The sequence below is a fragment of the Lycium barbarum genome, chromosome 3 (assembly GCF_019175385.1).
Source record: "Lycium barbarum isolate Lr01 chromosome 3, ASM1917538v2, whole genome shotgun sequence".
In the NCBI taxonomy this organism is placed as follows: domain Eukaryota; kingdom Viridiplantae; phylum Streptophyta; class Magnoliopsida; order Solanales; family Solanaceae; genus Lycium; species Lycium barbarum.
The window spans coordinates 52,981,710-53,053,798 of NC_083339.1; positions in this window are offsets into that span (position 1 = coordinate 52,981,710).

Consider the following 72,089-nt stretch of genomic DNA (forward strand, 5'->3'; position numbering starts at 1 on the left):
TAAAGACACATCGACCTATATGGTCGCCTTACACAACTGTTGACTCCTCGACGCCCTATCCACAGGACACTGTCTGCAAAGACTCTAACATATACAAAATACCATAACATAAGTACTTTGACTCGGCAACACTCCGAACTGAGATGGAGCTCACCAATCCAGCTGATAGCTTGGGAACATCCTATAGCCAATGTCTTCCACTCACCTGTATACACCTGCGTGGCATGAAACGCAGCGCCCCCAGGGAAAGGGACGTCAGTACGAACAATGTACCGAGTATGTAAGGCAGAACTGAAACAATATATCTCGACTCGGATGATAAAAGAGTAACAGACTCAATCTGTACCTGTAACCAACTCTGATAAACATATACGTGCATATGAAATTTTGGTGCAGCATGAGTAGGTGTGTATATATATATATATATATATATATATATATATATATATATATATATATATATATATATATAATGCATTCCTTCACCCTACTCGCAACCCCTTCGGGCATCATAATCATCGTATACCAGCTGATCAGGTGGTTTGCGTATATAAAACCTTAGCCCTTTTCCCTTCCCCATGAAATGATATCATGCATGTATGTAAATATGCAAATTCATGAGAATCTTTAAAAACCATCAAAAGACTCTCTTCGGAGCAACTTTAGTTTCAAAACGGGAACTTCTTCCCTTTTTCTTAAAAATGGGAACTTCTTCCCCTTTTTCTCAAAAATGGGAACTTCTTCCCCTTTTTCTCAAAAATGGGAACTTCTTCCCCTTTTCATTTGTCTCCTTCGAGACTCAAAAATTAAATGTAAAATGCATAGGTAAGAGAAAGACCTTATGAATGTCCCCTTTGGGAATTAGACAACTTTATGAAATCGCACAACTTAAGAATGCCCCTTCGGGCTTAAGAGGTCAAAGAACTCAGGATATCCTACATGTAGGAATGGATTCATTATGGATATCATTACGCTTCACACTTGTCATAGATCATGCCAAAAAGAAGGAAATGATAGCCTTAACATACCTGATTGATCTCTTACGAATTAACGCTTATTCTCCCGAACTTGAAAATCTACATTCAAGAGAAAGTATACTACTGTTAGACTTATCGTCATATACCTATCTCAAGTCCTTAAACCAAACTCCTTTAGAATCTGTCAAAATTCGAGCAGCATCTCCCCTGTTAATATGCCTAGCCCGGAATATCATTTCAGCAATCAACAACAACAACAACAATACCAACATCAATAATATCATTTCCATCACCAATATGTACCATAAAACAGCCCACACACTGTTTTCCAACTTCGATAACTAACCAACTTACTACACAATTATTTAACGACTTTATCTCCGTAATTAAGTCTTAAATAATAGTAAAAGAGAAAGATTCATACCTTCTTTCTTGTTAAGACCACAATATCCACAGTATCCACGCTAAAATCCACCGCAAAACAAACTAGAATCACAACCATGCATTAACCGGACCTAAACTACTACTCCGCTACTTGAAAATTGCTCACTTTTTGTTTTCCTCTCTCTCTCTCTCTCTCTTCAATTTCTGGAAATTTCTAGCAAAATCTGGTGAAAAAAAGGGGTTCTTGCCCTTTTTATTCGGGTCAAATTCGGGTCTGCCCTGTAGCAATACTGTAGCACGCGTTTCTGCTCTGTCAGCTGAACTTGTAACGGCCATAATTCTCTACTCCAAAGTCCAATCGACGAGCGATTTGTTGCGTTGGAAACTAGACTAGACGAAATTCATTTTAAGCTTTTGTTTCACCTTAAAACACTTCATATGCTAAGAGATATTCGTCCACCAAGTTGGACAAAAATTTTCACACAAAACATTACCTATCCTTTTTCCAATGTCGTACTACTCCATTTCTTCCACTCATTTCCTTATAAAACCTTCTAGTATACCTTATATACATCCTTCCTCATTAAATATACTTAATAATGCTTGCTCCTTATATTCCAAAGTGGTTTTGCTTAACCATAACTCAACATACTTATGTTTCAAATTTGATAAGTGCTTCTTTGAAGATACGGGGTGTAACACCATCAACCTAGGAGATGAAGAGAATATCAAAGAAACTAGAATCAGTACACACCAAGAGGCACCCCAAAAGGAAGAGCTGATAAGTCTACTGAAGGAATATGTGGATATATTTGTATGGTCATACGCTGACATGCTAGGATTGAGCACTAGTGTAGTGTCTCACAGATTACCCATCAGTGCGGGGTTTAACAGCGTGAAACCAAAATCAGGCCGTTCAAGCCGAATCACAGTATTCGCATCAAGGTTGAGGTAGAAAAATAGATCAAATTAAGGGTGGCAGAAGTGACCTCATTCATACCCACATGGCTGGTCAATATAGTGCCAGCACCTAAGAAGGATGGGAAGATACGAATATCTGTGGATTATCGGGATCTCAACTGAGCCAGTCCCAAAGACAATTTTCCACTCCCGCACATTCGGATACTCATAGATAATTGTGTTTTGCGTGAGTTACAATCATTTATGGATTACTTTCTATAATACCAACAAATCCTAATGGACAAAAAGGATATGGAAAAGATAGATTTCATTACTCCATGGGGGGTGTATCACTACTGGGTAATGTCGTTCAGTCTAAAAAATGTCGGTGCCATTTACCTGAGGGTGCCATTTACCTGAGGGCTATGACCACCATATTTCATGACATGATCCATAGGGAAATTGAAGTATACGTGGATGACGTCATCATTAAGTCTAGAAAAAGCTCAAAGCATACCACTCATTTAAGGAAGTTCTTTAACAGACTCCAAAAGTTCAATCTAAAACTGAACCCGGCCAAGTGGGCGTTCGGAGTGCCCACCGAAAATTAATTGGGATTCATAGTCAGCCGAAGAAGCATAGAACTAGATCCAGCTAAGATTAAAGCAATTCAAGAGCTACCCCCTCCAAAGACTAAGAAAGAGGTTAGAAGCTTTTTAGGGAGGCAGAATTACATTGGAAGGTTCATAGCCCAGTCCACCATCATCGTGGAGCCCATACTTAAGCTCTTAAAGAAAGACGCGCCCACAAAATGTGTAGAGAAGTGTCAAAAAGCCTTTGATACCATCAAGAAGTATTTGTCTAATTCACTAGTTTTGGTACCTCCCATGCCTGGGAGCCTACTTTTGTTGTACCTATCAGTCTCAGAAAATGCCTTTGGATGCATGTTAGGACAACACGATAAGACAGGCAATAAAGAGAGTGCCATCTACTACTTGAGCAAGAAATTCACTGCTTGCGAGGCGAGACATACACTAGTGGAAAAGACATGCTGCACCTTAACATGGGTGGCCCAGAGGCTGAGGAATTACTTGTCATCATATGCCACTCACCGCATGTCCAAAATGGATCCGTTGAGATATATCTTTCGCCAGCCCATGCCTATCAGGAAATTGACTAAGTGAAAAGTCGTTGTTAAGTGAATTCGACATTGTGTACATAGCACAAAAAGTTTTCAAAGGGCAAGCATTAACACATCTATTAGCTGACACCCCTGTGGATGGGGATCTAGAACCACTTCGAACTCATTTCCCAGATGAATGACTGTTGGCCGTAGAAGAGATTATTCTTCGATGGGGCCATTAATTACAAAAGTTCTGGAATCGGAGTGGTCTTAATATAAAAAACCAGGTAACATTACCCGATGGCCACAAAAGTGAAATTCCGATGTATCAATAACATGGAAGAGTACGACGCCTGCATCCTAGGACTCAGAATGGCCTTGGACATGAATATCGATAAGATATTGTGTCACGACCCAATTCAGGGTCGCATGGACACCTATCTTTCCCACCTCGGTAGGCGAACCCTCTATCAAATAGCACATCAATTAAATAACGACGAATCATTTAAATCGATTGATATTTAGATATAGCACCGGAACGATTCAAATTATTCAATAACCTCAACTATTTATAAGATTACAACAGTTACATGATTACAGACACGATCCAATTTCCAATGACCTGGTCTACACTAGTACAAGAGCGACTAAATGAATTTCGATTTCCACTATATTCTAAGACTCAACCTCCATCCCGGACTGAAGTGGGAGGAGGTCTTCAAGATCGACAACACGCATTTCTGCACACATCACAATCAACCACCTGAAATAATCTACACCCCGAAAAGGGTGTAGCAAGTGCAATATTAGTACAATCAACGCATACTGAGTAAGTATCACAGGCCGACAATGGTTAATAACACATATATGTAAAGGAATTCATAGATAAACATGATAACAACCCAATCAAGTCATGCCTCTACCTAGCACATATTGTACATCAATACAGGTTAATCATTAGCTTCACCCCAATAATCACCAGCCAATCTCACAACAATCTCACAACTCACATATCATTAAATCGTTCGTTTTAGTGTAGTAGTCAACTCATCATTAAGACACCCGTTATCTTACATCACATAGAGATCAAACATATAACTAATCTTACAGACGGTCTATGGATACTTAAACAAGTTCAATCAATAAATTCATATCCAAATACACGTCATTGCCTAAGTAAAGGATCTAATCCCAAACGTGACAAGTCTGAATATATCAAGTTCGAATCCAACACCAAAATACAACACCAACATCTAAAAATCAAATCATAAGACCATGCAATGCAATAGTGTAAGAATGCAATTCAATGCCATGCAAATGCGGTGTACGCCTGTACTCTGGACAGAAATATCGAAGTCTCGGTAGCACAACCCAGTGTGACTCGCGAAGTCTAAGTGCCACCCGTCGCGGATCTTTTCCTAATAGATAGACGGGACCCCGAATCTTTGCCAACAGGGGGTTCTCACCGGCACCATCCGGGGGGACCCGCGGAGTCTATACACTAACAACGATTCAGGAACTAATATCGGATATCGGCCGTGCAACAATGATTTCAGAATTGATCATCGGCCTCTAATATCACTCAAGTAAAAGAGTTTCATCGAGTATCCATTTCACACAATCAACAATTTCGGAATTGATCATCGGACATCAGCCTCTCATATCACTCACGTAAAAGAGATTTTTCAAGTATCAATTTCACTCAACAACGATTCCGGGATGAACCTCGGATATCGGCCATGCAGTAGTGTATCATAAAAATGAAAGCACATGCAATGCATGGATCAACATCGATAATCATGCTCAATATCACAAGTACCAATAACGGGTAAGCCACAATATATCCGAATCACAACTACCAACAGTGGGTATGCCAACAATATATCCGAATCACAAATACCAATAGTGGGTATGCCAACATTATATCTGAATCACAAATACCAACAGTGGGTATGCCAACATTATATCAGAATCATAAATACCAACAGTGGGTATGCCAATAATATATTCGAATCACAAATACCAACAGTGGGTATGCCAATAATATATCTGAATCACAAATACCAACAGTGAGTATGCCACCAATATCGTAATCAAAACGATAACGGAATCCAATATTTATCAACAACTCATTGCATCGTGCCAGCACAATAGAATAATGAATCACAACACAATGGGGTGGCAAGTCCCAACACACAACAGGTTAATCAAGTCGATATACATTATTACCACTTCCCTAAATCTGCCTATTAGCTTAGAGCAAGAAATCTCACCTTACACTCACAATTATTCGTCACAACTCAATCTAGAACTCAGTCACAATCGTGAGTGCATTTTACCCTTCCATTTCTCAACTAAATTCACTATTGATAGCATAACACAATTAATCACATATTACAGGAATTCTCATCGTGAGACATAGATTAATTATGTACCATCCACTACTCCCAAGTCACAGAAATCCACTGATTTTCAACAAGGCCACATCATATATCCTAAATAATCTACAGGGCACAAGCCCGAACACACAATCACACATCAATACCATCCTAGGATTCCATCCCAAATCTCTAATTCCTATACATGCATTCTCTGTTCCTTCTAATACACGAATATGGGAAACTTACCGAAGTCTACAAAAAGGAAAGCCATAACCTACATGGCAGCCGAACAGGTGCCACGAACCCACACATTGCCTTGTCTTTCGAAGCGTCTCCAAATAATAAAAATCTATCACATATGAATTCTATGTAAGAAACCATGAATAATGATACCCATATTGGCTACTTTCTATTCGAGTCAAATTCCAACCCTTAATTTAGAAAAAACGGGTCTCAAGGGCAAAACGGGAATTTCAAGATCAAAATACAAAATTCAATACCAAAAGGTTAAAACCTATTATTTAATCATAGGAATACTCAATTAATTCTCAAAATCGTCATTAATATGAAAACCCCCAAATTTGAGTCTAAGAACCCTAACTTTGATTCATGAAATTCAACTCTAGCATGATAGATTATTGGTTAATAACTCTAGACATATCATTATCTAGTATAAATAGCAACATTAACATCATTATTCACAAGATAGGAAGCCAATTCATTTTTAGAACTCTTTCATGAAAACCCCCATAAACCCTCCTTTCATTCTAAGGATTCCATGGTTAGAATAAGGATTGGGATATGAAGCAAAATGATTATGGAGCCAAGAACCTTACCTTAGTGGAAAAATAGGTAGAAAACCCTTCAGCTCGCCTCTCTATAGTCCTTAGAATGAAATAAGAATAGTGACTAAGTGTCTAGGGTTTTTTTTTTTTTACAAATGTAAGGCACATTGGTATAGTTCTGCCGCTCTAGCGGCAACGATACTGCTACAGCGGTACCGCCTCAGCGGTATGCAGACCGCTAAGGGGATCCTGCGCCAGATTTTACTACGCCGCTGCAGAGGTCACCTAACCGCCCCAACGGTCCTGGTGCCACTGCGGCGGACACTAGTAACCAGAAAACAATTCAACTTTCACAAATTTAACTCCAAAATTCGATTATCATCCGAGACCCCAAACACACAAACCAGTTATGTAGATATACATATAAACGCGCCACAAATTCACCCGCGACCTCGGATTTCCCAAATAAGGTCTCATTGACCAAGTCAACTCCTAAAACCCATAAACACACTCACCAACTAAAGTCTCAAAATGCATCCAAATGCATTGGGAAACGAACCAATCCCACCAACAAGCCATAGATGATACTACGAACCTCTCAAAATCAATCAAATTTTGGAAAAGGTCCGTTTACCCAAAAGTCAAATCTCGGTCAAAGGTTCTCACTTAAAGCCTACTTTTCTCACAAATCACAATGAACATTATTAAGGCTCGGGACAGGGTCAAAAGGGATAAAAATGATGCTAACGACCAAACAGGTCATTACATCAGATACCAATTAAACAATCACTCGTCCTCGAGCGAAGAACAAAAGTAGGACAAGCTTACGGTAACCAAAGAAATCTTATCACAACCAACACGAAGCTCTTACAACAAGAAGCAACCCAAACCGTAACTCGCTTGTACTTAGCCAAAGGACCCAATTACCATACCTCTAAAACAAAAAATAGATCTCACATACATGAATCAAATAGCAGAAACCTTTAGACATAACTAATCATAAAACATTCTGAACTGGTAAGATATTCTGAGATTGCTAATCCTTTTGTTTCACCCTTTTTCCAAGTCATTCCTTGAATCACAATTTCTTATAAGTACACAATATAAACCGAAACCATGACTTACTCTTCCTAAAAGAGAATCCTAAATCTCCCAGAAAACTCTAAGCTATTTCATCGAGACTTATTGTTCTCGTAGCCAACTTGGTTACTCTTAAGTCTTCTTAACTCTTCAAATCACTTATCTAGGAACTTACCATCTAGTACCGCATAGAGCACGATCTTCCAACATCCAATTGTCATGATTCCATTAGAGGCCGTGACGGGTACCCGATACTTTTATACCGGGCACCTCTTATCTCGCATTCTATTCTTAATACTAAGTGGGCCATATGGATGATACAGTCATATTTTACTCAACATAGTCATCAATAGCATACTCGTAAATGAATGTCAATAAGCTTTAACAAAATATTATACAACAACAAGGACAAACAAGATTGTGAAACATCTGACTGCACACGTCTGTCTACGAGCCTCTAAATAAGATACATATATCCACAAGGAGGGGCCAGATTCCACTGTGCCCAAATATGTACACAAGAGTAATACCGATAAACTGAAGCTCCGGAGCAACTGGAGCGCTCACAATGTGCCGCTGGTGGAGCTCCTAGGGATCAGACGCGTCTACCTGTTTACCTGCGGGCATGAACGCAGCGTCCACGAGAAGGGATGTTAGTACGAGCAATGTACTGAGTATGTAAGGCATGAGTAATAACATATAAAAGGATACAAAGCATGAATAGTAACAGGACGGAAATATAGAGCATATCATGAGATAAAAGAGTAACCCGTACATCTAAGTGCCTTTTAGGGGGGTACCATGCATGCTTAGTGCTGCGGAATGTGCAGCCTGATCCACATATATACATATATACATATATCCATAGTAATGCTTTCTTTGAAAAACATTTCTTATACGTGTATACATAAAGTAGAACATATCAATTGCCGAGGAACGTCGGCTCCGATCCATTTAGCCACATATATCCCGCGTCCGGGATGGTATCATGTCATATAATACCAACTGATCAGGTGGCCATGCGTCTATAGCACCTCACCCTTTTTCCCATATTCCCCATATACATATACATATATCATGTTCATATATCATATAAACAGCATGCAGGAGAGCCCAAAGAAAAACTATGTCTCTATCGGAGTGACGTAAGGTCGGTCACCTCCGATTACATTATGGAATAATCATGATCATTATGTCTCACCTTGAAGGAACAATTATTATAAGGTGAGACTATCAATAAACAATAACCTCAAGATAAAACATAGAATAAAGTCATAAATCTCATAAGGCGTCAATTCATATACTACTTTGAAGTCTTTTGAAAACATAGTTATTATCAAAGAATAAAATTGAGGATCAAGAAATGGCTCAATATTCTCATATTTATATTGAATTCACAACTTGAGACTTTAAGACGTGAAACCATTGACATATTCTCATCTTTGGCATCATCATTATCATGTGAAAACATGCTCATCGTTGTTATCCTAAGAGTTCTCATAATCATAAACCTTTGGTTTGGAAAATACGGGCATTTAGAAAACATGTATGGACTATTAGAAAAGGGAGCCATGCCTTTGAGTCAAGGACTTCCAACTTTGACACTAAGGATATTATGGAAACATTTATGGCATCACAATATAGGAGTCATGCCTTTGAAAGAAAGGGACAAGCCTTAACATACCTGCTCGACCTCCTATTGGCTACGTTTATGTTATGTCCCGTATTTTCGTATAACGGGAAACTGAGAAATAAAGAAGACTTGTGTGTGTTGAGGAAATATTTTGATTTTGGTGAATATGGCTATGTTGGTTATGGAATCATTAATGTCAAGACCTCGGGGAAGGCCGAGGGTAAATTTGGAATTTTAGAAATTGGTTTCGGGAATTACAAAACGGGACGTTTAGTGAATTGGGCCAAGAACAATGCAACACAAAAATTAAGGCCCAAAACATGGAAGTGGCCGGCCAAGAGGCAAGCCCAAGCCCACTTTTAAAGAGTCATGTGCTATGCACATGACTCCTATTTGGATATATATCAAGTATACTAGAGAATTTTCAAGATAAACACAAAGCAATTCAAGAACACCATTGAAGGTGCTCTCGGCCGAAAAAAAAAAAGAAAAAAAAAATTTCGTGGCTTGTTTCTAATCCAATCACCTAGTCTCTTTTGGAATGATTGATGAGTTCGAGGTGCTCTTCGTTGTGGTACAATTAGTTTGACGAAAGGGCGACGTTTGCGGCGAATCGGAATCTTAAGAACAAGGTAAGATTTTTATGTTTTAATGTTATGAAATGGATATGTATGTGTTGGTGATTGAATTAGTGTGAAGATTATGGGATGAGGTTGTGTTTGTGCATGGTGTGTGTGTGTGTAAAAAGGGTGTGTTTGGCCGTGAGTTCCATGTGGTGCAAGCCATAAGAATTTTATCTTGTTTAGTTTGAATAATGTGTTGTTGTGATCTTTATGTCGTAAAGGATCGATTAAAGAATTGAGTTGGTGCTAGAAAATAATTTCGGACGTTATCGGAAAGCGTATACATTTGGTATATTCGTGTATATCATAGTATATTTATGACACTAAAGACCTTAAATAAGATTTATGGTTGAGGATAACGAATTTGGAATGAAACGACGCAAGTTAGAACGTTCGTCGTAACTATTGGTGTGTTGAATGAAAATTGGAAAGTAGTGAACTTTGGGGATGTTTGTGTGTGGTTTGGAACTTGTATGTAGTGTGTTTGCATAATTGGGAATGAGTGAATGAATGGGCTAATGTGGAAATGGATTTGGAATTTTGAAGTTGAATCAAGAATTTGCCAACTTATGTATTAAAGTGAAATTTTGAAGTTAATACAGTATGATTGTGGTTTGTATGGTTTGATGATGTTTGGGCTGTTGTTGTTACTGTATTTTGAGCCGAGCTAAGTCTCGGGGATGTTAGAATTATAGGGGAAGTGCTGCCGAAATTTCGGTAGCCAAATATAGCCCAAAGACTAAAATGTTAATTCTCATGAATAGTAACTGGTAAAAGTGACCATTTGCAGTTTCTGGACGAAACGGGGATTGCGATTTGAGGAGCGTAAGGCGCCAACCAGGTATGTAAAGCCTACCTATCATTCTTTTGGCATGTCCTAGACATACTAGGTTAAGATTGGCCCCTCGGGAATAATCCTACTCTTGGAAATCGAAGTTCAAGTTCGAGCACTATTCATTCAGCGCGATTGAACCCTTCTTGTCGCATTTGGTTAAAAGAATGTTCGTACCTCCATAACTTGTGTTGCTGTGTCCGAAACTCTCCGAAACTTCCGTAGATGGCTCTATGGAGCCGAAAGTCTGTGATTTGTGTCCGCCGCCTCAATTTGACCCGAGGTGGGCCCGCGAGCCCCGAGGCTCCCCTTATTCGGTTTGTTTGGTCCGTTTGTGTCCGTTATAATCTGCGACCGTCTGTTTATGACCCAAGGATGTGTTTGAAACTTCCTATGCCATTAACGTACGTTCTGTACTTTGAATGATGTGAGATTTTTGGAAAGCGACTTCTGAACAGTTTTTCTTGCGAATTTGACAGTTTGGAACTTCGTAACTTTTATACGCATACTTTGATCAATCTGATTCCTACTCCGAGCCTTCTGGCGTCAGTTTATACCTACATGTAAACTATATGTTGAGTCCGACAAATTATTTTTGATATGCATATGGTTTCTGCACTACTCTGTTCGTGCTGTCTGCTATGACTTCGTTCGTCGGTACCCGGGCCGACTTTGGGATTGTGCGCGCTATAGTATATTCGGGAGTTATGATGTGTTACGGTTTCCGAGGCCTCGCCATAGGGCCGGTTACCGTTTATGGAGTTATGATGTGATATGGCATTTGATATGTTCTGATGATATGATGTGTGTGTGATATGATGTGTCTGGAGACTGTACGGAGATTTGAAAACTTCTGGAGTTATGATGTGTTGTGGCACCAGCGTCGGGGGGTGACCACGTTCCTAAACCCTATCCATGATTTGATTTGCATATGTACGTTTGCCTTCCGCACAGGTTTGCTTTGTTGCGTTGACGTTGTGTTTGTTCTTTCTGACTCCAACTGTGTTTGTGATTTCTGTACCTTCTGCTTTACATACTCAGTACTTCTCCCGTACTGACCCCCGTTTCTTCGGGGGCTGTGTTTCATGCCCGCAGGTACAGAAGCTCGTTTGGGTGGTCCTCCAGTCTAGGCTACTCATTCTGCTGTGTTGGAGAGCTCCCCTTTGATTCGAAGCCTAGCCATTGGTACATATCTTTTGTTGTGTCTGTATCCTGTATATTTGGATGAGTGGGTACGGCGGGGCCCTGTCCCGTCCTATGTTCTTATGTTCTGTTTTGTCTAGAGGCCTGTAGTCAGATTTGTGGGTCGTGGGTCCGGTGTGTTTGCATGTGAGTCTGTTTTGCGATCTTAAGCGGCCCGTACGCTACTATGGCCAAGTCGGCCTCTGAGTTTGTATGTGTGTGTATGCATTTGGGGGCGATGTACATTCCGCTACCCCTCTGATGTGTGTGTGTGAAATTTGGCGATGTATATTCCGCCTCCTTTCTGATTTGTGATTTGTCTGATCGGTACGGGCGACTGCTTAGGATAAGTGTTCGGTAGATATCTGATTACGATGTTGAGTTCGAATAACGTACGTTGAGTTTGGACGAGGCTGATTACGATGGTTTGGGTGTGAGTTCGTTTGGGGTGTCCCAGAAGGGCACCAGTCGCGGCCCACGGGGCTGGGTCGTGACAAAAGTGGTATCAGAGCGGTTTGTCCTCGGAATGTCTACAGGCCGTGTCTAGTAGAGTCTTGTTTATCGATGTGTTGTGCACCACATCTATAAACAGGGAGCTACAGGACATCTAGGATGTTGTGTTGCTCTTTTCTTGGGATCTTAGATTGTGCGATAAAGCTATACCGTTAGGATGGTTCCTCCCAACGAATTGCTGTGTTCACAGCAAGGCTCCGAAAAGAGTGTTAGCGTCAGTATTTTGGGAAATTATTTCTGACCCTCTCCGTGCAGGTGATTGTAGGTTGATGAAAAATGAAGAGGACGGCGTCCGACGATGAGGATGGGGGTGCCAAGAAGGCCCCCAGGCTGTCACCGGGGCCGAGTAGGCAGGGCCCCAGTTACTCGATCGAGACGGATCCTTCGGAGGATTCCCCGGGGGATAGCTACGATACGGATCCGTCGGAGGACCCCTCTACGACTCCTCCAGAGTCCCCGATTCCTGGGGCGGAGGATCCCGTGGAGGATGGATACGACACAGATATCTCGGAGGATCTGGCGATGACCCCTCCGGAGCTTCTTACCTCCGCGGAGGAGGATAATGATGAGGCAGGCCCATCGGAGCATTCTTCTGGGATGACTCAGGAGGAGATTTTCAAATATGCGCCAGCTCTTATCGTTAGGGAGAACCCTGATAGCCCAGCCACCTCGGAGAGTGCTATGGATTTCTCCGGTTCTTGGCCTGGGTCGTCAGTGAGCCGGGATTTGTCTGATCGTCCGTATCCCTCCGATTCAGATGCGGGTGATAATGGAGACCGGATAGGCAGGGAGCAGACAGACGTGGATGATAGTGGACATACCTCTCACGGCAGCTCCCCAGGTCAGACCCGATATTGATTATTTATAAGTGTATGAGTTTTTAGAATTTTCTATATGTGTATGATATTCGCAAAACGTTGTCCTATGGAGACGACGGAAATTTAAAGGGATGAGAGACCGGGTGACCCAAGGCAAGGGCGACTAAATATCCCCACCGTTCGAGTGATTGTGGAAATCCTGGATGAAGGTAAACAGGAAAACGCCTCCGATGCCGTTTGAGTTGGGCACGTGTGGTAAGCGTCGACGATGTTATAATTCCTATTTGAAGTCATCAGCCCTGTGTGGCTGCGTTACGACGTGATATGATGTGTTTGTGTGTACATATGTGTTGGCCCTGTGAGGCGTGGTTGGTATTTCTGGTGTACAGGTTTCGGATAGTAAGAAATACAGAGGAAACTCTGCCCAAATTTTTCCAGAAATATAGAAGTAAATATGTAGACTAAGTACAAAAGGCCCCGCGATACTTATCGGGCTTTAGTTTTCTTCTGTCGGTGGCCAGAGAACACCTTACGGTGGCATTTCTATCGGATCACATCGACTATTTGGAGGCTTAAATTCGTGGGTTAGTTGTGATCATATGTATATGTGTATGAAAGTGAATGTTGGAAATTCAGAAAGGCGACAAGGTAATGGTACGGCTTAGCCGAGAGTGGGACCCGCTACGAAAAATTTCCGAAAGATTTGCTAAGACCCCGTTTGGCCTAAAATTGCGTGACAAAGGTCGTGCAGGGCAATTGATGGGATTATATCAGCCCTAACGCATCAGAATGCGTGAAAGTTTCGGGGTTAAGCGTGCTCAAGCCAGAGCAATTCTGGGATGGGTGACCCCCTGGGAAGTAACGCAAAGTTTTTCATAAGTGTAAGTATGATTAATGTAGATGGGAATTTGAGGTAACCAAAAGGTAATAGAATGTGTGTGGAGTAATTGGTGCCCTTGCGGGGGTCGCGCGAGACGAGGCGGACTAAATGGGCAAAAAGGAAAGGGGACGACACCTCTTTGGAAATTGAACGAATTTGAATAACAGCCAGAGATGTTCGCCAGTAAGGTATGAATAAACGTGTGTATGTGTATATGTATGTGTATGTGTGTGTGTATAATTCTCATTTGCTGCCTATGAGGGCTAAGAGCCGAACCCCGGAAACTAAATGTTGTGATAAACAAAAGTTAAGCAGTGTGAGTGATTGGAATTTTTGAAGGAGTCGATACGTAAGACGCAAGGTAAATTGTGTGACGACTGATGAGTGAGTTTGCAAATAAAAAGGAAATTCTCATGAATTATTGGAGCCTTAATGTGAATGATGTGATCCTAAATTGACAATCTATCTGTAGTGCTTCTGCACTTCCAATTCCGATGAAGCTCTACCTAGTACGCCTCTGTAATTCTGAGTTCGACTATGTTCCCGTCCGATGAACCTTTTGTGCGTTTGATTCCGAATCCGTTTCTGTCTGGCACACCTCTGTATGTCTGACTTTGGATATAAATCCGTCTGATATACTTCTGTGCGTTTGATTTTGACCGCGCGTGTGTTTGATACCTTTTGGTTTGTCTGATCACGGTTCGGTATGAAACAATTCTGTATATTTGCTTCTGATTTCGGATTTGTTCGATATAATTCCGTACGTCTGGCTTTGATCGTGAATCTGTTTGGTATGAAGTGTCTGATATGAAGTAAAGTGAGATTACGACGATGTGGTAAGGAAACTCAGGAGTGTGAAAAGAAGATGATATTGACGATGACGTCTGGAAAGCGTTCGTCTGTTACAAGAATATGGCGTATGGTTCGGTGATTACGTAGAATATGAGAAATTGTATTATGAAGGCATTTGGATCGGTGATGTGAAAAATCTACCCTAGTATTGGTAAAGAGGACATATCGGAGAAATCAATAAAGGACAACTATCAAGAGAACCCTCCCGGAGTAGTACGACACCCATGAGTTCGATTCAACATTCGAGGACGAATGTTCTTAAGGGGGGGAGAATGTTATGTCCCGTATTTTCGTATAACGGGAAACTGAGAAATAAAGAAGACTTGTGTGTGTTGAGGAAATATTTTGATTTTGGTGAATATGGCTATGTTGGTTATGGAATCATTAATGTCAAAACCTCGGGGAAGGCCGAGGGTAAATTTGGAATTTTAGAAATTGTTTTCGGGAATTACAAAACGGGACGTTTAGTGAATTGGGCCAAGAAAAATGCAACACAAAAATTGAGGCCCAAAACATGGAAGTGGCCGGCCAAGAGGCAAGCCCAAGCCCACTTTTAAAGAGTCATGTGCTGTGCACATGACTCCTATTTGGATATATATCAAGTATACTTGAGAATTTTCAAGATAAACACAAAGCAATTCAAGAACACCATTGAAGGTGCTCTCGGCCGAAAAAAAAAAAGAAAAAAAAAAATTTCGTGGCTTGTTTCTAATCCAATCACCTAGTCTCTTTTGGAATGATTGATGAGTTCGAGGTGCTCTTCGTTGTGGTACAATTAGTTTGACGAAAGGGCGACGTTTGCGGCGAATCGGAATCTTAAGAACAAGGTAAGATTTTTATGTTTTAATGTTATGAAATGGATATGTATGTGTTGGTGATTGAATTAGTGTGAAGATTATGGGATGAGGTTGTGTTTGTGGATGGTGTGTGTGTGTGTAAAAAGGGTGTGTTTGGCCGTGAGTTCCATGTGGTGCAAGCCATAAGAATTTTATCTTGTTTAGTTTGAATAATGTGTTGTTGTGATCTTTATGTCGTAAAGGATCGATTAAAGAATTGAGTTGGTGCTAGAAAATAATTTCGGACGTTATCGGAAAGCGTATACATTTGGTATATTCGTGTATATCATAGTATATTTATGACACTAAAGACCTTAAATAAGATTTATGGTTGAGGATAACGAATTTGGAATGAAACGACGCAAGTTAGAACGTTCGTCGTAACTATTGGTGTGTTGAATGAAAATTGGAAAGTAGTGAACTTTGGGGATGTTTGTGTGTGGTTTGGAACTTGTATGTAGTGTGTTTGCATAATTGGGAATGAGTGAATGAATGGGCTAATGTGGAAATGGATTTGGAATTTTGAAGTTGAATCAAGAATTTGCCAACTTATGTATTAAAGTGAAATTTTGAAGTTAATATAGTATGATTGTGGTTTGTATGGTTTGATGATGTTTGGGCTGTTGTTGTTACTGTATTTTGAGCCGAGCTAAGTCTCGGGGATGTTAGAATTATAGGGGAAGTGCTGCCGAAATTTCGGTAGCCAAATATAGCCCAAAGACTAAAATGTTAATTCTCATGAATAGTAACTGGTAAAAGTGACCATTTGCAGTTTCTGGACGAAACGGGGATTGCGATTTGAGGAGCGTAAGGCGCCAACCAGGTATGTAAAGCCTACCTATCATTCTTTTGGCATGTCCTAGACATACTAGGTTAAGATTGGCCCCTCGGGAATAATCCTACTCTTGGAAATTGAAGTTCAAGTTCGAGCACTATTCATTCAGCGCGATTGAACCCTTCTTGTCGCATTTGGTTAAAAGAATGTTCGTACCTCCATAACTTGTGTTGCTGTGTCCGAAACTCTCCGAAACTTCCGTAGATGGCTCTATGGAGCCGAAAGTCTGTGATTTGTGTCCGCCGCCTCAATTTGACCCGAGGTGGGCCCGCGAGCCCCGAGGCTCCCCTTATTCGGTTTGTTTGGTCCGTTTGTGTCCGTTATAATCTGTGACCGTCTATTTATGACCCAAGGATGTGTTTGAAACTCCCTATGCCATTAACGTACGTTCTGTACTTTGAATGATGTGAGATTTTCGGAAAGCGACTTCTGAACAGTTTTTCTTGCGAATTTGACAGTTTTGAACTTCGTAACTTTTATACGCATACTTTGATCAATCTGATTCCTACTCCGAGCCTTCTGGCGTCAGTTTATACCTACATGTAAACTATATGTTGAGTCCGACAAATTATTTTTGATATGCATATGGTTTCTGCACTACTCTGTTCGTGCTGTCTGCTATGACTTCGTTCGTCGGTACCCGGGCCGACTTTGTGATCGTGCGCGCTATAGTATATTCGAGAGTTATGATGTGTTACGGTTTCCGAGGCCTCGCCATAGGGCCGGTTACCGTTTATGGAGTTATGATGTGATATGGCATTTGATATGTTCTGATGATATGATGTGTGTGTGATATGATGTGTCTGGAGACTGTACGGAGATTTGAAAACTTTTGGAGTTATGATGTGTTGTGGCACCAGCGTCGGGGGGTGACCACGTTCCTAAACCCTATCCATGATTTGATTTGCATATGTACGTTTGCCTTCCGCACAGGTTTGCTTTGTTGCGTTGACGTTGTGTTTGTTCTTTCTGACTCCAACTGTGTTTGTGATTTCTGTACCTTCTGCTTTACATACTCAGTACTTCTCCCGTACTGACCCCCGTTTCTTCGGGGGCTGTGTTTCATGCCCGCAGGTACAGAAGCTCGTTTGGGTGGTCCTCCAGTCTAGGCTACTCATTCTGCTGTGTTGGAGAGCTCCCCTTTGATTCGAAGCCTAGCCATTGGTACATATCTTTTGTTGTGTCTGTATCCTGTATATTTGGATGAGTGGGTACGGCGGGGCCCTGTCCCGTCCTATGTTCTTATGTTCTGTTTTGTCTAGAGGCCTGTAGTCAGATTTGTGGGTCGTGGGTCCGGTGTGTTTGCATGTGAGTCTGTTTTGCGATCTTAAGCGGCCCGTACGCTACTATGGCCAAGTCGGCCTCTGAGGTTGTATGTGTGTGTATGCATTTGGGGGCGATGTACATTCCGCTACCCCTCTGATGTGTGTGTGTGAAATTTGGCGATGTATATTCCGCCTCCTTTCTGATTTGTGATTTGTCTGATCGGTACGGGCGACTGCTTAGGATAAGTGTTCGGTAGATATCTGATTACGATGTTGAGTTCGAATAACGTACGTTGAGTTTGGACGAGGCTGATTACGATGGTTTGGGTGTGAGTTCGTTTGGGGTGTCCCAGAAGGGCACCAGTCGCGGCCCACGGGGCTGGGTCGTGACAGTTTATCCGCCCGAGCTCGTAAATCTACATTCGAGAGAATTCACACTAATGTTAGTTTCCTTATCACACACTTATCCTAAGTTTCAATTTAAACTATTTTATATTCTATAGAAAATCGGGCAGCATCTCCCCTATTTATGTGCCTAGCCCGAATTCTTAGTTCAACAACCAATAACAACAACAATAATACCAACATCAATAATATCATTTCCCATATCAAAGTGTTCCATAAAACAGCCCACACGTTGTTTTCCAACTTCCATAACTAATTAACTCACTATACAATCGTTAAACCACTCTTTCTTCGTAAATCAACCGGTATTAACATAAATAGGAAGAGATCCGTACCTTGTTCTTACTAAAACAGCAATATCTTCGGTGTTCTCCTAGAATCCAAACCAAAATCCGCCGCAAAACGACACTACAATCACAGCTGGGCGCTATCCGAACCTAAACTACACTCCGCCACTTAAAATTCCCTCAATTTTATGCTATCCTCACCCCTCAACTGTTTTCTAGAATTTTCTTGGGCAAATTTGATGAAAAACCTGGGTTTTACCCTTTATATAAGGTTCAAATTTGGGCCCGGTCACAGTAGCAGTACTGTAGCAGGTCGGTAACTATAGCAGTTACTGTAGCACGCGTTTCTGCTTTGTCAGCCGAACTTGTAACGTCCATAATTCTCTACTCTGATGTCCTATCGACGAGCTGTTTATTGTGTTGGAAACTAGACTCGACGAACTTCATTTTAGGATTTTGAAACAACTAAAACTACTAATATACTTGGAGTTATACCCCTCCAAAGTTGATAAAAAATCTGCCAACTTTTTTTTTTCTAAATTTTTTGACAAATTTATTTTCTTCGATTTGCTTGGTCCCGGAACCTTTAGGCACTTGCTTGTGTCAAGACCCAGCTAGGGGTCGCGACGGGTACCCGGGGCTAGCCACCGAGCACCACTCGTTCTACTACTCATCTTACTCATTTAATGATCTTTTATTACATTTATACTCAAATTTTAGGAAAATCATGTTTCATGTGAAAACATAAATACTTTTATATACATATGCCTCTCGGCCATCAAAATAATATATATACATAGTAACAATCTTGTGAGACCATTAAACCCACACTGCGTATCTACGATCCTCTACTGGAATGCTAACATGAAGACGGGACAAGACCCCGTCATGCCCAAAATACATATACAAATGTACACAAAAGAATCATCAAGCACCTCCGGAACAAAGGAGTGCTTTCAATCAGCTGACAGCTACTACGGATCTGGGTCAAGCTCCCTCCCCCCTGTCTCCCTGTAGGAATGAACACATCGTCCAAAGAAAACGGACGTCAGTACGAACATTGTACTGAGTATGAGAGGCATAAACAATGAAATAAGACAATGATACAAAGGAAATATCAATATGAAACATTTGTATCTGACTGTCAAATATAAAAGAAATAATGCATGTTGTCTTACTCATACTCATCGTCATATCATATATGCATAAATGTATAAAATTCCCGTCCATATCGGATCGGTGTGATAATCATAACACTAGCCTGCGTCCAGGCCTCCCGCGTCCGGGGTATCATCTCATGCCGCCCACTAATGGTGTCTCCCCATGCCGTCTGGCCATGGTATATAGCTTCCCGCCTTAGCGGTGACTGCCCGGCCATATAGGCGCGGTGTTATATCATCATCATACGTGCTCATCATAGTATGCTTATGATAATATACTTATCATAATGTGTTTATCATAATACATGCATAGGGCTCAAGAACAACTACACTTTATCGGGGTGACGTAAGGTCGTGCTCCCCCGATTTCATTATGGAGCATTCTTTGACATTCTGCCTCACCTTGAAGGAACTAACATATAAGGTGAGTGTGAGCAATAAATAACATCACTATCATTATAGGATCATCATATCATCATAGGGCTCATATCATGTCTCTTATCTTATATAGCTATTCATAGACATAGGCTTTTAGTTTTCTGGAATATAGGAACTCATGAAGAGGAAAGAGAGTCATGCTATAGGATTCATGCCATTAGAAAGAAGGGACTAGCCTCACATTCCTTTTTCGTTTAACTAAGCTATCGTTTGCTTGTTCTCCGTCAATGTCACGTTTCTACCTTCAAGAGAGAATTCGCATTAACGTTAGTTAGTCGACTATAAGAACGCGCTACTATTTCTAGAGAAAATTGGATTGCGTTTCCTTTGTTTATACTATTTTTCCCATATTCTATATCAACTCCCAAACCTTCATATCAACATTCACAATATCGCAACAACAATCATCGTTTGTATACAATTACCACCATTCACCATTTCTCTTCAATTTCTCCACATTTATGATTACAGTTCATTATCGTATTTTCTCATATGTAGTACTTATTTCATGGCCTAAACGTCATTTATAACTTATTCATATTCACAACACACCAACATTCATGATTCAATCCAACTACCATTTAACCATGACACTATTCACTCATTTATGATCCATTTTCTATGTCTTTCTTCAATTCAAGTGTCTTAACCTTCCAATACCTTAGACAACATGATATAGTCATGAAACTTACCTTAGATGATGGTGGAACAAGCTTTGGATGGAAATACTCTTCTAGCACCAAAACCCTAGTTTACTTCTCTTGAAATTTCTTAACTTGGATGAACTTTGTTGGGTTTCATACACTTGATTCACTTGGATTCTTGATATTGATCTTTGATTTCCTTTGTTTTCTAGTAGATGAAGAGTGGAGAATATTCTAGAGGTTTCTAGAGAGAAGTAACGTGGAAATGAAATGAATTTAATGAGCTTGGGTCTCCTTGTAATGACTTCAAATCTGATCCGGAATGAACAGTAGTTGAAGTGCACAGTGGTCGTAAACCCAGTTTACGGTCCGTATTCCAGTTTACGGTCCGTATTTTGCGGGCGTATTTAAGCATAACAGAACCAGAAAGTCAGGCTTAGGACATGCTGGTTTATGACTCAGTTTACGGGCCGTATTTCAGTTTACGGTCTGTATTTCAAGTCGTTTTTAACCATTCAAGTCTTTGGCAGAAAGTCGAAGTTTTGTAAGTTGAAATACGACATGGTAGTTTACGGGCCGTATACCACTTTACGGTCTGTATTTCATTTTACGATCGACTGGGCCGAAGTGCAAATATGCCACTTTCACGTCTTCAGAACCTATAATTAGTCATTATGGAGCATAACCTATCTCTTATTCCCATTGCCTTTGAAATCTTACTTAGGGTCGTCAAACATCATTCCCTTCTGATTAAAACACCGTATACTCGTATTCGTCGTTAGTCTATTCACTGTACGAGATGGGAAATTTCTGAGGTGTAACATTCTCCCCCCCCCCCCCCCCCCCCCCCTTCCCCCTTTTGGAACATTCATCCGCGAATGTTATGTCATCGGGGATTCTAGAAAAATTCGCCAGAGTTTCCCCTGTAATATGGCACTACCATCCTGTCATATCAACCCATAATATCATTGCCTCACAGGGCTACATCACAATATCAACATATCTATGGCTACACACGACCAAAACCATGAAAAGTAAGCATATATATAACTTATATCGTTGGCGTTTCATCTTGAATCTCTCCTGGGGGTTGAAATAAATGCGGGTACGTGGATTTTATCTTCTCTTCCGCCTCCCAAGTCATTTCTTCCCGGTTATTGTTTCGCCACAAGACTTTAATTGAAGCTACCTCTTTATTTCGAAGTTTTTGCACTTGCCTGTCTAGAATAGCAATAGGCACTTCTTCATAGGTTAGCTTTTCTGTCACTTGCACATCATCTACCGGGACAATCTTTGTGGGATCTCCAATACACTTGCGGAGCATCGAAACGTGGAAGACTGGATGGACTGATTCAAGCTCCGAAGGCAAGTCCAATTCATAGGCGACATGACCCACTTTGCGGATAATTTTATAGGACTTAACTTCCCTCTCTTGCCAAATATCATCACCCCTTTCATTGGCGACACTTTAAAAAATACCCAATCATCAACCTGGAATTCCAAGTCTCGTCGGCGATTGTCTGCATAAGACTTTTGGCGACTTTGGGCTGTCAACAATCGATCTCGGGTCACCTTAACTTTTTCCACCGCTTGCTGAATCAATTCGGGGCCTACTAGCTGTACTTCTCCTATTTCAAACCATCCAACTGGGGACCTACACTTTCTTCCATATAGGATTTCATACGGAGCCGTTTGGATACTGGAATAGTAGCTATTGTTGTATGCGAATTCAATTAGCGGCAAATGGTCGTCCCAACTACCACCGGAATCCAGCACACATGCTCGTAGCATATCTTCCAAGGTCTGAATAGTATGCTCGGCTTGTCCATCAGTCTGCGGATGAAATGTCGTGCTAAGCTTCACTTGAGTGCCTAGACCTTCTTGGAAGGACTTCCAGAACTTGGGTGTAAAATGCATTCCTCTATCTGTGATAATGGATAATGGAATACCACGAAGTCGCACAATTTCTTTGAGATATAACCTCGCATAGTCTTCCGCTGAGTACGTGGTTCTAACTGGAAGAAAATGGGCTGCTTTCGTCAACCTATCCACAATTACCCATATAGAATCATACCTGCCTCGAGAACGAGGTAACCCCACAATAAAATCCATGTTGGTTACTTCCCATTTCCAAGTAGGTATTTCCATTTCTTGCAATAATCCTCCTGGCTTCTGATGTTCGATCTTTACTTGTTGACAATTTGGATATCGTGCTACAAATTCCGCTATGTCTCTCTTCATGCCATCCCACCAATACATCATCTTGAGATCATGATACATGTTGGTTTCACCTGGGTGAATAGAATACCAAGAACAATGGGCTTCTTCTAGAATTCGTCGGCGTAATTCTGCCATATTCGGCACACATAGCCTGCTTCGGTATTTAATAATTCCATCCATAGAAACTTCAAATGAAGACTTCTCTTTTCCATGAGATTTGTCTCTGTAATGACACAATTGAGGATCTACATATTGCCGTTCTTTCACTTCTATATTCAAAGATGAAACTGTAGGATCGTTAATGCCAATCCCTGCACTACCCGAATCAATTACACGCACTCCAAGATTAGCTAGTTGACGGAGCTCATGAACCATCTCTTTCTTTTCCGGAGGAACTTCGCATAAACTGCCCATTGATCGGCGGCTAAGCGCATCGGCTACTACATTTGCTTTTTCGGGGTGGTACAAAATATTCGCATCATAATCTTTCAACAATTCTAACCACCCCCTCTGCCGCAGGTTCAGCTCCTTCTGCTTGAAAATGTACTGAAGACTTTTGTGATCTGTATAGATATCAACATGCACACCATACAAGTAATGTCCCCACATTTTCAGTGCATAAATAACCGCAGCCAATTCAAGATCGTGAGTTGGGTAGTTCTTTTCATATTTCCGCAGCTGCCTCGAAGCATAAGCAATAACTCTACCATGCTGCATCAATACGCATCCTAATCCAACACCGGAAGCGTCACAATACACAACACAGCCATCTGACCCTTCTGGAAGCGTTAAGACCGGAGCTGAGGTCAATTTGCCTTTCAACTCTTGGAAGTTGCGCTCACAAGCATCATTCCATTGGAATTTAGCTGACTTCTGGGTTAGCTTCGTCAATGGGGCTGAAATAGATGAAAAGCCCTCTACGAATCTTCTATAATAGCCCGCCAAACCCAGGAAACTACGAACTTCTGTAGGCGTCGTAGGCCTTGGCCAAGTCTTCACAGCTTAAATTTTCTGAGTATCGACTCGCATGCCATCATCTGAAATAACATGGCCCAGAAATGCTACAGAATTTAGCCAAAACTCGCACTTCGAAAACTTTGCATATAATTCTCGAGCTCGAAGAATGCCAAGAACAATTCTCAAATGATCTGAATGCTCTGATTCTGTGCGAGAGTATACCAAGATATCATTTTAAATACTATCACGAATAAATCCAAGAGTGGCTTGAATACATTATTCATCAAATTCATAAACACGGTCGGAGCATTAGTTAATCCAAACGACATCACCCGGAATTCATAGTGGCCATATCTCATTCTGAATGCTGTTTTGGGAACATCCACCTCTCTAACTCTCACTTGATGATAACCCGATCTCAAGTCTATTTTTGAAAACCATTTGGCACCCTGTAGCTGATCAAATAAATCATCAATCCTCGGAAGAGGATATTTGTTCTTTATCGTCACTTTGTTCAATTTCCTATAGTCGATACACATTCGTAAAGATCCATCTTTCTTCCTCACGGAGAAGATTGGGGCTCCCCACGGTGATGAACTTGGTCTAATAAACCCATTTTCAAGAAAATCTTTCAGTTGTGCCTTTAACTCTTTCAGTTCTGCCGGAGCCATTCGATACGGAGGAATATAAATAGGCTTGGTGTCCGGTAACACATCAATGGTGAAGTCAATCTCTCTTTCTGGAGGAAGTCCTAGAAGTTCATCTGGGAATACATCCGGAAATTCATTCACTACCGGAACTGATTGGAAAACTGGCGACTTTGCCTCGGTGTCATGAACTCGAACTAGATGATAAATATAGCCCTTGGCTATCATATTTCTTGCCTTAAGGTAGGAAATAAACATACCTCTTGGAGACGATGTATTACCCTTCCATTCAAGCACGAGCTCTCCCGGAAATTGGAATCGAACCACTCTCGTTCGGAAATCGACATTAGCATAACATGATGCCAACCAATCCATACCCATAATTACATCGAAATCTAACATTTCAAATTTAATCAAATCAGCTTTGGTTTGGCGATCACATATCACTATCACACAGTTTTTATACACTTGCCTAGCTATTACGGGATCACCAACCGGAGTAGATACCTCAAAAGGTTTGATTGGCTCAGGTTTCACCCCAATACAACCAGCAACATATGGAGTAATATAAGAGAATGTAGAACCCAGATCTATCAATGCATACATATCACGGGAAAATATAGACAATGTACCTGTAACCACATCCGGGGAGGACTCAAGATCCTGCCGTCCGCCTAGAGCATATACACGGGGCTGAGTGGCACCTGAAGTAGATGCTACCCCTCTGCCTCTACCTCGACCTGCTGACATCTGGGGAGTCTGCCCTGCCGGGCGCACCAAAGAAGAACCAGCAGCTGAACCTGTAGGCTGAACTCCAACTCTACCACCCAACGACGGGCAATCTCTCATCATGTGCCCAACTTGGCCACAATTATAGCAAGCATCCGAACCCTGACGACACTGTCCGGAATCTAATCTACCGCACTGGCTGCATCGCGGTACGGGGGGTCTCCTCTGACTATAATCTTCCCTGAACTGGGAATCTGAGGCCCTCGAACTCTGGCCCTGTCCTGAACGGAAGGAGCGATCAAATCTCCTACCCGTGAATCGAGGAGGTGCACTAGTCACCGACTGGCCCGAGTGCCTAGAAAATGCCTGCTCTGATCCCCCTCTATAATCACCGCCTGCTCCCATCGATTTGGCCCTCTTGCTTTGTCTTTTATCACTATCACGATCACTTCTTTGTGGTTGTTGTCGCCCCTCTAAATTCTGAGCATGAGCCTGTATCCGGGAAATATCCATCCCGTCCTGTAGCGAAGCTGTCAAGCGATCTTTGAATAAATGTGGCCCTAAGCCACTCACAAATTTATGTACCCGGTCTCCCATGTCGGCCACCATAGTCAGGGCGTATCTAGCCAAAGAATTAAATTGAAGGTTATATTCCCGGGCACTCATGTTTCCTTGCCTCAAATTTAGAAATCGATCCGCTCTAGCTCGGCGGACCTCGAGTGGCAAATAGTGATGGATAAAACATCTACAAATTCTTGGCATATAGGTGGAGGCGCATTCTCTTGTCTCGATGCTGTCCAATTATTATACCATAATACCGCCACATCTCGGAGTCTATAAGAGGCCAACTCCACGGATTCAGTCTCAGAGGCATGAATAATCATTAGGGTCCTCAACATCTCATCAATAAAGCCTTGCGAATCTTCATCCGGCTTCGACCCGAAGAACTCTGGAGGATTTAAAGTCATGAAATCATGGGCTCGAGTACTGGCTGACCGATCACTTGGGCCCACATTTTGCCGCTGCGCTTGGGCGGCAACCAACTGTGTTAATAACTGAATGGCCTTGGTCACTTGTTGACCCGAAGCACCCGGTGGAGGAATTGGAGCTGGAGCTCCTCCTTGTTGTTCCACATTAGGCGGGGTGGAGGAAGTATTGGACAAGGCCTCGTTATGCGATTCACCCTCTTCAATATTCATCGGAGGCTCTCTTTCTACCCACCTCTTTGTCGTAGTCTTGCCCTTCTGGGCGGCTGTAGCTTTTCCCTTTGGCGGCACTTCTGGAATCACAACACACTATTAGGGAGGATAAAATCTTATACATGGCTCTATCGCACGATCTCATAAGAAGAAAGATGGTCAATTTTTTTCCTAAATGCCCTGTAGCCTCTTGTTTATTGATGTGGCGCGCAACACACCATAAATAAGACTCTACTAGACACGGCTCGTAGATACTTCCTAGGACTGAACTGCTCTAATACCACTTTTGTCACGACCCAGCTAGGGGCCGCGACGGGTACCCAGGGCTAGCGACCGAGCACCACTCGTTCTACTACTCATCTTACTCATTTAATGCTCCTTTATTACATTTATACTCAAATTGTAGGAAAATCATGTTTCATATGAAAACATAAATACTTTTATATACATATGCCTCTCGGCCATCAAAATAATATATATACATAGTAACAATCTCGTGAGACCATCTAACCCACACTGCGTATCTACGAGCCTCTACTGGAATGCTAACATTTGTATCTTACTGTCAAATATAAAAGAAATAATGCATGTTGTCTTACTCATACTCATTGTCATATCATATATGCATAAATGTATAAGCTTCCCGTCCATATCGGATCGGTGTGATAATCATAACACTAGCCTGCGTCTCGGCCTCCCGCGTCCGGGGTATCATCTCATGCCGCCCATTAGTGGTGTCTGCCCATGCCGTCTGGCCATGGTATATAGCTTCCCGCCTTAGCGGTGACTGCCCGGCCATATATCATCATCATACGTCTTTATCATAGTATGCTTATCATAATATACTTATCATAATGTGTTTATCATAATACATGCATAGGGCTCAAGAACAACTACACTTTATCGGGGTGACGTAAGGTCGTGATCCCCCGATTTCATTATGGAGCATTCTTTGACATTCTGCCTCACCTTGAAGGAACTAACATATAAGGTGAGTGTGAGCAATAAATAACATCATTATCATTATAGGATCATCATATCATCATAGGGCTCATAACATGTCTCTTATCTTATATAGCTATTCTTAGTCATAGGCTTTTAGTTTTCTGGAATATAGGAACTCATGAAGAGGAAAGATAGTCATTCTATAGGATTCATGCCATTAGAAAGAAGGGACTAGCCTCACATACCTATTTCGTTTAACTAAGCTATCGTTCGCTTGTTCTCCTTCAATGTCACGTTTCTACCTTCAAGAGAGAATTCGCATTAACGTTAGTTAGTCGACTATAAGAACGCGCTACTATTTCTAGAGAAAATTGGATAGCATTTCCTTTGTTTATACTATTTTTCCCATATTCTATATCAACTCCCAAACCTTCATATCAACATTCACAATATCGCAACAACAATCATCGTTTGTATACAATTACCACCATTCACCATTTCTCGTCAATTTCTCCACATTTATGATTACAGTTCATTATCGCGTTTTCTCATATGTAGTACTTATTTCATGGCCTAAACGTCATTTATAACGTATTCATATTCACAACACACCAACATTCATGATTCAATCCAACTACCATTTAACCATGACACTATTCACTCATTTATGATCCATTTTCTATGTCTTTCTTCAATTCAAGTGTCTTAACCTTCCAATACCTTAGACAACATGATATAGTCATGAAACGTACCTTAGATGATGGTGGAACAAGCTTTGAATGGAAATACTCTTCTAGTACCAAAACCCTAGTTTACTTCTCTTGAAATTTCTTAACTTGGATGAACTTTGTTGGGTTTCATACACTTGATTCACTTGGATTCTTGATATTGATCTTTGATTTCCTTTGTTTTCTTGTAGATGAAGAGTGGAGAATATTCTAGAGGTTTCTAGAGAGAAGTAACGTGGAAATGAAATGAATTTAATGAGCTTGGGTCTCCTTTTAATGACTTAAAATCTGATCCGGAATGAACAGTAGTTGAAGTGCACAGTGGTCGTAAACCCAGTTTACGGTCCGTATTCTGCGGGCGTATTTAACCATAACAGAACCAGAAAGTCAGGCTGAGGACATGGTGGTTTACGACTCAGTTTACGGGCTGTATTTCAGTTTACGGTCCGTATTTCAAGTCGTTTTTAACCATTCAAGTCTTTGGCAGAATGTTGAAGTTTTGTAAGTTGAAATACGACATGGTAGTTTACGGGCCGTATACCACTTTACGGTCCGTATTTCATTTTACGATCGACTGGGCCGAAGTGCAAATCTGCACCTTTCACTTCTTCAGAACCTATGATTAGTCATTATGGAGCATAACCTATCTATTATTCCCATTGCCTTTGAAATCACACTTAGGGTTGTCAAACGTCATTCCCTTCTGATTAAAACATCGTATACTCGTATTCTTCGTTAGTCTATTCACTGTACGAGATGGGAAATTTCTGAGGTGTAACAGCTTGACACTTGGTAAGAGTATTCATTAACCTTATAAGGGTTTCATGACCTCTCTGAGCATACTTTAGTTTACTTCCGACGCAAACGACGCGAAATTTTTTCGAGGTGTAACACCAATGATCAGAACGGAGCCTTATCACAATCCTAAAATCTCTCTGAAGCACAACCATTATCATTTCAACCCATTGTACTAACCGATAGGCTGCCTCAGGTGAGATACCATAAGGACTACTAATAACAAACCTAAAAAACTAGGCGTTCCTTATCACCTCCATTAAACTGATTTATTTGGAACATATAAGTTCCCTTGGAGTTACCTCCTAGATTAAACCATTTCCATTCAAACCATAATGACCCACAATGAATGCACCATTTCAGAATATATCAGCAACTACACAAAATGATTCCAAGATCCGAAACCCATCACATTCTTACTGCGCATAGCTAACCATGAGCTACCGCTCTCAGTTCTAAAGCTGAAACATATCCAAATTGTTCTCAAGGTACCAGATAACTAAATCTTGCGAATACAACCTCAAATTCCTTAACATTACCCAATACGCATACCTGGTACAACCCGAATTTTCTGACACTAAGGACATATGTACTCATAAATCAATCTTTTATCTACCAAACCTTCCATTGTAATACCTCAACGACCCATAATACTTTCGAAAGCATCAAAATCTCACAATCCCTGGCACTAACGGGCATAATCACTTCGGACCCATAATATCCGAAGTCATTCCATCAATATTGTCCATAATATAAAACACTTAGCACAATCACGATCCCATCTGGGAAACACTGATAGCCATAACATGCTAAGAATTTCTACAAATCCATTCTCTTAAACACACATTAAATCATTCATTGCAAACTACTGCGAAACTATCCAAAGGGGTACCACACAAGCCACTTTCGATAAATCCAACATGTCGGTTATCTGAAATCTCACTTCTATCTAAGCCACTGGTCAAAATTTCTAATCATTTACCCAATCAGTAAACTTACTTACGCAAATCACCCAACAATTACAAGCTCTTCTATTCCATACTAGACAACAATACCACCATTCAAATAGATTCAAATACTCCTACCTAATTCTTGCCACCCTCGACTAATACTACCAAATTCTCGAAGCCACAAAATCAATTAGGTCAAATCATAAGTCTTGCACACTACCGAACTAACCTTGGAGAGAGAATCACACCACACTTTACACATTAAAGTTACCTTTCAACGCCTCGGAGTCTAAACTGACTAAACTCTAAATCCAACGAAGCACTTACTTGGTCTATAATGACCCACTTTCCTCTACCAAGGTTCCCTTATTCCATTCCTTATTTTCAATTCCAAAATGATCCATATAACTCGAATAGGTTTAAGTCATATCTGATTCACTAAATTAGAACGACTCCATTGTCGAACCTAAACACACCTAACCATTCAAGCGAATATACCATCAAATCAACCGAATAACAACGCCGATAAATAACAAAACTCACCGAAGCTGCACAATAAGTACAAAGGCTCTCAGCCTCAATCCAATACTTGACATAACTCTCAATAGTTGCTTGGCTACTAGAATCTCACTCTCGGATTTCCCAAGTATGGTCTCGTTGGCCACGTCGACTCCCAAAACCCATAAACACACTCTCCAACTAAAGTCTCAAAATGCACCCAAGTGCAATGGGAAACGAACCGATCCTAGTAACGGGCCATAAATGATACTACGGGAATCAATCAAATTCTGAAAAAGGTCCGTTTACCCAAAAGTCAACTCTCGGTCAAAGGTTCTCACATAAAGCCATATTTTTTAACAAATCACACTAAACACAATTGAGGCTCGGGAATTGGTCAAAAGGGAGAAAAATGACACTAACGACCAAACGGGTCATTACATATTGGTCATAGAAGTCTCAGATCTGTTAATCCACCAAGTACAAGGAGAATGGGCCACTAAGAATGATAAGATCCTACCATACGTAAATCTCGCACAGAGGTTGTGCCAAAGCTTCAAAAAGATGGAGTTTAAGCATAAGTCGAGGTCTCAGAATGAGTTTGTTGATGCTTGGCCACTATAACATCAATGATATAGCATTCTGAAAGCAGTTACATTGATTTGCTGGAAATAAGTCTGAGAGAAGAACATGCCTACTGTTCCCATGTGGAAGCAGAACCAGACGACAAACTATGGTCAACAACATCATGTTGTATTTGGAGAAGTAAGAGTATCTCGAAGGTATCACAAGTAATCAAAGGAAGACCATCTGAAGAATGGCCAATGGATTCTTCCTGAACAAGGAAATACTTTATAAACAAAAGCAAGATCTGGGTTTACTCTGATGTGTATATGTTGCTGAAGCCACGAAACTCCTAGAACAAATACCTGCTGGGACCTATTGACCCTATATGAATGGTTTGGTGCTGGCCAATGAAATTCTCCAAGCAGGATATTACTGGAGGACAATGGAAGAAGATTGCTGCAAATTTGAGCAAAGATGCCATCAATGTCAGTTTCACGGAGATCTAATCAAGATCCCACCAATTGAACTAAACACGATAAGTTCACCCTGGCCATTCGTCACTTGTGGTATGGATGTCATCAGTCCTATCGAACTAGCCACCTCAAATGGGAATCGGTTCATTTCGGTCGCAATAGATCTTCACCAAATGGTTTGAAGCAACATCACACAAATAAGTAAAAAAGAAAGTAGTAGCTGATTTTGTGCGAAACAACATCATAACGGATAACGAGGCAAACCCGAATATTCATCTTATGAAGGATATCTTTGAGAAATTCTAAATCACTCATCAGAACTCAACTGCTTACCAGCCACAAATGAATAGAGCTGTAGAAGCGGCCAATAAGAATATCAAGAGAATACTGAGGAAGATGATGGACAATTACAAGTGTTGGCACGAACAACTGCCACACGCTTTATTAGGATACCGTACAATAGCCCGAACTTCAACAGAGGCAACTCCATACTTGCTAGTTTATGGTACAGAAGCAGTCATACCTGCTAAGGTTGAAATACCATCACTAAGAATCATTTAAGAAGCAAAATGGGTCTGAACTCGATATGAGTAGTTGGCTTAAATTGACGAAAAGAGGATAGTCACCATATGTCATGGTCAACTATACCAACAAAGGATGGCGTGAGCTTTCAACAAATGAGTCAGAGCTAGACTTTTTCAATAGGGAAAATGGTATTCAAAAGAGTGTTACCACATAACGACGAGTATAAAGGGAAATTTGCTTCACCCTGGCAAGGTTCATATGTAGTCCGCAAAGTACTCTCTGGAGGAGAAGTGGTACTAGCAGAGATGGACGGACAAGAATTGCCCAAACCAATCAATCCGACATAATCAAGCTATACTATGCGTTAAGACACATTTTTCAATCGCATTAGCTATTTATTTGCTTGCAATAGTTATATCTTTGCTTGTAATCATTTGTAATAGATAGAAAAAAATAAATGATTCCCTTGTAAAATGAACTACACAATGACCTGAATTTCCCACAGTGGGATACGTAGGCAGTCCATTTAGGACCCCATCACATTATTAGTAAAAATCAAAACTCAATTACTTTATTCCGAACTACGTTCGACCTGATTCCTGCTGCGATAGGACACGTAAGGTGGTCTTTAATATAGGTCGTACCAAATGAGGAAAAAACCAAGAAACCCCTAGGAAGTCTCAGATACATGATTTCAAGAAGAATTCAGAATTGGCACGAAAGGATCTCTATACACGCCCAACTGGGCAGAATTTTTGAGAGGATCTCAAAAATTCCTCCAACAAGACAGTCATGAGAGTCAGCCAATCCAGAATCTCAAACTGGGACAGAAATTTTGAGAGGATCGTAAAATTTCTCACTCTTAACAAGTCAATAAGTGTTAATCAATTTGACACCCTAAACTGGGCAGAAATTTTGAGGAACCTCAAAATTTCGTCCATTCAGGACACGACATGAGAGTTCTCCAAGCAAATGGAACTGGGACAGAATTTTTGAGAGGTTCTCAAAATTTTCGTACAAGAAAACAGGAACCTCGGCAATCAAAAGTGGCAGAAAAATGAAGATTTCTCGTTCAAAAGCGCATGTCATGACAATCACCTTAAACCATTTTGAAAATATATATTGCTTTTACAAATAAATAACTCATGATCAACGATTTACGAACATAATTTTTTTTATTAAGATAAATTCATCTTTCAATACCTAATCCGAGAGGGTTGAACTCAAGAGAGCTGGAAAAGGTGAAGACACAGTCAAAGGCAGCAACATGGATCAACTTTATACGAAACTAACATTCTTGTTGATGCAGGTCTCCACGTCATCAGGAGGACGACTTATCTTCTAACCCTGTTTAGTTTGTAGGTAATAACGTTAAAGCCACTATCGGAGAAAGGGTTTGCAGCGACCGAAAAGCCATGAGGGCTATAAGAGGGTTTAAATGCCATAAGGGCGAACATCCTACCCACAAGGGCTATAAAAGGATCAAAATTTCATAAGGGCAAAAATCTAGCCACGAGGGCTACAAGGATTCAAACGCCATAAGGACCAGTATACAACCACGAGTGTCATAAAATGAGCTAAAATGCCACAAGGGCAAATATGTAGCCACGAAGGCTACGAAATGACCAAAATGCCATAAGAGCAATTATCCAGCCAAAAAGGTCACAACAAAGCAAAACGTCACATCTGACCACAAGGGTCACAACCAAATATAACGAACGAAAGAAAGACGATTTACCCGAAAGGGCCATATCTTTCTTTTACATTGCCGTGAGGGCAATGCATACAACGTTGTCAACAGGGCCATTCATACAAACATTCCAAGAGGGTCATTCATATGAACATGCCAAGAGGTCCATTTATACAAACATGCCAAGAGGACCATTCATATAAACATTGCCGCAAGGACCATTCATTCAAAAATGCCAAGAAGGCCATTCATTCAAATATACCAATGTAACACTCCGTAGATCCGAGATAAGTGTGGAAGTGTCTTGGATGATTGGACTTCATTGATTTGTGTTATCATAAAATACGACCATAGTTTACAGCCCGTATTTTGAAATACGGTCCGTATACCTTGGACGTATTCAACCCACTTTCCTAGGTTACGCAGTATTTTCGTTATGATTAAATACAGCCATGGAATATGGCCCGTATTTTGAAATGCGGTCCATATACCTTGGACGTATTTCACCTGTTCCCTGAGACTGCTCACTGTTTTTTCATTATTGTTAAATATGTCTACAGAATACGGCCCGTATTTTAAAATACGGTCCATATTTCAGGCTGTATTTCACCAGCCACCAGCTGTGTGTATAAATAGCGGGATTCAGTTAATTTTTTGAATTATTCTCATTCTCATAAACCTTAAGGACGAAAATCTTTTCTCCACATCTCCTAACATAAAGGTAAGAACATCTTTAACATTGTTAATCAATCCTAGCATTAACCCATGATTCTTGACATGGTTCTTGAATGAAAAAACTAGGGTTTGCAAGGTAATCCTTCTCAACGTGATTCAAGCTAGGGTTTTTGGGTGTTCTTCGTTATAAAAGTAAATTGTTGAATTACATAACGCTTAATTAAGGTATGTCTCTCTTTCAAAAATCTTATTTTGGAATGTATGTCTTCTTCTCAAAGGTTCTTTATTGAATAAAAAGGTGAACTTCTCATATTTTGAAACCCTAATTCATGTTTATATCATGGTTGGTGTGTGTGAGGGTACAAACCCACATTACACTTTAATTGTACTATACCCTATATATTTATACGTAACCCTAACTGTTTTTCCTCTATAAGAGATAATCAATAATAATGGTTAATGTTTGGTAATGAGGTTTTTAAGAGAAAGTTTAAAGAAGTGGAAACATTTTCAACCTTAATGGTAATGGATGGTGTGACTACATGGAGATAATTGTGATTTCGCTTCTATGCTATAATTCAGCTTCCATGTTATGAATTTGATTGTTGTGTTTGTCCTAGCTACTCGGGAGGAAGGGTAGCCACTATGGATCCTAGTATGATAATGCCTAGCTGTCACGACCCAAGCCGTTGAGCCGTGACGAGTGCCCGACCACTACTGACCAAGCACCCCTAAACTAGTACTTGCACTATACTGAGTAACCTCGTGGCCCATTTTTACTTATATCTGTGCTATGCCAACTTCTGTAAAATAAATACAACAAACTTTATATCGAAACTCATAAACCATGCATATGGATATATAAGTGTATGTGCTAATGATAACAATGCAGGCCGACTTGGCCGCTACATGGGTTGTGCACAAAATAATATATGACCGAACTACACGACGTTCCAACTATATACAACTGCCTACAGGCGTCGATGGAATATAAACTGTGTCTATAGGCGACAAGAACAACTTCAAAATAGTTCAGCAACTAACAACATCACAACTACGATTTTCGAGCCTTATTTTACAAGTTTTCAACCGTACAAGCTAGTCACAACTCCTATAAGCTCAAATACGTGGAGTAGATAAATATTATTACCTTTTTTGAGCTTGCTTCACGTCTAAGAATCCTCTAAACCCGGAAACAATAACAAGAACTCAAGCTTCAACTTGCATCCAACACCTTAAGAGTGCTTCTTCTTGCTCTCTTGGAATTCTTGAGATAGAACTTGGGTGAAACCCTATTTGTTTTTGGCTTAGGGTCTTTATGATCTTACTTGGGAGGGTCTTAGAAGCTTATGGAAAATGTTTCAAGTTAAAATGACTCAAAAATGGCCTTTAAAACATATTTAATATACTAGAAGGTCGCCAACCCCATAGTGGGTCCTAGCGAGGCTGACTATGCAGTCTCGCGAAAACGTGAATATCTCTCTACTCCGATGTCATATGGATGAGCGGTTTTTTGCGTTGTAACCTGGACTAGACAAACTTAATTTTAGGTTTTTGTAACACCTTAAAACTCCTAATATACCCAGAGATATATCCCTCCAAAGTTTACCAAAAATTCTGCCTACTTTGTCTAAATTTTCGACAAACTTATTTTCTTTGATTTGCTTGGTCCCGGAATCTTCTGAAACTCTCCATACGTGATATTTATCATTAATTTTACTTAATAATAGTCATGTCTTTTGGTTCCAAGTTTGTCCTAACCGGTTACAACTTACGAGATCGTAATTCATCCTTTACTTCATTTTTACGCACTTCTCATGGCTTGTACCTTCCAAAATTTCATGGGACGTCTCCAATACTCCATTAATACGGTAAAGTATGTGGCATGCTCATGATCTAAAAGTGCGAGGTGTAACATCCTTCCCCTTTTAGAAACATTCATCCTCGAATGTTGTTGCTTGCGAGCTTACGATGCTATGATTAGTTTTGTTGAACTGGTTATCCTCCTTTAGTTTCTGATCTCCATGCTCTTGTACTATGGGATCATTAGTCTTCTTTCATATTCTCCCAATTTTTTGTCAAACTTATTCATTAGTTCCACATTGTCATGTTCTATGTATGTACCCAGGGGTCAACTCATATCTTGCTACCGTTTTGGAACTTGTTGCCATTAAGATTGTCTTAAATCATGATTGCTACGGCTCCCTGCCGATCTGTGAGCACTCTTGCTTGTTTTATTCTTGCCTTGCCTCTCATTTCTCTACTAGTAGACAAACTGTCTTGTCCAGATATGACATTTTTCCTTGCTTGCTTCTCTGGTGCTCTTTTAGATCATCCCTTTTTGTACTAGTAGACCCTATATACGTACCATATCACCTCCTTTTAATTCCTTGGTCGAAACCCCCTTAATTCCTTACAATATCATCATATTCATATTTGAACTTTTTCTCTAATTTCCTCTCCTCAGTTTTTGCATGATTACAAAATAAACTCATGAACATGGAACTAAGATAAAATCCTACTTAATCACAATTTCCTCAAAATACGAGTATGCTTCCCTCCTTATGTCCTTGGCTCTCTTATACCGGTGACTAATTGAGACTTAAACTAACCTCCATTCTTCTTTGGCTACTTATTGTCGTCCTTGCACCATTCTATTAGCCATTTCATCATGGCGATTGTTTATATGGTTCTATGTCATACACTCTGATATAACCAGCAGCTTGGAATTTCATGACTTATGAGGTACTTCCTAATCTCAGGCATTACTGTTGTCTTGCTATCCATAGGCACACTATCTTCCGTTCCTTCGAAGATTATTGAACTTCCTATAAATATTCCTCTTTTAAATATTTCATCTCTTCTAGTGCTACAAGTTCTTTTTAATAATCCCTATTGTCCCTTATACTTGTCCCTGGTCACATGCGACCTTCCTCACTCTGTCTGCTACCCCTTGGAGTACTTTACTGCATATCTAAATGTACCTAAAATTTCTTCGGCGCGAGTGATTCGAGTCATAGTCCGGAATGCAACATATCGCATTGGATAAACTTATTCTCCTTCCCATAGGTGTCTCATAATATATCTACATTTAATCCATTTTCACTTTTCTTTAGCACATTCTTGATATTTTGGTTCATCTCAAAATTTGACTCCTTCAATCCAACACATTTCCCTCTTTTGAGCTTGGAAATATTGTAGCCCATCTTAGAACTGAATTTGTTCTTCCCCCCTTTGAGGATGTTCTCACATAGTAGTAACCTTCGAGTATTAATTGTCTTTGATAATCATCTGGCCAACCTTAACGATCCTTCACTCCTCTATTCCTGATAATGCCGGAGTTCCTTTTATCGCATGGTTTAACTTAGATTCTTTTCTGCTAGTTGAGGTCTTGTATCAAATCAAAATGCTCATATATATCAGATCCAATTCAGATGCCTTCTGTATTGTCTTTTCACTTCTACCTTTCATGGCTAGTAGTTCCCTGGGCTAATGAATTAATGGGGACATCGGAATTGATTAGGCCCTTTACGGAGTGTCCGACTATACCATGCTCCTTTAATCCTAGTCTTTTTCCATGACTATCTTCTTAATATCCTTGAATTTCTTCTTGCTCTGGGTTCCCAATTCTGATTTATGTCTATACTACACCATTAAAAGTTGATATTCCACACCATCCATTCCCACGACTCGTCCTTTCATTAGCTTAGCTCATTTTGTCCCGTAATTCTTCTTAACTACTTGTTTGGATCACATCTAGGCATCATAGCCTTTTTAATCTTCTACCGGCTTCCGTCCTTACCATGAAATCCTTACGAAATACACCCTTTTTCTTTCTTACTTCGTTGAGTTCTCACCTTTCTTTCTGACTCTATGGTTGGTTCATATTCATGCATATCCCCCATACATTATTCTATTTCTTTCATAATCGAATCCCTATACTCTTTATCAAGATTCTTATCCCATGTTCCTGATGTTTTGCCTCTTAGCCAGTTTTGTTAATTTATTATCCTCCCTCCTGTTCTTGGTGATTGCCCGACTTTCTTTAACCAATCCATTAGTGTACCTTTCTTACTTTCTCTTTCAGGGCCTTTCTTGATTTCCTTTGCTCATAAGTGCTCTTCTTCACTTGCCATTTTATAGTATTGACCCTGAAGTTCGTAGAATATCCTATTAGAAGTACAAATCCGTTCAATTTCTAAAGTCATCGTTTGGGAGGGCTTTTCCGTTTCCCAGGTAGTCGTGTCGTGTCAGTATGACTGCGCATTCATCTCTTCGGATACCCCTCAAGAGTCAGAAACCCCTTAACATCTTCGCAAAACCTGCTTATTCTTTCCCACTTCACATCCCTATTCATTGTTACTGCCCTTCAATCTCTCTTATCAACATCTATTTTCGAACCCTGTGCGTTTGCCTTTTGTTCCATACTACCATACTCTACTATTTCCGTATACTTACTTTCGAGATACATTTGAATGGTCCTTTGCCCCTACCGTCATCCTAAACTCTCTCTCGGAAGCTTTACTTGACCCTTATTAGCAACATACTTCCCTTGCTCACACTTTTTCTCTTCTCAAGACATCATAATCTTCTTACCCTTGTCTACTCATTTCTTTCTCTTCCCTGATACTCTTACATCATGATTATCCAACTTTAACCTTTAGAGGAAACAATGTTAACCTGCCCTGTAGCAATTGCTACTTGAACTTCAATACCCCGTCCAATCAATACCTTTAACATATTGTAACATCGGTTATCAGGGAACACATACTGGTTAACGTGATCACACATTAGTTATCATGTATATCGTTTATTAACACCTTACTTACGAAGCACCCTCAATGTTATTTAAACTTGTCCTAAATCTGTGGTTTTAACACATCTTCTCTTTCTTCGCCAAGCTAGCCCATCTTACATCTCGCAATCATTTAAATTTTCAACCGCAAGTCTCACATGCAATCATTTAAAATTTTCAACCGCAAGTCTCACATGCAATCATTTAAAATTTTCAACCGCAAGTCTCACATGCTTCTAATTTCCATCGGGCTATTTTAGTTCCTCTTAACACATTTCCTAAGTCCTTGATTATGAATTTTTGGCAATATAGGCTTAATAATCGATCTCTACTCGAACACGTACTCTCCTTTCCTTTTTATTCATAAGCCGACATCACTCTTTTTTTTTTTGGGAAATAACCTTTATCACATTTGTGTAATAATTCAAGGTACCCCTACTTATAAGAATCGCATCTGTCTTGCTGCGTGGCTTTTTTATCACATAACCTAGAAAAAACATTAAAGTTCTAATGGATCCCAAGTAAAATCTTGTAATGCATCTCCCTCTAGGATGGAAAAGTCCCTTACGCTCCTGGCTAGGCAAATGCTATCTTAACCTTTGGAACTCCCAATAATAAACATTAATCAACGCACGCGACTGCTTTCCATTCCTAATACTGAGATTCCTAGTGGTGGTAAAAAAATCTTAGTCCTAGTTACCTATAAATACTTTGGTTATTAGTTCCTTTAGAATTCCCATCCGTCATCTATTAAATTCTATCCTGCAATAATTGTACAAACATAAGAAATTTTAGTAAAAGACCCATATACTTGTAGCCGGCCTGTCCTGATCTTAGCTTGGAGGGCTGTAAAGTGAAGTATCCTTATCATCGTCCTCCCACCATCTACTGGTCTGGCCCTGCTCATCTCCCCTATCTGAGTCTGAGGGATATGAATATTTCAGCAGCTCCTGCTTTACCGAAGCCCAAGATAGAGGGCTAGATATAAGGCTTGCCTTAGGCGAATCCCACATCGGTTGGGGAGGAGAACGAAGAGTGCTTTATAAGTGCTTGGATACTTCTCCCTTGTAGACGCGTTTTAAAACCGTGAGGGGTGAAGACTCCAAAGTGGACAATTTTTACAAGCGGTGGCCTGGGCTATTATAGTTGGTATTCGAGCCGGTGCCGGGCTAGTGGTGAGGCAAACCTCAGCGAGGACACTGAGTCCTAAAGGGTGGGTGAGTGTAAGGCTTGCCTTAGGCGAATCCCACATCAGTTTAGGTGAAGCCCACATCGGTTGGGGAGAAGAACGAAGAGTGCTTTATAAGTGCTTGGATACCTCTCCCTTGTAGACGCGTTTTAAAACCGTGAGGGGCGAAGGCTCCAAAGCGGACAATTTCTGCAAGCAGTGGTCTGGGATGTTACAGTTGGTATCAGAGCCAGTGCCAGGCTGGTGGTGGGGCAAACCTCAGCAAGGACGCTGAGTCCCAAGGGGGGGGGGGTGAGTGTAAGGCTTGCCTTAGGCGAATCCCACATAGGTTTAGGCGAATTCCACATCGGTTGGGGAGGGGAACGAAGAATGCTTTATAAGTTCTTGGATACCTCTACCTTGTAGATGCATTTTAAAACCGTGAGGGGCGAAGGCTCCAAAGCGGACAATTTCTACAAGCGGTGGCCTGGGCTGTTACACTAAAATGCTCGGTAACACTCACACTCGTGGCTGCCCTAATATAATGCTCCATCATATGAGAAGCTGGAGGGGTCAACCCTGGTGCAGCCTCAAGAGCCTCCTGCTCCACAAGCGTCTCATATGAACTCTCAGACGGGTCCGTCTCGTAACTATCTTCCGACAGGTCTTCCTCTATGGAACTCACGAGCTCTAGAGGGATCGTCTCGATGTCCTCGGATAGATCTGTCTCAATAGAATAGCTAGGACTCCTCCTACTAGGTCCTGGGATCTGTAGTCCCGAATCCACCCTGCGGGGCCTTTCTTGCACCCCCACTATCTTAAGCCAATCTCTTCATCTCAGTCAATCTACACTTAACTACAGGAAAAGAGGGTCAGAAATTATCTTTCCTAGACTCTGGCTCTATCGCACGATCTAAGAAAAAAAAAAAGGTCAATGATTCCTAAATGCCCTGCAACCTCCTGTTTATAAGTGTGGCGCGCTTCACACCCATAAACAAGACTCTACTGGACACGGTCTGTAGACAACTCTAGGACTAACTGCTCTGATACTACTTTTGTCACGACCTAAGACAATGAGTCGTGACGAGTGCCCGACCACTACTGACCAAGCACCCCTAAACTCGTACTTGCACTATACTGAGTAACCTAGTGGCCCATTTTTACTTATATCTGAGCGATGCCAACTTCTGTAAAATTAATACAACAAACTTTACATTGAAACTCATAAACAATGCATAGGGATATATAAGCGTATGTGCTAAGGATAACAATGCAGGCCGACTTGGCCGCTACATGGGCTGTACACAAAATAATAGATGACAGAACTACATGACGTTCCAACTATATACAACTGTCTATAGACCTATATGGAATATAAACTGTAGAAAAGACAGGACAAGGCCCTTTCATACCCACATATCTACATATCAAGATAGCATACCAAAACGGACTGTAGCTCCGGACCAAATGGAGCGCACTGACTGTGGCTGAGGGGAGGTCCTACTGGTCTGGATCATCGGGCTTACTACGTGAACCTGCGAGCATGAACGCATCTTCCATAAAAAAAGACGTCAGTACGAACAATGTACTGAGTATATAAGGCATGTTTAACAACATACTAAATAAATAAGAGAGCATAAGATGAAGAGATAACCTGTAACTGATTACCTATTAAGGCGGAGTCATGCATGCTAACTTTTATATTAAAACAACATCATATCATATATATATACATACATAAACTACCTGACCATATAGTTACGGTGTGATCATCATTAGCCCGCGTTCGGGCTTCCCATGTCTGAGGTAACCATCTCATGCCGCGCACTAGTGGTGTCTACCCGGCCAACCAGGCATGGCGTAATTATCAACATAGCTGCCCACTACGCCCATCGTAGTGGTGTCTACCTGAACAACTAGGCACGGTGTAAACTCACATATACATAACATAAAGCATGCATGAGAGCTCAAGTAAAAGTTATAAATCTATCGGAGTGATGTAAGGTCGGTAACCTCCGATTATATTATGGAATAAACATCGACACTATGTCTCACCTTGAAGGAACTAGTATCATGAGGTGAGATCATCAACAATGAACAACATCAAGGAAATTATAAAATAAGATCATTAGTCTCATAATAGCATCAATTCATAAGCTTTATAATCTCTAGAAATAGAATCATCATCATCCCCATCATTATCATAAAACACATCTTACCTATATCTCATAAGAAGCTCTTAATAATCATAGGCTTTCAACTTTTGGAATGTAAGAAGGTCATGAGAACATATATAGGTGATGGTGATATAAGAGTCATGCCTTGTAAAAGAAATGGACTAGCCTTAACACACTTTTACGTCTTATAAACGTTCTCCTTCCAATCTCACAACTCTACATTCAAGAGAATTCATACTAAATTATATCATCTAAAACATGACTAAGTCAAAACTAAAGTGACTAAGAGCTAACAAAAATTCTGCAGTATTTCCTTTATTTCGACAACTTTCTCCATCTAATAAACAACTCCCAAACATCAATAGCTATACCCATAATGCCATAATCAATATACTTTTTGAAGTTAAACATTATTCAATCCTCAAAACTCCTTTTCAAAGTCATTCATAACCATAGCTACAACATGATACCATATTAATTTTCACATAATACTTCCTCATATAAACACATGGACATGTACCACGACATCAAGTTCACCATATTCATATTGTATACTCTGATTTCCAGCCACAATATCATGTACGTAATACTTCAAAACAGTCCAATAACACAAGAACAACATACCTATGATTTTTAGAAAATTGGGCAGCACTTCCCCTGTATCTTTTACCAATTTCCAATTCAATCCAACACCAAAACAATAAGAACAACATCAAAAATAGAATATCCAAGTTATTCCATCAATTTACAGCTATAAAATACCACAAGAACAACTTCAAAGCAGTTCAGCAACTAACATCACAACTACGATTTTGGAGGTTTATTTCATAAGTTTTCAACCGTACAAGCTAGTCACAACTTCTATAAGCTCAAATAGATGGAGGAGATAAATATTCTTACCTTTGCTGAGCTTGATTCACCTCCAAGAATCCTCTAAACCCGGCAACAACAACAAGAACTCGAGCTTCAACTTGCATCCAACACCTTAAGAGTGCTTCTTCTTGCTCTCTTGGAGCACTTGAGATAGAACTTGGGTGAAACCCAATTGTTTTTGGCTTAGGGTCTTTATGATCTGACTTGGGAGGTCTTAGAAGCTTATGGAAAAATTTTCAGGTGAAAATGACTTAAAAATGGCCTTTAAAACGTATTTAATACACTAGAAGGTCGCCACCACCATAGTGGGTCCTAGCGAGGCTGACTGCACAGCCTCGTGAAAACGCGAATATCTCTCTACTCCGACGTCATATGGACAAACGGTTTGTTGTACTGGAAACTAGACTCAACGAAATTCATTTTAGGCTTTTGTAACACCTTAAAACTCCTAATATATCAGGAGATATGCCCCTCCAAAGTTGACCAAAAATTCTGTCGAAAATTCTACCAACTTTTTTCAAATTTTCGACAAACTTATTTTCATTGATTTGCTTGGTCCCATTATCTTCTGAAACTCTCCATACATGATATTTATCATTAATCATACTTGATAATGGTCATTTCCTTTGGTTCCAAGGTTGTCCTTTCCGGTTACGACTTACGAGATCGTAATTCATCCTTTACTTCATTGTTACGCACTTCCCATGGCTTGTACCTTCCAAAACTTCATGGGAAATCTCCGATACTCCATTAATATGGTAAAGTATGTGGCATGTTCATGCTTTGACAGTGCGAGGTGAAACACTAGCCATTCGGGAGGAAGGGTGGCCACTTTCGGGTTCGCTGCCTGCGGTGTGATTATGCCTAGCTATTTGGGAGGAAGGATAGCCACCGTTGAATTTCATAATCCGGTGTGGTGCGCTGTGACAAGGGAACCTCTATGGTCACCCCTTCAATGTGCTTGATTCTTGGGCCTGTATTACCATGTTTGATATTCTTATTTTCTCATGGAATTGTTGTTGTTAATTATGATCAATTGAAAGGCCTATTTGAAGCTATACCTTGACAAGAGGGATTGTAATAGGTTTTGATAATTCTTATTGAGACACACAAACTGAATAACTCTTCTTACATTGGTTTCACATGATTTTCAAGACAGATTTCTTTATATATTGTTGTACTCTATTTCCTTATTACTTATTGTCCCCGAGGCACTCACTGAGTATTAATTTCTCAGGCATACCATTATTGTTTTTAATTGTATATTAGGTAACGGAGAAGAGCCGGTTCTTGATACTCCGGGCATATAGGAAGGATTTGCTATTGCTGTTAATTTGGTGTGCCCACGCGTTCATTCGTGGGACACCCTATTTATTTGTTTATTCATTTTATTAGATTTCTGGGGTACGTCCCGATGAGTCAAACTATTATTTATTTATCATAGAAGCTCCATAGTATACATTCTTGTGGGTAGTTACTGAGTTATTGATTAACTCTCGAGCACGTATTATGTTTGACTAAGTATGTGATTAATAAAGACTTCTGCTGATTTAATTCATATATTCATGATTTTTTTACATTTAATTATAAACAGTTGGATGCGAATATTGAACCTGGTGAGTTCAAGTACTGTTATTGCATCTTTTAGGTTCTTCTAATGTTGTTCATGACGTCGGATGCTGGTCACGTCTAGGGTGGGTTTTGGGACGTTACAAGCTTGGTATTAGAGCCTAGGTTTAGATACGTCCTAGGATTACTATCAGTGTCTGTGGAGCTGTGTCTAGTGGAGTTTTTCTTTTGCAGCCTGATCACCTGCATGACCGATAAACTCCCAGGACATTTATAGGTGTTTCCTATTCTTCTTGATTCTAGATTGTACTGTAGAGCTTGAAATCCTTTTAGGATCATTATAATGCATTCGTTAATTCGTGCCTATTACAGAAATGGCTCTAACACGATCCAAAAATAGTAATTGAGCACAACCCATGAGAGCTAACCGAAATCTTGGGGTGCCAATGCTGGTAATGGAAATGATGTTGGAAATCCAGCACCACCTCAAGCAACGCCTTCTCCTGCTGTCCCTGTTGCGGGTGGATCTGAGATTGGTACTATGCAAACGGCTATTCAAATATTGATTGCATTGGTTGCAGGTCAGCAGTAGCGTAGAGGTATGAGACCTCATGGTGGAGGCAAACTTAAGCAATTCCTAGACTTAAAGTCACCAGAGTTCTTTCGGTCACGCGAGGTGGATGACCCCTATCACTTTTTAGATGATACCTTCAAGGCATTGAGGGTAATGGATGCCCAGGATTCTGAAGCTGTGAGACTCGCTTCTTATCAGTTGAAGGATGTTGCTCACGCATGGTTTGTGATGTGGGAATCTGAGAGGGGTGACGCTGCTTTAGCTCTAACGTGGGCTATATTTGAAGAGGCGTTCATGGAAAGGTTCTTGTCTGATGAAGAAAGTTTTGCTATGGCTACGAAGTTCGAATAGCTGGAACAGGGTAACAAGTTAGTTCATGAGTATTGTTTGGAGTTCACCCGTTTGTCAAAGTATGCCTTATACACGATTTCGACTTAAAATCATAAGTTGACTCGTTTTGTCAAAGCCTTGGTACCACGTATCAAGTCTGTATGTGTTGTTGTTGCTGTGTCTCCTACTTGTACTTTCACATCTCTTGTTGGGTTTGTCAAACAACAAGGGAGTTAGAAAAATGAGGAGAGGGTGGATCGAGATCAGAACAAGAAGGCCCGATCGGCGGGTGGTTTCAGTGGTAATAACCATAAGGGAGGGCAGAGTAAAGGGTATTCTGCACCTGCTCAGTCTGGCATATATTAGAATGTCAATGTACCTTCTAGTAGGCAAGGTCAGATGAATAATAACCAAAGCAGGTTCTCCCGGGGAAGTAGTCGTCCGCCAGTGTGGGAAGAACGTATTTGTCATCATTCTGGGATTAAAGGCCACATTTAGAGGGAATGCAGAAAGTGGCTACGTGAGATGGCTTCTATGAATAACTAAAAGAATGATTCGCCTACTTATACATCTGCTAAAAATCCGCCTACTGGTAATGCTAATAATAATAATCTGAATGCTCGTAATAATGGCAAAAGAAAGGAAGCTGCTAATAGTTCTACTGGAGGGACATCTCAACTTTATAGGTTGACTCGTAGGGAGGCAGCTGAGGCTTATGACACTATGGTTACAAGTATCCTTACCATCTATTCTCATGATACTTATTCATTGATTGATCCGGGTTAAAATTTATCCTATGTGACGCCTTATTTTGCTCTTGATATGGGTATGAAACCCGAACCTTTGTTGGAACCCTTTGTTGTTGATACGCCTTCTGGTGTTCAGGTTATTGCTTCTAGAGTGTATAGAAATTGTGTTTTGTGATTAAAGAAAGTGAGACCGTGGCTGATTTGTATAAACTTGAGATGGTGGATTTTGATGTAATTATGGGGATGGACTGGTTGTCCGCATGTTATGCTAATGTAGATTGTTGCCATAAGTTAGTTCATTTCGCCTTTCCCAATGAGCCTGTTATTGTGTGGGGGGGTGAAATTGCTAAGCCAAGGGGTAGATTTATTTCCTATCTTAAAGCTCATAAAATGATTGCTCAGGGGTGTATTTACCATTTGGTGGCCGTTAATGACACAAAAGCCCTAGTACCCAAATTTGCATTTGTTCTAATAGTTAGTGATTATCCCAAATTGTTTCCCGAAGATCTTCCTGGTATTCCTGCTGATAGAGTTAATTTTGGGATTGACGTTATTCCAAACACCCAATCTATTTCTATCCATCCTTATCGTAAGGGTCCAGCAGAGCTAAGGGAATTAAAGGATCAGTTAAAGGATTGTTGGATAAGGGCTTCATCCGACCAAGTTTCTCACCTTGGGGTGCTCCAATATTGTTTGTTAGGAAGAAGGGTGGTTCCCTTAGGATGTGTGTTGACTACCGTCAGCTTAATAAAGTGACCATTAAGAATAAGTATCCTTTGCCTAGGACAGATGATTTGTGTTACACCGCGAAACATTTCCGCGTCATGTGCGTTGTGAGTAAACTAACGTAAGCTCGAAGAGGTCACGGAACCCTTATAGGGTTAGTGAATACTCTTACCAAGTGTTAAGCAAGCGTCTAAAGGTTCCGGGATTAAGGAAATCAAAGAAAATAAGTTTGTCGAAAATTTGGAATAAAGTTGATAGAATTTTGGGTCAACTTTTGAGGGGTATATCTCCTAGTATATTGGGAGTTTTAAGGTGTTTCAAAATCCTAAACTGAAGTTCGTAGAGTCTAATTTCTAACGCAATAAACAGCTCGTCGATACAACATCGGAGTAGAAAATGATGAACGTTACAAGTTAGGCTGACAGAGCAGAAAACGCGCGCTACAGTAGACACGCCGCTACAGTACTGTACAGTACTGCTACAGTGTCACCGACTTTACCCACCCATAAAAGGGTCAAGACCCCATTTTTCTGCACCAAAAACAGATCCTAAAGCCCAGCACGCATATAGGGGCAAATATGTCATAAAAAGTGAGGGTTTGAAGTGATTTTTGGCTAATCAAGGCTCGGGTAACGCATAGTTACGGTTATAGAATTATTTTGCGGTGGATTTTGGGCTTGGATTCAAGGTAGATATTGAAGATATTGCTGTCCTAACAAGAATAAGGTCTGAATCTCTCCTTATTAATGTTACTTTTGGTTTATTCACGAAGATAGAGTGACTAAGGGGTGGTATAATAAAGTTGTGGGTTGAGAAATTGGATAAACATCATGTGGCATGTTTTATGGAATATTTTGATTATGATGATGGTGTTGATGATGTTAGTATTGTTGTTGTTGTTGTTGGTTGTTGGTATTGCGATTTCGGGCTAGGGATATAAACAGGGGAGATGTTGCTGAAATTTCAGCAGATTCTAGAAAGAGATAGTTTGAGGGCTAAAGACAGGCCTGTGAAGATGAGTCTAATAATAGTATAAATTTTCTTGAATATAGATTTGCGAGCCTGGGAGGCCAAGCGTTGAATAGATAAAGCTAAGGCGACCAAAAAGGTATGTTAAGGCTTTCCCTTTTTTTTTTTTGGCATGATCCTATGATATCAGCGGACAAAGAATACTCGAGTCTCCATATTACTCTACTCTTAGAAGTATTAGGAGTATACCCATTCTTGATGGTCCTGTACCCCTTTGTTATGATTGTTCCTTCTGTTCGTGGGTCTTGAGTTTGTATTATGATAATGTTAGTCCACATTTATGCATTGCATGCATTTACATATATGCATATTGACCCATGACCAGAAGGCATTATATACGCGTAGATTTTATATATATATGGGGTATGGGAAAAGGGCGAGGCGTTATATACACATTACCACCTGATCAGCTGGTGTACAGTGATGATGATTATGATGCTCGAAGGGGCCATTATGCTATTATGCCCAAAGAGGCATGTTTTATGATAGGATATGGATCGGGTTGTACGTTCCTCGGCACTATGAACTATGCATATCATACGCCCTCAGAGGCATTTTCCGTAAGCAGATGCATTTATATAGATATGTTCAGATAGTCAGACATATAGATGCATTCATACAGATATGTTCAGACAGTTAGACATACAGATGTATTCAGTCAGTCAGTTTAGTTTATGTCTTTCATATTGTCTTCATTACTCATATGTGTATGTTACTCTTATGCCTTACATACTCAGTACATTATCCGTACTGACTCCCCTATTGTACAGGGGGGCTGCGTTCATGTCCGCAGGTTCAGATAGCCAAGAAGACAAATCGCATCCTTAGGCTGCTTCTTCAACTTAATAGTGGAGCACTCATCTCTTGTCGGAGTTGTCGTCTAGACCGGGTATGTGTCCTGATGGTATTGGTAGGGCAGAGGCCCTGTCCCTTCCACAACATGTCCAGTATATCAGTAGAGGCTCATAGATGCTTGTACTCAGTCAGACAGTATGGCCCGCTTAGTCCCCATTTGGTTATATAGTTTTATCGGATAGCCTTGTCGGTTCGTACCCCGATTCAGTTTAATGATGCATATATACATATATATATATATATATATATATATATATATATATATATATTGAAGGTGCTAAGTTCTTTTCGAAGATTGACCTAAGGTCTGGATATCATCAATTGAAGATAAAGGAGAAGGATATCCCGAAAATCGCTTTTCGTACTCGATATGGCACTTTGAGCTCCTAGTCATGTCTTTTGGATTGACTAATGCGCCTGCTGCATTTATGGATTTGACGAATCGTGTGTTTAAGCCTTATCTAGACCGCTTCATTATTGTGTTTATTGATGACATTTTGGTGTACTCTAAGAATCGTGAGGACCATGCTAATCATTTGAGGATAACGTTGACAACACTTGAGGAGAACGAGCTTTATGCAAAATTCTCTAAGTGTGAATTCTGGCTTGAGTCTGTGTCTTTCTTTGGTCATGTGGTGACTGGTGACGGTATTAAAGTAGACCCTCAAAAAATTTTAGCGGTGAAGGATTGGCTTAGACCCACTAGTGCGACTGAAATTCGTAGCTTCTTGGGTTTGGAAAATCATTACCGAAAGTTTTTCGAAGGATTTTCATCAATAGCCTCTCCATTGACTAAATTGGCACAGAAGACCGCTAAGTATCAACGGTCTGAAGCTTGTGAAAATAGTTTCCAAGAGCTTAAGACAAGGTTGACTTCGGCTCCTATTTTGACTTTACCTTCTAGTCTGGTGGATATGTGGTGTGTTGTGATGCTTCCAGAATTTGTTTAGGTTGTGCATTAATGTAGAATGGTAAGGTGATTGCTTATGCTTCGCGACAGTTGAAGAAGCATTAGAAGAATTACCCGACTCATAACTTGGAGTTGGCTGCCGTGATTTTTGCCTTAAAAATTTGGCGTCATTATTTGTATGGTGAGCATTGTGATGTTTTTGCTGACCGTAAAAGCTTGCAATATATCTTTAAGCAGTGAGAGTTGAATCTCAGACAGAGGAGGTGGTTGGAGTTGTTAAAAGATTATAACTTGAACATTTTGTATCATCCTGGTAAGGCTAATATGGTTTCCTATGCTTTGAGTAGAAAATCTATGGGCATGTTAGCTTACACGTGCACATGACATGCCCATAGGGAAGGAAATTCGAAGACTTACTAGTCCTAGGGTCAGACTTGATGAAACTAAAGATGGAGAGTTAGTGGGAATCACGCCATCATGGTCTGACATTGTGGAAAGGATAAAATCCAAGCAATATGATGATGAACTTTTGGCAAAGCTGAGAGATGGAGTGGAAAGGGGTGAGTACACTTCATTTACTGTTGGGACTGGCGATAGTGTTCTGCGGTTGCAAGAGAGATTGTGTGTTCCCGATGTTGATGGTCTTCGACAAGAATTGATGATGGAAGCTAATAGTTTCAAGTATTCTGTTCATTCGGGATCCACCAAGATGTATAAGGATTTGAAACAACACTATTGGTGGAAGAGCATGAAGGTTGATATTTCTAACTTTGTGGTTAAATGTTTGAATTGTCAATAGGTGTAGGCTGAACATCAAAGCCCTGGTGGCTTGGCTCAAAACATTGAGATTCCTTAATGGAAGTGGGAGATGATAAATATGGATTTTGTCGCGGGCTTACCTCGCACAAAGGCCAAGTTTGATTCGATTTAGGTGATCGTGGATAGACTCACGAAGTCTACCTATTTTCTTCCGGTAAAGACATCGTATGCCGCAGCGGAGTGTGCCAAGTTATATTTGAAGGTGATTGTTAGGTTGCACGGTGTTCCGGCATCCATCATATCTGACAGAGGTACGCAATTTGCTGCTAATTTCTGGCAGACATTTCAAGAAGGTTTGGGGACTAGAGTGAAATTGAGCACTACCTTTCATCCTCAAACTGACGGGCAGGTAGAGAGCACTATTAAAACTTTGAAGGATATGTTGCGTGCTTGTGCAATCGATTTCAGAGGAAGTTGGGATGAACACCTACCTCCGGTGGAATTCGCTTACAACAATCGTTATCAAGCGAGTATTCAGATGGATCCTTACGGGAGGCGTTGTCCGTCTCCAATTGGTTGGTTTGAACCAACGGAAGTAGAGTTGTTGGGCCCTGACTCAGTTCATCAGGCGATTGAAAAATTAAATCTTATTGTACAACGGCTGAAGACCACTCAGAGTAGACAGAAGTCTTATGCAGACATGATGCGTAGGGATTTGGAATTTGCTGTTGGTGACAACGTTTTCTTGAAAGTGTCACCTATGAAGGGGTAATGCGTTTTGGCAGAAAGGGGGAGCTTAGTCCTCGCTATATTGGTCCTTACGAGATTACCAAAAGGGTTGGGAAGGTAGCTTACGAGTTGAGATTACCGGCTGAGATGTCCATGGTTCATCCGGTGTTTCACATTTCGATGTTGATATTGTACAAACCTGATCTTTCCCATGTGTTGCACCATGAAGATATTGAAATTGATGAAGCTCTATCTTATAAAGAAGAACCAGTTCAAATTTTATATAGTCAAGTTAGAAGGTTGAGAACAAAGGATGTAGCGTCGGTTAAAGTGTTGTGGTGAAATCATAATACTGAGGAAGCTACTTAGGACACACAGGAGGACATGAAGAAAAGATATCCTCACTTGTTCCCTTTGGCAGGTATGAGCTAGCATTGTAATTATTCGTAGATGAATCGTTGGGTTCTTATTCAAGAACGATGATCTTAAGGGGTGAATAATGTAACACTCCGTAGATCCGAGATAAGAGTGGAAGTGCCTTGGAGGATTGGACTTCACTGTTTTGTGTTATCATAAAATGCGACCATAGTTTACGACCCGTATTGTGAAATACGGTCAGTATACCTTGGGTGTATTCCACCCACTTTCCTAGGTTACGTACTGTTTTCGTTATGATAAAATACGGCCATCGAATATGGCCCGTATTTTGAAATATAGTCTGTATATCTTGGACGTATTTTACCAGTTCCCTAAGACTGCTCATTGTTTTTCATTATTGTTAAATACGGCCAGTATTTTGAAATACGGTCCGTATTTCACCAGCCGCCAGCTGTGTGTATAAATAGCGGGATTCAGTTAATTTTATGAATAATTCTCATTCTCATAAACCCTAAGGACGAAAATCTTTTCTCCACGTCTCCTAACATAAAGGTAAGAACATTGTTAACATTATTAATCAATCCTATCATTAAACCCGTGATTCTTAAAATGGTTCTTGAATGAAAAACCTAGGGTTTGCAAGGTAATCCTTCTTAAGGTGATTCAAGCTAGTGTTTTGTGTTGTTCTTCGTTATAAATGTAAATTGTTGAATTACGTAAGGCTTAATTAAATTATGCCTCTCTTTCGAAAATCTTATTTTGGAATGTATGTCTTCTTCTCAAAGGTTCTTTATTGAATAAAAAGGTGAACTTCTCATATTTTGAAACCCTAATTCATGTTTATATCATGGTTGGTGTGTGTGAAGGGGCAAGCCCACATTAAACCTTAATTGTACTATACCCTATACATTATACGTAACCCTAATTGTTTTTCCTCTATAAGAGATGATCAATAATAATGGTTAATGGTTGGTAATGAGGTTTTCATGAGAAAGTTTAAAGAAGTGGAAACATTTTCAACCTTAATGGTAATGGATGGTGTGACTACATTGAGATAATTGTGATTTAGCTTCTATGCTATAATCCAGCTTCCATGCTATGAATTTGATTGTTGTGTTTGGCCTAGCTACTCGGGAGGAAGGGTAGTCACTATGGATCCTAGTGTTATAATGCCTAGCCATTCGAGAGAAAGAGTGGCCACTTCCGGGTTTGCTACCTGGGGTATGATTATGTCTAGCTATTCCGGAGAAAGGATAGCTACCGTTGAATTTCATATTCCGGTGTGGTGCGCTGTGATAAGGGAACCTCTACGGTCACCCCGTTGATGTGCTTGATTCTTGGGCTTGTATTGGCATGTGTGATATTCTTATTTTCTCATGGAATTGTTGTTGTTAATTATGATCAATTGAAAGGCATATTTGAAGTTGTACCTTGACAAGAGGCCTTGTAATCGATTTTGATAATTCTTATTGAGACACACAAACTGAATAACCGTTCTTACATTGTTTTCAAATGATTTTCAGGACTGATTTCTTTATGTATTATTGTACTCTATTTTCTTATTACTTATTGTCCCCGAGGCACTCATTAAGTACCAAGTACTCAGGCATACCATTATTGTTTTTTATGGTATATTAGGTAACGGAGAAGAGCAGGTTCTTGATACTTCGAGCGTTTACGAAGGAGTTGTTGTTGCTGTTGATTTGGTGTGCCCATACGTTCATTCATGGGACACCCTATATATTTATTTATTCATTTTATTAGTTTTTCGTGCTGCGTCTCGATGAGCCAAACTATTATTCCATTATCTTAGAAGCTCCATAGTATACATTCTTGTGGGTAGTTGTTGAGTTATTGATCAACTCTCGAGGACGTATTATGTTTGACTAAGTATTTGATTAATAAGGACTTTCGCTGATTCAATTCATATATTTATGATTTTTTGACATTTATTTTATAAATTGTTGGAGGCGAATATTGAACATGGCGGGTTCAAGTACTGTTATTGCACCTTTAGGTTCTTCCGATGTTGTTTATGACGTCAGATGCCAGTCACGTCTAGGGTGGGTTTTGGGGCGTGACAACCAAAAGGGCCATTCATTCAAACATGCAAGAGGATCATTCATACAACATGCTAATAGGGCCAACCATACAAACATTGCCAAGAGGGCCATTCATACAAACATACCAATAGGTCCATTCATACAAACATTGCCAAGATGGCCATTCATTCAAACATGCCAAGAGGGTCATTCGTACAAACATGCCAAGAGGGTCATTCATACAAAGGGTGCCAAGAATGACATTCATACAAATAAGCCAAAAGGGTCGTTCATACAAACATTGCCAAGAGGATGATTCATTCAAACATGCCAAGAGGGACATTCATACAACCATGCCAAAAGGTCCACTCATACAAACATTGTCACGAGGTCCATTCATAAAAACATTGCAAAGAGGTCCATTCATTCAAACATGCCAAGAGGGCCATTCATACAAACATGCCAAGAATGTCATTCATACAAAGGGTGCCCAACAAGGACATTCATACAAACAAGGCAAAAGGGTCATTCATACAAATATTTCCATGAGGGTAATTCATTCAAACATGCCAAGAGGGACATTCATACAACCATGCCAAAAGGTCCATTCATACAAACATTGTCACGAGGGACATTCATTCATACAAGCTGCTGAGATGTCCATTCATACAAACAATAATCAATGGAGGTCAAAGCGATGAAAATCCAGCTGCCGAAGTATTCATTTTCAAAATCAATCATAGTGTTACCCAGCTAACGGAAGCAGACTGGCAGCCGCCAAATGGAGGAACAGGCTGATAAAATCAAATCCGGACGCATGCGGAGCAAACATGGAATTTTTTCTTACGCAGCCGATCGAGATAGGGTGCCCATGAGCGTCAAGCTCTCCGGCCAGGTTTTGAAAGATCGCTCCACCCCATGCTCAGCCACACAAACTTGTTTATTTGCTTTGCTTGCTTTCTTTTTAACTTTCCTGTAACCGGTCTCGCCCCAGCATGCACAAAGGCATTTCTGCATAAGGGATACCTGTTTCCTCCCATCGAGTCAAACTACAACTGACTTGATTTTAAAGATAAGAGATATGAAGGCGGACTCAATACTAGAGAGTTGGTCACACTCCAACTAATCACCCTAGACTTCTCGGTTTTGGCAACCGAGAAATTCGGGACTTGCTTAAATTTGCATTTTTAGAAGTCTAATTGAGTCGAACTATAAGTGGCATGAATTCTAATGTAATCCGAGATAGGTAGGAAGCCCAAAAACCATGATCCGGCCATATATTTAAAAATCGCATAAAAATAAGAGGTAGTTTGGAGTGGGTCAGTAAAAAATCAGGGTTTGTCAAATTTTGATGCTCAGGGATGGTCCCGCCATCCCCGAAAACTGAAAGGAAAGTTTTTGACATCTAATTTTTTATCTCCCATGATTTATTTTAATTTCCAGAGTTCTTGGATATCAAACGGAGTGAAATATGCATTTTTTATATGCCAAAATGATTTTATAAAATTGTTCGATGGTAATTCGCCATGTTATTCGGCAAAATCACCCAAAAAAAATATTATAAATCATTTAGAAAATAATTTGTATTTTTTATGAAGTATTTGCCAAGTTTAATCAAGGCAATAATTTAAAACAATTGTTTAATTAATTGGTAAAATTATTGAAAGATTAAATAGCAGGTATTTACTCTGTCTAATTCAAGATATCTAATTAATTAAATAAGTTAGTCATTTTACTTCTCAAATCTTAATTCTGCATAACCAATTTGCGTTTGTGCAATTTTTAGGTTTAAACATAATTTATTGAGTACTTAATTTTGGTTATATTCATAAATTGCTTACTATGTGAATAATTATGGCCATAATTGGAAATAAGCAATTTCATGGTTTTAGTTCAAATAAGGCCATAAATGCAATTTTGAGCTTAGTGCATAATTAGCCGTGTCTTTGGTTTGGGTAATTGGTTTATTGTGTTTAAGTCATAATTAAAGAGTTTAAATTAATTAGCCTCCATTAATTATGGCCATTTATTAAGCCTTCCTGTATATACACACATATACAGAGCACACATGTATATCACGTATATATATATATATATATATATATATATATAACCCACTTTCTTTAAATTCGACCAGGCCCGGTCCATTAAAGACCAGATCTGGCCCACATCATCTCCAAAAGGCTAAGTCCCCCCCCCCCCCCTCCCTTCTTTTCATTTGCTACCAAATGAACCCTTAAAGGGTTCCTCTCAAAAGAGGAGAGAAACCCTAGCCACCGTGGGCCACCCTTCTCTCTCCTTTCGTCATGAACTCCATTTTTGGCAAAGTCACAGGTGCACCATGTTTTCTCCAGGTCTGGCGTGGCCTAATAGAGAAAAGCATTAAATGCTTCCGCCCTTTTTCACCAAACCCCACCCTAAACAAGGTGTAACTCGTCTTTTTCTTTCCTTTTACATGAATTAACTGTCAATAGGTCTAAGAAACCTTAATGAATACTCGTCTCCCATTGGTTCATGAGGAACCGAATGAATTGATCGATTTTTAGTCAAATCTAACCATTTATTGTTTGTTTGTTTGAATCCTGACCTTTGATTGTTGATGGAAGGGCATAATTCCACAAAATTATGGAAAGTCCCACATTGGCTAAACTAGATTTTGATTCAAAATTGGGGTTCTATATAAAGAATCCACAATTCATAGACACAGGGACCAGATATCATCACATATTCACAAAAATTCGAAAATACCTATGGTTTTAGCAATTTTCTTGAAACCTTTAATATTTTCAGATTAGTTAATGTTTTAAAGTTTTTTTTTCTATTGTGTGTGGCTGAGGTTGTGACTGAGGAGCAAGAAGTGTCTCCGAATCCATTCACGACTAGGCTGCGCTAATAGAAGGTAATTCTTGATCATTGCTAAATATTTTTTGTATGATTTATGTGCTAAGCTATGTAGTTTAGTATTAGTTAGCTTATATTTGTGCTCTTAGTGTTCATATCTGCTTAGTTTAGCTTAGTTTTATTATGCAATTTATTTGTTTAGTGCTTAGTTAATTTATGCAAGTGTTCTTATTAGTGTTTAGATTAGTTTAAATCTGCTTTAGCTTTATTATGAAATGTAGTTTGATAGATGCTCATCTGTTTGTTGATTGATTAAGTTTATACTAGGTTGTTGTTGTTGTTCATATGAGTTAGTCAGAATTTGGTTTGGTTTGTTATGCTTAGGTTAGTATAGTCCATCCTTGATTTATTACTATTATGGTCCATGTCTGGTCTGAATAATGTTGTGGGGCTGTTGATTAGTCATGCACTAGCTCAAAAATGTTAGTTGTAAATCATACAGGATAGATTTAGAGTTTATAGAGTTTAAGTGGTTAATATGAAATGGTTTAGTGTCCATCTAGTTTAAAAGTGGACTGCTTAGGTTGACTACTATGGTTTAGGTGTACACAGTTTCCAGATTAAACTCTTGCAGTCCTGATTTATGTGTTGGCTTAGATAATCATATGAATAAAGGATTTGATCATTAGGATGACATGGTTTAGAATCTAAAACCAAGCAATCATTTTAGAAAACATAGTCGAACAGGGAATGTTAGACAAAGATTTTCATAGAGAATAACTGACCCCCTTTGGGTTCAGATGTTTTATTGAAAGAGTTCTAACATGTTGGGATGGCTTTTCTTGTCTATGTTGGTCATTTTTCCTATCCCTAAACACTAAAAGGGTCAATAATGTGTCAAGATGTTTACTATTGTTAAGATGGTTGTTTGAAACTTAAACCGAGTTTAGAAAGGGGTCAGAGTCTGTTGTTTTAGTTTGAAAATCTGGGATCATATATGTTTTGATGTATCATGCACCTACATCTTATAAGACCCCTTTCTGGACAATTTAACATTAAAACTTTGAGTATAACTTCCTTGTATGCTTAGCCTATTTGGGCTTTGCTAATGAGCTGTTGGAACCTACTTACTACTTGAGTTCATGCATGTCTATTTCCTTGGGCCTTTGCCTCATGTAGGTTTTTGCTTAAATCTATTAGAGTGAATATATGCTCTGTATACACCTGATGTATATATGTTTAATTCAAATGTTTATTTATTTAAGTTCTTGTTAATTAAGTAAGTAAGCTTAGATGGTTTCTAACTTGCTGTCATGATCCAATCTCACTAAGTCGTATGGGCACCTACCTTTCCCACCTCGGTAGGTGAACCCTTAACTCAACATTCACAAATAATATAAAATAGCGGAAGAAAGAAAAATAAAATAAGTCTCACAACATAATATCAGAAAAATGCAGAAGTAAATGAAATCCACCCCAGTATCTGTTTAGGTCATACAAGAGTATCCAAACTAAATACTGCAAGTCTGCATAATAATAATAATACATAAATAGTCTCAAAATCATGTCTCAGAATGGAAAGCAACACATAATAATAGGAAGGGTCTTTGGGCAGCGAACGTTCTCATACTCACCCTGAAGAGACTCGAATCAGCAATCCTTGAATATCAGCTACGAGAAGTAGAAGAAGATCCAACCTAGTACTCTACATTCATAAAAGAATGCAGCAAGTGCAGGTCAGTACAAACAACAAGTACTGGTAGGTATCATAGGCCGGCTAAGACTAGCTAACGTATATAAAGACAACAAAGCAAGATAAACAAGTTAACCAACAATACAAGTCAACACGAATTGATATCCACGATACAAGTCATCACCTATGTTAAAGCATCTAAACCTAACTGTGTCAAGTCTTAGTATAATCAATCCGAACCAGTATATCACAATCATATCACAACCATATCACACAAAACCAAATGGTACAATGCAATGCAATCGTGTATGTATGATAAATGCAATGCATATGCACCATACACATGTACTCCGATAATGGAACATCACATCTCGGTAACACAACCCATGGGGGACCCACAAGTCCATGTACCACTTGTCCCAGCAAAAACCTCGGCAACGAGCACTATATCAATCCCGGAAAAAGACCTCGGCCATCGATCACTCATTCGTTCCCAGCAAGAAACTTCGGGCAACATACACTTATTCCACTCTGGTAAATGACCTCGAATAACGAACTCTCATCTCTCTTTTACGCTCTCCGGCCATGACCTAAGAGGCTACAGTCTCTCACTTATCCTCGTCAGTACCATAACCATGAATATATCAATGTATCATGGAAATGAGTATGAATACGATGCAAAATAATATCAACAACCAATTCAATCCCAAACAGTACCGCACCGGGCACATAAGTAATATCAATAATAAGGCTACACAATAAGCCACAATGGAATCACAATCTCATCTCAGTATCAATCAAGTAAAGTACCGCAATATCATAGTCATGATATATCAGTAGTCACAAATACCCAATGTCTCAATGTGGCAACGAGCCAATAAGTAAATAAATCAAGATAAGTCAACAACACAACATGGTGGCTGGCCCCCAAATCATGCAACAAGGCCCAACCTAAGATAATATCCAACCCAACTTCATACCCAAACGATTACATGAATTCTCCAACAATATCATCTAAACATAAGCTTCGCTATACGAAGTCTCACCATAAGGTAAACCATAGCCTACCTGGAGGGCCAAATGGAAAAGTCTCCAATAACCAAACCTTAGTCTTTCCCTTCCTTTGAGCCTCAAAATAATGGAAGTATAAACATATCTGAATCATGAAATTAGAATTAAGAAGAAACATCATTCAAACCTTACTTCTATTCAAGACCTAAATTCCAACCTATGGAGTTGAGTTTATGAACTAAAAAGATGAAATGAGGAATCGATAGGACTCAACATGAAATTAATGCTTTAGGTTATCAATTCCCATCAACTATAAGCTAGGAGAACTAACAAATTACTTAAATTCGGATTCTAGGCAACACACCCAAATTTGGGTATAAACCCTAACTTCCAATTCCATAAATTAGCTTTTAATTAGGAAGAAATCATAGCTTCAATTTCATGCTTAATGAAGCTAACCTAATCAATAGAGAAAGATTTAGTAGCATAGAATGAAAAACCCACAAAACCCTCTTTCAATTCACCATTTCTTAAGAAAACTAGCATGTTTAATGGATTCCTAAGGTGATTAATGGAATATGGAATAGCAATGAAGATGGAAAGACTTACCAAAATGATTTTATCCCACAAAATGCCTTGAAATGCTCCCAATAGCTCTATTTTCGGAGTGGTATTGAATGAAGGACTTAGGGCTTTTGACACACATTTAATGAATATAACTGCCTATAACTTGCTTCCACGGTCCCTTTACTGCTCTAGAAGTTCCGCTTTCACAGTCATTAGACCTCTTTTGCATTCCTGTCCAAAATATATAAGCCACTATAGCGGCAGGTCCACTGCCATAGCGGGCACCGACACCAGAAACTCACAAGTTTCACTAATTCAACCCTAAATCCTGAATATCACCTGAGACCATCTGCTCAAAAACATTATATGCATACATACATAAAAACACTCTACGAACTCACGCGTGGCCTCAAAATTTCCAACGGAGGTCTTGTTGATCGAGTCAACCCCCGCTACCTCAAAACCAACATCTCAACCCAAGTCTCAAAATGCACCCAAGTGTATTGGGAACTGAAACGAATATACACACAAGTTCTAAAAGACCGTCCAGACCTCTCAAAATCGACGGAATCTAAAAAAAAGTCTGTTTACCTAAAAATCAACTTTCAGGCAATACTTTTTTGCTTTAAGCCCAAATTTCTCACAAAGTCACCCAAATCATAGCAAAAATCTGGAGAAGCATGTCAACGGTCCCCTAGGGTCAAATGTGAGCTAAACAAGTTCGGGATCGGCTCAAAAGCATCAAAAAAGCAATAACGACCAAACCGGTCGTTACACTTGCATATTCCTTTTTCCCTCTTTGTTTGCATGGGACACCTGTATTTGGGCCGACTTCTATTGCATAAAACTTGTTGGGCTAGAGGCCCAACCCTTTCCTTGATCGAGTCTAAATCTGAGTAAGGGAAGCAAATATGTCAAAGGCCTACCAATGGGTAAAATAGGCAACTGGTGGGCTTAGGTAGGCCCACTAGCTTATATGTGTGTGTGTGGTTTTTTTATATCATTGTATATATGTTGTATATGTAAACAACACATGTAAATAACGGAACCCGAATGTAATAGAACTTAGGAAATCCGGGTAGTAATTAAACATTTTCTCAAAATAATGATTTTAAGTCAAACTCGGCTTTCACTAAATATTTCTTGAAATAAAATTAACTTGAGATTTTTATCAAAATTGTTGGAGTGGCGAATTGATATGGAAATGGTTCACAAGATGAGTTTTAAAATGGGTTTTTGGGTTGAAAAATGACGGATTTTGGGCTTCATGCTTTAGCAAAACTGAAAAATGAAAACAGACTAATTTGAAACTGATTTGGGCCATAAACCCGTTTTTAAATGAGGCAAAAAAATGAATCACTTTTAAGTTGGACCAAAGAACAATTTTGGGATTTAGTCGACAAAGAGCCTGTTTGGATGGGCTTATGCCTATAAGTTGTTTGCAGCTTATAAGCTAAAAAAAATAAGTTGGGGTAGTCTAACTTATTTTTTTGGCTTATAAGTTGTTTTCAGCTTATAAGGTGCTTTAGATAAGCTAAGTCAAATGGGTCCAATTATTTTTTTGAGTTTATTTTAAGCACAAAATGACTTTAAGCTGGCCAGCCAAACACTAAAAAAAGCTGAAAACAGCTTATAAGTAACTTATAAGCCAATCCAAACAGGCTCAAAATTTGGACTGTTTTGTGACTGAAAAAATGGATAAATAAATATTACATTTTCAGAATACACAAGCGTGAAAATGGACTCTTTTTAAACTATTGGACCAAAAGCCCAAAATCAAAAGGACATAAACAAGAGGAAATACACTTTAACTTTAATTTGGGTTAAGTTGGATTTGGAGGTAGTGGATGGTTGAATGTTGAGCTTCAATGAATTAAGAAATAAATGGAGAAAACCCTTTCTTTATTTATACTTGGAAAAAAAAACTTTACTATTATTACAAAAGAGATATACTCCATATATATATATATATATATATATATATATGTGTGTGTGTGTGTGTGTGTGTGTGTGTGTGTGTGTTTGTGTGTGTGTGTCTATTGAAAACTAATATTTTATATCCCGTAATTATTTTTAGTTACTCAGAATCCTTGGATGAAAAACAAAGTGAACCATGCATTTTTAGAGGTCAAAATGATTTTATAAAATTGTTTAGGTCAATATTTTACCCTTTTAAATAGGTAAAATAATTTCCATAATATTATAAATGATTTAGGAATTAATTGTTACATTTTATGACATTGATAGGATATTTGTTAGATTTAATCAAAGAAGAGAAATTTTAAATGATTATTTATTTAATCGTTTGAATTGTCAAAATCGAATTAGCAAATATATTATTCCCTTTAAATCCAAGGAATTTGATTAATTAAAAGAATTGACCATTTTCCCCCTCAATCTTTAATTTTGTGTATTGGCATGATTTGTTAAAATTAATCATAATTGTTTCTAATATTTAATCAGGATGATTAGTCAATTAGAGGGACATTATTGCAAATTGATTTTTAATTATTTAATTGTTTCAGTCATGGACACAATAGAATTAATCAATTCACGGTTTAAGGCAATTAGGGTCATTTTTGCAAATTTAGCCTCCTAGTGACTTTAATTGGAATGACCAAACTCATTGGCTAAAATTAATTAAGGCCACTAGTGTAATTTAGCTTTAATTGGTTAATTAGGGTCCTAAGTGAAAAAAAAATTAATTAAACTAAAGTTAACCAGGGACATTATTGCAATTAGCTAATTAAGCCAAAAAGGAGTTAAAATTGGAATAATCTATTAGGATTAAACCCATTAAGGTCGTATTTGCAAATTAGACCCAGTTGCATAATTGACCGTTTTTAAATTAATTAGCAGGATAATTACATTCTAACTTCGTTATAATTAAAATATTATGGTCAACAACCAATGTTTTAATTTAATTTTTACCCATCTTGTGAGGTGCCATGGTTCATGTTATTCACGAATGACATAGTCCCGATTGACGAGACTCGCAGTGGAGTTAACGCTAAGCTGGAGGTTTGGAGACAAACTCTAGAGTCTAAAGAGTTCAAGTTGAGTAGGACCAAGACGGAGTACTTGGAGTGCAAGTTCAGTGATGTAGTGCATGAGGTTGACGTGGAAGTGAAGCTTGGCACCCAGGTCATACAGAAGAAGATAGATGGAAGATTGCCTCCGGAGTGTTGTTCGACAAGAAGGTGCCACCAAAACTTAAAGGCATGTTCTACAAAGTGGTGGTTAGACCGACTATGTTGTATGGGGCGGAGTGTTGGCCAGTCAAGAAGTCTCACATTTAGAAGATGAAAGTGGCGGAAATGAGAATGCTGCGATGGATGTGTGGGAACACTAGGAGCGATAGGATTAGGAATGAAGTTATCCGAGACAAAGTAGGAGTAGCCTCGATGGAGGACAAGATGCGGGAAGCGAAGCTGAGATGGTTTGGGCATGTGGTGTTGAGAGACGCAAATGCCCCAGTGCGGAGGTGCGAAAGGTTGGCTATGGACAGTTTCAGAAGAGGTAGAGGTAGGCCGAAAAAATATTGGGGAGAGGTGATTAGATAGGACATGGTGTATCTCTAGCTTACCGAGGACATAACCTTATATAGGAGGGTATGGAGGACTCAGAGTATAAGGCTAGTAGGTAATCATGTTTATCCTTTCTTGCGAGTAGCTGTATTGATCTTTAGTTTCTTGTCCCTTGATTTTTGCGAGTATCTGTTTGTACAGAATGGTTTATCATGGCTTATTCACTTTTGTTGTTTTCATTTTCATATTGCTTTGAATTGTTTGCCCGTATCTAGCCTTTCCTATGCCTTTTCTTGAGCCGAAGGTCTTCCGGAAACAGCCTCCCTACCTAAGGTAGGGGTAAGGTCTGCGTACACTCTACCCTCCCCAGACCCCACATTGTGGGATTCATTGGGTATGTTGTTGTTGTACACACTAAACATACGCATGTATATATAACTAAATTCGACACCTAATTTTTTATCGCCCGTAATTTATTTCAATCACTCAGAGTCCCTAGATAATAAATAAAATGAGCTGGGCATCTTGAAAGATTTAAATGATTTTTATAAATTGTCTAAGTCAATATTCCACTCCCATAAATTGATAAAAAGGGATTTTCATGGCATCTTAGATTTATTTAGAAATTAATGGGTATTTTATGATATTTTATGAGATGCTTGTTAAATTTAATTAAAGAGAGAGAGAGAGAGAGAGAGAGAGAGAGAGAGAGAGAGAGAGAGAGAGAGAGAGAGAGGGTCTTTTGTTTAGAAGATAATCATTTATTCAAATGTTTAAAATTGTCAAGAAAATTTTGCAAATACTTTATTCCTTTTAATCCATGAAGTTTGAGTAATTTAAGTAATTTGAGTAATTAACCATTTAACCCTTTAAATCTCTGATTCTTATATAATTGCATGATTTGTCAAAAAATATGCATAATTACCCATAAATGTTTTAATTAGGCTAATTAATTAATCAAATGATAATTATTGCAAATTGATCTTTATATATATATATATTGTCTAAATATTTTTGTCATGGCCACAATTAAATTAATCAGTTCATGATTTAAAGAAATTAGGGCCATTTTTGTAAAATTAGCCACTTAATGGTTTTATTTGAAATAACCAGTTCATTGGTTCAAATTTGTTAAGGCCATTTAATTTCAAAAATTGTTAATTAGGCCAAACAAGGCCATAATTGAAATGATCAGTCAGATTAGAACTAATTAAGGCCATGTTCGTAATGTTAGGCCCATTAACACAATTTGGTCACTTTTTAAACTATTTTAATGAAATGATTATGTCCTTTTTCCTGTAATTAAGATTTCATCAATTTTGACCTTTATTAAAAAAAATTATGTGTACCATATATACACACACACACACCACGTATACAAATATATATACGCACAAGGGGTGTGTGTGTGTGTGTGTGTATATATATAGGGGGCCCTATTTAATACTTTAAATTCGGACTGAGTCCAGCCTAGGCCAGACTGAGACCCGGCCCAATTCCATTTAACAGATAAAGAGGGGTACCCGCCCCCCCTAATTTCATTTCCCCTTTTTGCCGCCACCTTGAGATTCCATCCTCTCTCTCCGCCAAAAATGGCAAAGTTGTAGAGAATAGCTGATGAATACAACTATGCATGCTCGTTATGGTGAAAGTATTTAATATCTCACTCGATTTCATGATTTTTAATCCAAACACGGTAAAAGATCTTTATGTTTTACTCGTTTTTTGAGATTTCAAGTCAAATTGGGATTTTCTTTTACTTTTAGGTTGTATTGTTTATTATTCTTTGCAATTTCCTATGGGTCCTTGGCTGTTGGTTCAGATCGACCCAAGAAGAGTTAGATCTGACCGCGTGTGTTGTTATACATTTTGATCTGGGCTATTAATTTCATTTTGTTGAGTGTTTGGTTCTGAAAATGAATTTGTCCATATCGTTTGTTTGAAACTTTAGACGATTTTTGGGATTCTATAAATAGAACCCCAACCCCGTTTACAAAAACATGTTTTGAAATGTGAAAAAATTAGGCTTTTGGAGAGAAAGTCTGAGTTTTAAAGTCAAAAATTTTAAATCTGAGTTTTAAAATCAAAAATTTTAAAAGAGTTTTCAGAGGTTAGAAAAATTGGAGAAAACCAAAGAAAGGCTAAAAACTTCGAATTTTAAGCCTCTATTAGTAAAAATAAATAAATTTAAGACTTCACTGGTGTGAAGTCTTTTTGAGTTTAAATTTTTTATTTTCTCTCTTGTTTGAGTCTGTGTGGCTGAGCTGTGGGTTTTGGAAGCACTTACGGCTTTCAAATTCATTTTTGACCAGGGCTGCACCATGAAAAGGTAATATTCTATGCTATTTACTTGTTTTTGGTATTGCTCAATAGTTAGTGTATATAATAACTTATTGATGTTAGTTGGTTGTTGTTTCGCTTGTGGCTCAGTTAAGTTAATGTATTGATTGGGTACTGATTAAGATGCATTAGCTTGTCTTTGATGTGGAAGTTACTACCTTTATTTTCAAAGAACATGTATGACATTAATAAGTAGTTTCTTGCGGTAGACTGAGTGTGTATGCTCAGATAATGCATTGTTTTCTTAAATATGGTTGGAATAGATTTCATTTGTTTTGTTAGATGTTGAGGGTTCCTACCTTTGTTGTTCAATGCCTAAATCTTATAAGGATATGATCACACAAGTCATGATAGTAATTTGATGAACTTTTTAGTTAACACTAATCTTGTTGAATGTAGTAGAACATTAAAGTACTATGATATCTATTTGAAGCATTTGAGGCAGTTGTCTTTTTTTTTTCTGAATAAGAATATGACTTTTGGTTTTCCTGGATCTGTTCTTTTATGGGCCTGCATATTTGTTTGTTTTCAACTTAGTGACATGAGATATGATAGGGATGAAACATAGGAAGGGTCATGATCAGGTTAAAATAGAGCTTAAGGAACCTAGACATGTCTATAAAAGTCTTTGGTAAGTGTCTAAGGCATTCAGAATTAGGAGGTCTGCTTGCATTTGGATGAGTTTGAATTTTTCCAAGTCTGCTTGAATGTGCTTAAGTTAGTCAGATAATTTTGAATAGTTGCATGATTATGCACTAAGGATAACTATAAAGTAGCAATGTCCTAGAGTGGGATAAAGAAGTCTAAAAAATGAAGTTTTGGGGGTTCAAAGTCCATTCATACGATAACAGGGTATTAAAGGGTCCATTAAGAGTTAATAAAGGTCCATAAAGTTGTAGGAATCATTTAAAATAAGGTGGAATACCATATGCTACTAGCAGTATTATATGCCATGTTTGCTTCATTTGAATAAGATTTAGCCTTGACATTCATATTATCAGAATTTTTCTTTTTTATATCTGATTCATTGCTTGAATTTTCAAAGGAGTCTATGAGGGTTAAAAAGATGGCCTGAGTCCTAACGAGCTTTAACTACTTAAAAATGATTAATTAATTGGGAAAGGAATGGTTTTAAATCTGGAGGCTGATGATTCAGTTTGAACTTAAGCTTTTAAGTGCTTTAAATGTTCAACTTTCTCAACTGTTAATGGTTAAAGGTATTCATTATGGGTACACATAGTAGGATCTTAAAACTGAGTTGATTTAAAGCTTTCAATTTATATGATTAATTAGGGGTTTAGATGAGACTCAGTTTAAGAGGGCAGTGTCGAACCACTCTTGTCGATTAGTTTTGGTGGTTAGCATTTGGTAGGGGAATAAGGTAAAGGGGGTGAGGTTTCTGTTACATCCGGCATTTTTGCATATTCGGAAAATTCGAGATAACTTGACTTGTAATGGATGAGGCCATATTTGGACCTTACTTGGTATGAATGTGTCGGCTAAGAATACATTGGTGTGAAATTACGAAAGGAGGCCAATGGCAAAATTGGAATTTTGAAAACTTGCTTCACGAATTATAAAATTTAGCTAACAATTTGGGCTCACAAAATAATAAGAAAGTGAGGCCCAAATACAAGAGCCCAACCGGCCATGTACACTTGACCCAAGTCCATGGATTAATAAATTTCCATGTGATGAATTATATTATATAAGTCATCTATATCACCTAGAAGGTTCAAGAAAACACAAAGCAAAAACAAGAACAAGAGAGCAAGAGAGCACGGCTAGAGAAAGAGAGAAAAGAAAAGGAAAGAAAAAATTCTTGGAGCTAAATCCTTGGCTCAAAAATTCATTTCTTGTGAGATTATTACTAAGTGCAAGATCCTCTACAAAGTAATATAATTATTTTGGCAAGAAAGTAGTTTTGGTGGCAAGTGAAGAACTTGAAGAAAAGGTAAGAATCAATTCATTTTCTTATGTTATGAAGTTTGGTTTATGTTGTGGTATGTAGAAATGAGTAGAATTTATAAAAATATGGAAGTTTGTGAAGTGGGTGTGTTGTTTGAAAGTGGGCCGTGTGTATGAGGTTTTGGCGGTGTGTGTATGTATATGTTACATGCTTATGATGACTTGAATTTATGTTGTGTTCTAGTTATGGTTATGGTAGAAATTGTATTGGAAGTGAAAGTTGAATAAATTAGTGAAGGTTGGAAAATATGAGGCATGGCCGTGTGGCATCATGTTGATGATGGACTGTGAATTAAATCTTGTTAGTATGTTAAGTGTGTTATTGTGAAGTGAATGAAAGGATAATGATTCTTGTTGCTATGGAAAAATGGTTGCTAAGTTGTTGTAGAAAAACATACAAGTTTATTGTAACTTATGTAAATATGGAAATGAAAGTAGTAAGATGCAAATTATGATTGTCATTGATGAAGTTGGAAGATAGAAATAAGTCATGAACATGTTTGCTAAAAGATTGGAAGTTGTGGGTGAATTATGCCTTTGGTAGGAAACTTGTATATTGTGTATATCTTATGTATATTTGGTGAAAATGATACGATATGCCTCCAAATTATGTTGTAATGACCTTGATAAGTGATGAATATGAAAATGGTAAGATTGGGTTGGAAGTGTAAGGTCGGAATGGAAGATGTCATGTTATGTCGGAAAGATGGCTAGTTGTGCCATATTGTGTATTTTATAATACTTATTGTTGTTATTGATGTTGTTGTTGGGTGCTGTGTTGATATATTAAGCCGAGCTAAGTCTCGGGGATGATATATATATAGGGGAAATGCTGCCGAAATTTCGGTAGGCAAATATGTGCTTAAGTTTGGAGTCTTAAGGTTTGAATTTGACAATTGGTAAACAAGACCATTTGTAGATTCTGGACGAAATTGGAAGTGAAGCCAAGCGAGCATAAGGCGCAATTGAGGTATGTAAATCCTACCCCTTCATTCTTAGGCATGTTCTGAACATAATAGGCTCGGCCGCGAGCCTTAAACACGACTCCGTTCCTCGGAATCCGAGGTGGAAATCCGCTCCAATTCCTTTAGTAAGATTGAATCACTTTTCTTACAACTTGTCTCTAAAGTGAACTTTTGTATGCAATTGTCCCAAACGGAGTCGGAATGCTTCCAAATGACTATAGATGACCTCATAAGGTCTACTATCAGTAATTTACGTATGTCGCCTCAAGTTGGTCCGAGGTGGGCCCACAAGGCCCCGACACTTTTTGTATAACCTAAATTGCCCTATTTCTGTCCGTTTCTCACAGGCAACATCTGGACTATTATTCTGATCATGATATGACTACTTTTTATATAAATCTTACAAAATGGTTTTGACATCTGGAAATCTGATTCCGGTAATAATCTGTCGTGCCTTCCCAAGTAGGATATAGGCGCGTATTATGAACACTATCCGAATACTCTGATTTGACTCGCCGTTTGGCATACTTCAGTTTTATTGAGTCTGTATAATGATCTGGATGTATGTGGTTTCTCATTAATCTGTTCGTGGATGTCTCAATGCTTCCTTCACTGCGCCCGGGCCAGGTTCTGTTATCGTGTATATTCCTCTGCATTGTTCACCGCGTCCCTCGGTGTGCGGGCCGGGATCTGTTTATATCTGTATGATATTATGATTTGTGTATGGGGATGGCGGCCAGGATGGCATATGATCTGATTCTGTCTGTCCACTGCGTCCCGTACTAAGAGGGCCGGGTTCTGTTACCGCGCCCCTCATGAGAGGGCCGGGAACTGTATGTATGTATGCATGTGCCATCAGCATTTATATAAGCACATGACTCTGTATGACTCTGTGTGACTCTGCATGCATGATTCTGTCTGTCCGCTTGGATCATATTTCTGTCTATCCGTCTGGATTATGATTCTGTGTGTCCGTCTGGATTATGATTCTCTCTATCCGTCTGGATTATGATTATGTCTGTCCGTCTGGATTATGATTCCGTCCGCTGGATTATGACTTTGTCTGTTCGGCTGAATTATGATTCTGTCCGGTACATTTCTGTCCGTCCGTTTGGATTATGATTCTGTCCGCTATATTTCTGTGTTTCTGGTTCAGACTATGATTATGTTTGTTATATTTTCGCTTTACATACTCGGTACATTTTTCGTACTGACCCCCGGTTCATCGGGGGCTGCGTTACATGCTCGCAGGTACAGACGCACCCGGAGATACGCCGCCAGTCTAGGGCACTGATTCTGCCATTTTGGAGAGCTCCTTTTGATCCGGAGCGTGTACTTTTGGTATATATCTTCTGACATCTGTATATTCTGTATGTATGGTAGTTTTGGGTACGGCGGGGCCCTGTCCCGTCATATGATTTTGTATGTCTGTTAGAGGCCTGTAGATATGTATGTGGGTTACGGGTTGCTACGATTCGTGTAGGTACGTACGATTTTGTGACTCTGTCCGTTATGTTAGCCTCATCGGCCTATATGAAATTTCAGCATGTTCGGGTATGTGTATGTTGTAGCGCGCGCTGCATTTGTATTGGCTTAAGTCTGTATACAGCTAGTGTGGATTATCTGTCTGGTATGCCGTTTCTGTCAGGTAGGTACGTTTGGGTATCCAGTTAGGATACCAGTCGCGGCCCACGGGGTTGGGTCGTGACAGTTTCTTTGGGAGAGTAAAAGGTGAGCTTATGCATGAACTGGAGGTGATGACCAGTGGGGCCTTTGATCCCTTTTTACTGAAAGTAAGGTCCAGGAAAGAGATGGGGAGGTGATGACCTCACCCTATCCTGTTCCTCTTTTAGGAACCTGAGGCTTCCTTGACTCCCTAGACCTTGTTCTCATGATTGTGTGGGTTCAGTGAGATTTGGGAATTGATCAAGGGTGGTTTTTCATGCCTTGGGGGAGGATTTTTGAGATTTCATGTTGCCTAAAGCTAATTTAAAATAAAAGGGTAGGTGTCTGCCATATCTTTGTCATGATTAAGGAGGTCGAAATTGCCATTTGCTAAATATCAAAGAAGTAAGTTATTCACTTAGTTGTCTGAATTCATATTTCCTTTTTCAGGAGTCTGCCTTGTTTGCTTGTTTGTTTGCTTCCCTGAGAAACATGTTTAAGAGCTAGTGTGGTGTATTCATGTGTGGATTTGGGTCATGGGAAGGCACTTATCTTGATCTAAACTTAGGAAAGAACATTTAGTTAATCCTAAGTTGGTAAGAACCTTTCATTTCTTGAACTAAAAATTGTGACACGTAGACTGTACTATACATTGTAGTATAACTTACATTAAAACGATAAAATTGTGATCCGTCTAGTAAGGCTTGATTCTATATCACTAGCAAGTTTTAAAATCTTATTATACATAGAATCATGGAGATGAAATCATTGAGTAATGTATCTGTATTTCTAAAAAAAATTGAATAGTGTAGGATGGAATTGGTTTGATGTTGATATTTGGGAACATGATTAAATACTCTTAAAGGTAGTGTGAACCACTTGGCTTAGGAGGGTCTTTTCAAAACCCCTCAAAGAGGGGCAGAGAAGAGCCAAGCCCAGCTTGACTCGTAGTATCTACCCCCCCAAATGAGGGTGTCATGATCAACTTATGAACCATGCGGGTACTTCTGTCTTGAGAGAATTTTGGCTTTTCCTTAAATCTCATCATTTTACAAAAGGTTTGACGGTAAAAAGGGTTAGGAAAACTAGTGTGTTCAAAGGTATAGAAGCACTCAAGAGGTTAAGTAATGGAACTATTCATTCAACAAAAACGATAATCTTTGGTTAATGAACTAGTTTAATGTTATTGGCAAAAAAAATGCATATGCTAGGAGTTTAAAGAAGTCTGAATATGTGAATATTGGTTTTTGAACTTTATTCCATCTCATTTTTGGGATTTGTTGGTACACATATAGTTGACCCACTCCCCTGTCTACCTTAAGAGGTAACTGGCATGAAGCTTTAGGGTAATGTGTTCTTACTACTATTGTATAGTAACAAAGATTCTTTTTGTGTTCCTTTCCCGAGAATATGAAACT